Genomic DNA, 60,948 nt, shown 5'->3' with positions numbered 1-60,948 from the left:
ATAAATAAATCAAGGTGTGGTTAAGAGGTCATGAGAGAAAAAGGAAGTAGTATTTAAGATTATTTAACCGCACCCACAGCTCATCAGATGCCACCACGACCCAAAGAGAAACCCAGCTTTGTGGTTTCTGTTTTAACCCCAGGCTGTTATCAGTGGTCAGCAGGCTGACTGTAAATGACCAAAAATGCATCTGTTTTGTGGTATAGCTCAGTGAGGCAGCAGCAGGTTGGCCTGTAAGGACTTGAGTTTAGTGGTTGGGGTGCTGGTTCACTTCTTGTGTACTACAGTGGGGCCCATGAACAAGACAGCAAACCCCCAACCAGTCACCCTAAATCCTGAGTTTGAATCCTAATTGTGAGATGCTAAATTGAAAATATGAAATAAAAACAAAATTTTTTCCCCCCCCATTCCTGTCTTCTTATCTAAATATTTTTACTCCTTACTTTTTCAGATTTTATGACTTAACAAGGATATCTTAAATTATCAAGGATAAATTCACATTTTTATACTTGAGGAAATCTGTAGACCTCACACTGATGAGCCAGTTATAACAGAAATGTGATCTCATCTCTTCGGGCCTGAATTAACTGTTCTACGGGCTGGATTTGGCCCCTGGGCCTTGAGTTTGACACCCCTGCCTTACAGATACTGTTGGTTATGATGTCAGGCCTTTGACAGTTGTTATTTGTGTAAAAAAAAGAAAAAATGTCCAGAAAATGGGAACGTCCAAAAGTTATAGAATTTTAGGATTAGGTGGGACAGATAATGCAGAAGTTTATTTCATTTAAAATAAGAGTAGAACTGAAGTTTTTTGTTCTTGGTATCTATCCAAAAGACCATAATATGAAACGCAGAGAACAAATTTTCTTAGATCTCTGCCTTTTACAGGCTAAAAAAAACAATAGTATCAACATGGGAAAATATGGAAGACCAAGTATGAAACGATGGCTATGAAATGTCGGTATATTTACCCTTAGAAAAAATTACATATTCACTTAAAGACAAGCGAGAAGTCTTTGACAGCATCTGGGGTCAGTTTGTTTGTTTTCTCACAGTATCAGCATGTTCAATTACAACAGCAAGTTATGTACTCGGCATGGGGTTTGTTTAAGTCTGTAAACACTATTGATCTCATTGTATCTTTCTCATTTAGAGCATTGTCCTTTTCAAAAAGTACTTGTCCACATTTTCATGTAAAATCTGTATATTGACAACACTCAAACAATAACTGTCCTTGATTTATTTGATTTTGCTTTTCTCGCGTTATGGCGTTATTATTTGTATTATTTTTTTCTCTTTTTCTTTGTTACTAACTGTGAAAAACTAAAGAAACAGATTGTTTAAAAAAATCCTCTCATAACAGCAAAATTAAAATCTTTATAACTGACATTTTCATCTTAATCCAGACACAGCCTGTCCGATGACGTGAGAGGCCCTGGAGCAGTGCTAAAAGGCATCCAAAATTATGCACAGAGATGCCCCAGATCACGGCGTGTGTAGGGATGTCAGGCTGATTCTGGTTGAACAGACATGCAGATCATCGCCTGTAGGGTCTTGAACATGTGCTGAAAAGTTGTTTTCACTCAGCAGGAGAAGAGTTTGGTACTCAGCACAGTAGCTCACCAGGGAGAGATGAATCTCAGTAGGATCTTCTCTCTCTCTCTGGACTCTGTAAACTGATCCCAGGTTAGGTGAAATAATCTTGGGGTCTGATCAGATATTGAGGACAACAGCTGTTTGTTGTTTTAAAGCCTTAACAGTCATACTGAATGCATATTGATAATGAATATTCCAGTCTTATAAATTCATCATCAGTGGATAATAAAAATGTTAAAATCTGAAAAAAGTATTTGTGTAATATCATGCTACATGTAACACATGGCATGATATCCCGCCTGACTTGTTTAAGGTTCTTGCAGGTAGATCCTCTGTCCAAAGTATCTAATGAGCATTTTTGTATGTTAAAACCCAGCACTCATCTGCATCTAATATTGATTCATTTACATTTATAAACATTTCAGCAGCTGATTTTTCAGTTTTTGCTCATAATGATGTCACTAAAAATGGTCTAGCCCACAGGACATCTCATTGGAGCAGTCCTGCCCCCGACCGAAATGAGTTTGACATCCCTGCTTTAGAGTCCTGAGATGTTTTTTTTTTTTGTTGTAATGAGAAACATTGACACATTAGTTTTACAAGTCAAGTAATTCATTAATGGTTACAATTTTCATGAAAGTAATCTGTTACTGTAAAATCACCCATTTCCTTTCTCCTCTGTGGCCACAAAAAGAGAGAAAGAAACAAGTATCTCCTCAAGGCATCTGTCCTTTCATGTTTAAAGGGGAGAACGGGGTTGGTTGTCACACTTTACTCTAGTGTGACTTGCTCTAAACATCTTTCAGTCGTCATCCCTACATTAAATGAAAGCTTTAAGGTTGTGTTTGAAATGTGTATCCTTCTTATTTTCCAGTTTAACATAACAAAGTGATAATTATTGATCAAAGACACTGACAGATCATGACAACCAACACCATCATAGAGATGTGACTATTACGAATGCTAATAATGCTAACAATGCTAATATTAGTAATAACAACAACTTTATTTATACAGCACTGATCAAAACAAGGGTTTACAAGGTTGTTTCCTGTGCAACAACAATTAGAAAAAAAGTGAAACAAAAAAAGACCAAAAGCAAACAACCAACCAACAGAGTTGCTTTTATTTGGGAGGAAAATAAGGAATTCTGGATAAATTAATAATTATAATACTGTCATGGGGTTCTCCTAAAAACCCTAACAAAACAAAACAATGTTGTAACACAGGCATAGTTGGAGGATTGCTCTGATGGTGCTTTTTTATTTTTGCTAGCCTCCCAAAGTGAGACACAGATATATTCACAAAACACGAGTAAAAGGTGCAACATATAAATATACTGTAGCTATTAACACTTTTTATAACAAAAGAAAACATTGCAAAAATAAAGTTCTTCAGTAACTAAATCTCAAAAAGTCAAACTAGTGGCTGTCCCTGTCTCTGTAACCCTGAAGCAACGCCTCACCAGGCCATAGTAGCCTTCTGGCAAAGCTAAAGCGCCCCCTACTGGGTGTACATCATTTACCTTAAAAGTAGATATTCTTTATAATTAGCATATATATAACATTTAACAACTACTGGACACAAACACCAATCTTTTATAAAAGAGCTATAGTTGTTAAATGTTTAATTAGCATATATTAAACATTTAACAACTATAGCTCTTTTATAAAAGATTGGTGTTTGTGTCCAGTAGTGTCCTGCAGTTGGTGAAAGAGCCAGTGTAAGGATCGTACTCAATGTATGTAGAAATTTTCTGATAACTGTAGCATACAGGTCCATTTAGAGCTTTAAAGTTTGAATGCTCTTTCTATTCATTCCTAAAGACCAAGCTTGTACAAAACATCTGGACCACAATAAAATAAAGGTGTTTTATCTAGGACCACAACTAAACAAAGATGTTTTTGTCTGGACCATGACTGAACAAAGATCTGGACCACAACTGCAAAAAGATCTGGCTCACAGCTGTACAAAGATCTGGACCAAGATCAAACAAGGATCTGGACCAAGATTGAACAAAAACTCTGGACCTTGAATAGCGGAGGATCTGGACCCTGACTGAACAAAGATTTGGACCATGATTGACCACAGAGCCGGACCACAATTAAACAAATAGCTGGACCATAATTGAACAAAGATGTTTCATTTTGGACCACAACTGAACGAAGATGTTTAAGGCTGGACCATGATTGAACACAGATCTGGACCACAACTGACAAGAGATTTTTGTTGTCTGGACCACAATTCAACAACAACCTGGACCTCGCATTTGGAAAGACCTAGACTAGGATAGAACAAAGATGTTTTAAGTCTGATAGTTTTTAGGGGAGTTTTTATCCAATCAAGTTCTAGATTAAACTGAATTTCCTTCCTGATGACTGAAGCTCTATCTGATCTGTTTCTCTATGAACAGGCTGAAAGAGGCTCAGTAAATATCCAAGGGACTAGGCCCAGCAGCATCCTGTGGTTTTTAGCTGAGGTTGGGGTCGCTTTGGTCTGTTTTGGCTGGACATAATTTATCGTAGACGGTCAATTCACAGCCAGAGACAGGAAGATGGTACTCATTAGAGGGGACCTGAAACAGTAGAGTTTTAACAGAGTCAGGAAATGCAACATTTCTTAACCTTAGACTTGATAAATCAAATGCTGGTTTATCTCAGTGATCAGGTTAATAAAGCGTCAAAGAGGTCACCTCCACATTCATGCTGTCTCTGTATACTCTGCTGTTCAAACCTGTGAAACAGAAACCAGTTTTAATCAGAGTCTGCTGGTCTGTGGCTGATTTAAACCCACTTAAACACTTGAAAGCTCATAGAGAAGAGATCAGAAACATTCACTAAACCTTTGCAGTAGCAGATATAAGCAGATATAACAGAGATGTAAAGATATTCAGATAGAAAGAGTTTCCTGACTTTAATGTGGTTTAGGGTTGAACTAAAAGAGTTAGACACTATGTTCTTCCTGTTTCCTTACCATGGGGTCTGATGTTCCTGTGAGCACAAACTATTGTCAGCGCCAGCCCCAAGACGATGATGATGATGACCAGAACCACGACCACGTACAGCAGCCCATCTGTGGGACATTAAAGACATGAAGACCTGATTATGACAGTCAGAGCTATTAAGAAGCACCTGAACCACAGGAAACAGAAAGTTTTACTTTTTGAAAATGTTCTTGGTCCTGATTGAATCGTACATATTTAACGTATCAAACATCTGTCTAGATGTTTGACTTGTTAAATATATATTGATCGCCTCATAGCGTTCTTAACTTTCATTGGTGGTTTTACTTAACTTTCAGAGGTTGGCTTACATAACATTCATGGATTGACTTACTTAACTTTTGTTGTTGGCTTTCTTTTATTTAAGGGGTTGACTTTCTCAACTTTGAGGGGTTGGCCTTCATTACTTCAGGCGCTGATTTTGTTAACTTTCATAGGCCAGATTTCTTAACCTTTGTGGGTTAGCTTTCCTAACTTCCAGGGGTTTGCAAACATACTTTGAGGGGTTGGCCTTCTTAATTTTCAGGGGTTGGCTTTGTTAACTTTAAGCCTAAAATTGAACAAAGCTGACCCAGTTAAGAAATTAAGTAAGCCAACAAAGAAAAGTTAGGTCAGCAATCCATGAACATTAAGTAAGCCAACCCCTACAAGTTTTAGGGGTTTAAAGTCTCTGTTAACAGACGGCTGCTGTTTCCCATCCACAGACAGGCATCATTAGCTGGGTTTCCATTACAGTTTTTTGCAAAATAAAAATGATATTTCTTAAATTTCGACAAAGTACAATTACACTTTGAATGCGTTTCCATTAAAGGGAGTTTTGGGAATAAGGCTTGCAATTCTCGTAAAGTCTCATCTCGCGTGAATCTGTTGCAGGGAAGCTGGTAATTTTGAAGAAAAGACAGAGGCAACAGATGGTACTTCAGAGGCAACGTCCACATGTATGGCAAAAGCCACATATAAGGGTATAAGCATGATGTTAAGAAAAGTCTTTTCTCCTCTTCTATCCACACAGTACTGCGCCATGTTGTCTCAGAGTGACTGGTCATGTGACACCACACGTCACGTCCTGTGTCTTGTAAATGCAGAAAAGTGTTTCCATTACACTTTTGCAATATACTTCTGTATCGCAATGTCTGAAAACCTCCTCATGACAGCGTAAAAACTTTTTGCAATATTTGAGAGGTTTTTCAACATTAAGGTGTTTCCATAACCAGTTTTTTTATTGCACTATTTAGATTTTGTGCATTTCTAAGGGTAATGAAAATGCAGCTATAGACTGTGTTTTCTGATCAGTAAACCAGGAGCACAGATTGACTGTGAATCTTATTTTATTGTCCTCAGGTGGTCTGCCTGTCCCACTCCAATAACCCTGATATCTAAAGAAAGGTCATAGGGATTTCCTTCAGATGCTACTGTTATGATCCTGCCCACATACTGATGGACTGATTAGATTTAAGAGGTCAAAGGTCATTAGGCCTCATGGTGAGCCTTTGTTTGTAACATAAATACCACAGAGTCACCCAGCTCCTCTTCCTGACCCTCCACTGTACTTCCAGGTGGATGTTCTAGCCTGAGACCAGGACTGTTCTGTAGAGCTGCTGAAATAGACAAGTTTTCTCCATGCATGTAAACACAAAGGTCTAGATCACGGGTGTCAAACTCATTCAGGGTGAGGGGGCAGATTTGCTCCAAAGAGATGTCCTGTGTGCCGGGCTATTTTTTAGCAACATGTATGTGTTTTTATATATATTTATACACACTGCCTGGCCAAAAAAAAAAGTCGCTACCTGGATTTAACTAAGCAAATAGGTACGAGCCTCCTATTGGATAATTACTGCATGGGCGATTATCTTTCAGCTGGCAACAAGTTATTTAACCCCAGCTGATGCAATGAGTAACTTCTCATTTCTTAAACAATGGATTTTTTTCTTCCCTAATGGCAAGGGCATAGTCCAAGATGACAATGTCAGGATTCATCGGGCTCAAATTGTTAAAGAGTGGTTCAGGGAGCATGAGACATCATTTTCACACATGGATTGGCCACCACGGAGTCCAGACCTTAACCCCATTGAGAATCTTTGGGATGTGCTGGAGAAGGCTTTGCGCTGTGGTCAGACTCTCCCATCATCAATATTAAAATAAATGCAACACTGTATGGAAATAAATCTTGTGACATTGCAGAAGCTTATCAAAACAATGCCACAGCGAATGCATGCTGTAATCAAAGCTAAAGGCGGTCCAATGAAATATTAGAATGTGTGACCTTTTTTTGGTGGTGACTTTTTTTTTGGCCAGGCAGTGTACATACACACACACAAGGGTATACATTAGCTATTTAAGACTGGATTTACTTGCAAGTAATCTAAACAGGTCAGGCATAAATATGCTGTCCTTGTATCACATGGCAATTTTTTCAGATTTTTAACGTTTTTAAGACCCACTGATTCTAAACTTACAAGACTGGAATATTCTTTATAAATATACAGGATTAAATGTTCATTTATAAAGAATCTGTTTTATCGTTATGAGAGGAATTTTTACCATTTGACAAGCCCTTGAGTCAAATATGCTACAGGATTTATAAACGATGTCCCACTTTAACGCAAGTGATCAAGACCATAATTGCACATCTTGTTGACAAAAAATTAAATCATATTTAAATACATTTAGTTGATATTAGTTTGGCATTACAGATTTATTATAATGAGGGATTATATCAGGCTGGAGATCAAACTGAGTCACTTGCCAGAAGCAAGATATGATGTCTGCGTTTGTGGCTGTTTGTGGCTGGACGGACAACTATGCAGGGAAAGTATTTGCTATCCTGAGAGCAGCTTCAATGCACCACAGGGATAGATGCTTGGTTTTAAAAGGCAAAAACTTCTGATATTCATCAGGGCACGAGGAAGGAAACCGTAAAACTGAGGTGCAGACAGGACCGGACTCTGTGAGAGAGCGAAGTGCAGCTGTGCACGGTGGTTACGGTCTTCATCTTAATAAATAAATAAATGAATAAACAAAATAAATCCCTCTCCTTCAGTCTTAAAAATCATGCAGTCTGTATCAGCTTGTCTTTTGGTCAGTGTGTTTGCCAATCTGAGGTGATGAAGCAGGTGCTCTGCTATGCACCCTGCTGTGCGTCTTTTTTACGATGTTCCAACCTGCTCTAAAGAGAGCTCAATGTGAAATATTTACTCATTTATTGCATTGTACTGTGATCTGTCTTTTCTATATTATAAATAGATCATGAAAAATTAGTGAAAATGTATATTTCAAACACCTAAGTAAGTAAATATTGAAAATTAATGTATTTTTTTAAAATGTCCATCTTTTCGTCTCATATGGCACCTGCTGGTGGGCCGGAAGTTTGACAGCCCTGGTCTAGATGCTAGTTACAGTTTCACCTGTTGGGGGGCTCCTGCTTTGCAGGTGACACTCTTCACCAGCAGAAGCCTCCTCTGTCGTCACTGGGGGACTCTCAGTGGAACTGGGATCTGAAATGGTATTGATGAATAATTGTTAATTGAACCCATAATAATTAACACAGCCTCTAACCTTTGCAGTTTCAAGCATTTTACATCATTTCTGCCCCATTCTTTCCATTTCTGACTACTTGTCACTGTCCTATGGTGGCCCAGAAGGGCAGATTCCTGCACAGGCAGACACATTCTGAATCAAAGAGAACAGTTTCAAGAAAAGGAAAAATGCAAGTTTAGAAGCACAACCAAAATCCAAATAAAGTACACACTAGGACTGGGTTAAAAAAAAATAAATTCTCTGATTCAGATTGATTCTTTAAAAAAGGAATATGGTATTAATTCATATAATCCAAAGATCGATCTTTTAATATGTGACTTTTCCTTCCCCTGTCAGCTCCTCTTGCTACCAGTCTTGGACTTACGCCACTCATGCAGCCTGAAACTTATCCTGCACTTGCCTCTAAAAGGGTTTAGAGTCTGATACAGGAAATTGTGAATCAGAATTGAATCGATTCATGAAATAAGTGGCAATACCCAGCCCTAGAACACACACTGGGGGTCGGAATTACACTTAGGGTGCCAAAATTGTAGGAGCTGGCCCTGCCTGCAGAAAAGTACAGATTTACTGAAAACATGTAAAAACTTTTAGTTGCAGTTTCACCTGTTGGGATGTAGCTGTGGGTGGAGACAGGAGCAGGAACCTCCTCTGTGGTCACTGGGGGACTCTCAGTGGTACTGGGATCTGAAACGGTATTGATGAAGAATCGTTAATTTAAATTAATAGTAATCAACCCAGCTCCAAACATTTGCAGTTTCAGCTATTTTTACATATTTTCTGCCCCATTCTTTCCATTTCAGTCTCCTTTTCACTGTCCTACAGTGGTTTCAAGAAAAGGACTAATGGAAGTTTAGAAGCACAACCAAAATCCAAATGAAGCACACATATTGTTGGTGGGCTGCAAATGAAAATTACACCTAGGGCACTAAATGGTATTTCTGGGTTGGACCTGACTGCAGAAAAGTATAGATTTACTGAAAAATGAATACACATCTAGCTTTTAGTTGAAGTTTCACCTGTAAGGATGTAGCTGTGGGTGGAGACAGGAGCAGGAAGCTCCTCTGTGGTCACCTTTGGACTCTCAGTGGTACTGGGATCTGAAACAGTATTGATGAATAATCGTTCACTTTACTGATCATAATCAACCCAGCTCCAAACTTTTGCAGCATCAGCCTTTATTTCATTGTTCCTGCTCATTTATTTCCTGATCTTCAGTCTAATCTATGTTCTCTCCCAAGTAGATGAGACTGGGGTGGTTTCTGGAGGGTATGCTTGAATTCTTGATGTATCACACTCCTTAGCCTCCCTGGTAAAGTTTATTTTATGGTGCTGGAAAGCAGGCTCTGTCTGATTGTGAAACCTTGGATACAGGAGGAATGAGCAGATACCTTCCTGGCCATGGGAAAGTGGACCACCTCTTTACCCTTAGGGGAGCATGGGAGTTTGCTCATCCAGTTTGTCTTCTTTTGACTTGGAGGACGCTTGCAATTGTGGCCCATGGGGGTCATGTGGGGGGTACTGCATGAATATGGGGCCCCAGGGGCCACTGCCATTAGGTCCTTGTATGACCAAAGTTAGAGTTGGGTCTGTGTTCTCAGTACAAAGCCAGAGGTTCCACCTCTGCTTTTTGCAGATGATGTGGTTCTGTTGGCTTCCCCTGCTGGGGACCTCCAGCAGGCGCTAGGGCAGATTAAGGCTGAGTGCAAGGCAGTCTGGATGAGGGTCAGCACCTCCAAGTCTGAGGCCATGGCTTTCGGGTGGAAAATGGTGAATTGCTCCCTGTGGGTAGGGAGTGAGTCTCTGCCTCAGGTGAAAGAGTTCAAGTATCTCTGGTTCTTGTTCAGGATTGAAGGTAAACGGGGGCGTGACTCTTGCAGCATCAGCAGTACTGCAGGCATTGTGCCAGTTGATTGTGGTGAGGAATCAGCTGATTTACCCCTGAATTGACTGTACCTACCAACCCTCACCTATGTTCATTAACCCTTGGTCCCTTGTAATTTTTATCTACATCTGTCCTTGTTTGTCCTGAAAACGGACATGCAGAAAGGTGCTAATAAAATAATCATTTTTCAACTTTTTTTTTTTTTTTACTTTCACTGCTTCAAATATCTTCAACAACTTCAACCCTGACAACTAAAAAAAAAATTTAAAAATTAAATATTACACCTTTTTATGCCAGTTATTGTACACCATGTCACTGCTATTTTTTTATGGTAAAAACACAAAAACACCATAATTCCCATATAAAATGATCTAGAAAAAATATTTTTTTCAATAAATAGAGCCTGGGCCATACCAATGATGAGTAGTAAATTTGATTTTGATGCATTGAAATTTTTTCTGTATTGCCGAATGCCATATTTTAGCTACATCCACCCTTGTTTGTCCGAAAACGGACATGCAGAAAGGTGTTAGTAAAATACTAATTTTTCAACTTTTTTAAAAACTTTCACTGCTTCAGATCTCTTCAACAACTTCAACCCTGACTACTGAAAAAAAAAAAAAAAATCAATGTTACACCCCTTTTATGCCAGTTATTGTACACTATGCCTATGACTTGGATTTGTCCATGCTAAACAGATGAGTCCATCTGTGCTTAAAACACGCCAGTTTTACCCTCCTTTTCTCGCGCCTCCTCCTCTACCAAATCTAATGTGAGTGAATGCATTTGTTCATGTTAGGTTTATTTTATGTACAGGCATAAAGAATCAGAGGATATAGTTAGGATATGAACCACGAACACATGCATTTCCACCTCTAACCAAAATGTGACCACAAATATGCCACTTACGCGCAGATATAAATGTACTGCATCTTTGAGATTTGATACATTCTTACCTATTGATCGAAAGGACCCGTGCATCCTCATGCTTGTAAACCCACTTGCTATGAAGTGAGAGCAAAGTTAAAATTGTCCAAATGTCCCTCTTTCTTAGTCCTAGGCTGCAGAATCCACAGGTAACATATCCTAATGTAAACACTTATGGCATGTTTGCTTGTAAACATACATGCAGATTCGCACCCGATCACATACGTAGGAGCCCACAAACTTTTCCTTACACATCTAGCCCATTCTCAGACATCCATATCTAGTGGCATGAATCGGTTCATTTAATTCTGATGATGTTTAGCGGGTGAAATAGCGCTCCGAACACTCTGAGCACATGGAAGGAAAACCATGTCTGCGCTGCTGAAAGGGTTAAAATGGTGTGTTGCACTGTTGAATGGTGAAATTTAGATCCCTGGTGATCGACTGACAGCAAAAAAAAAATGGGTGCTATAAGATGTTTTGGTGCCCTAGACACACAGTCAAAAAACGTGTTTTTAATGGAAGTCTGTGTGTCTGATTTCAGACAAACAAGGCTGGATCTAGCTATTTTGCGTCACGGGTGTTCTATGGGTGACACGGTTTTCATTTTTTACAATTTTTTTTAATATGAAGAAAAATGATAACTTTGGCCAAATTTGATGCCTCAATCTATAAAATGTGACTATTAACTCAAAAAAAAAAAAAAAAAAACGATTATAAAAATGATGAATGTCCTCAAAACGGACATAGTAGGGACCGAGGGTTAACTCTGGGTAATGACCAAAAGAATGTGACGCCACATACAAGCAGCCAAAAGGAATTTTCTTTGGAAGGTGTCTGGGCTCAGACTTAGAGACAGGAGGAGTTCAGACATCTGTAGAGAACTAGGAGTAGAACATTGAAAGGAGCCAGTTGAGGTGGTTTGGGCATCTGATCAGTAGATTTATTGATTTATTAACAGCTCTACTGTTTATTTATTGTGAATTACACTGGCTCTGAAGACACGGTTGTTCTCTTCTGGTTTAAGCACACTCAACTAGCTTGTATACTGTATGCTGATTTTGTCAGTAACAGGAGGTTTTGTTCATGTCTCAGAATCAGCTTCTTCCCTCCTAAACCATCACTCACAAATGTACAACAATCACACAACAACAACACTCACCAAAAATGACGATGAGAGGAAAGTCTTGATATGAAACTGTAGACAGGGCTCTGCCGTAACCACACCTGTGCCATCCAGTGTCAGACCTGGTCAAGTTTGAGATGGTCACGTACAGCCCATACAGAGACTTAGTTCTATATTCAAGGCGGTATCTGCCACTCTGAGCATCGCTGGTATTGGTTTCAATGAGAATGTCTTCTTCTTTAACACAGTCTCCCCTACAGAGGAACATCCAACCTCCAGGGACAGGATCACCACTGCATCCACGTGTATAGTGTTCCCCTTCAACCTTTGTACCAGCAAAGTACGAGTTTCCCTGAATTGGATCTGAGGAGAAATAAAGATGAACAGTAGCTTAATTAGCTTCTCTAAGGTCTAGATAATAAATAATCCTCTATAGCTAACCCTATACACGAAGTCTTCTATCAAGCAGGGCTGTTGCGTTTCCTGCAGCACCATTTGCTTGCCTCTTCGGGAGGAAAGCGTTGCTTTTTTTTACTCACTCACAACTGCGTTGTAATGTTATTTAAATGTATCAGCATTGTTCAGTGCCATTTACCGTATCTGTTTAAGAACGGCAATCTTTCCCTTCACCTGTTATTAATATAAATTTAAATGTTACAGACCACTCTATCGATCACCTGGCTCATACAGCGTCATTATGGTGATTTCTGTCTAAAAATAGAACACGATGAACCCCTGTCTGGTAGAGATGACAATTCAACCACTGCTACGATATGGTTTTGGAGAAAAGGAAGTCAATATTTTCTTCACTCTTTCAATAAAAATATGAATAATAACAGTATAATACAATAATATTTCTCCTTTCATGTTGATGCTATATTGAGCCGTTATTAAATCTTAACTGCTGCCTTCTGTGTGAGGCCTATGCGATGAGGAGGCAGCCTTGCTGGACATTTTCAAAAAACGTCTCAAGCACCACCTGTTCACCACAGCCTACAGTCTTCACTAAACCACCCCTTACACTCATCCTACCCCTCACATAATTTGTCCATGTCTGTGTGTTCCTGTAACGTGTCCTTGGGTTTCTTGAAAGGCGCTGTATAAATTCAAGATATCATTATTATTATTATTATTATTATTGCCTGTGAGCCTGCGCTGAGGGCAACAGACCCAGTCCTTACGCTTATGGATCTGAGTACACATTTGTAGATCGTGCGCGGTAGGTGTTGCAAAAGTCACGTGTGTATGACAGCCAATTGAGAGGCAGATTCTGAACCAAAATGAACAAAGTCCACAATTAGCGTTGAGTCTGGACTTGATAAAGCATAGCTGGATGCTGAATATGCATCACTCAATGACTGTCAATCATGGTCTTCTGAGCAATAGTCAAGTCAGCAGTCTTCCCCAAGATTGTGGTTGTGTATACTGAAATAATACTGTTTCATAATATTCTATTGTTTATGGTAATGGATTTTCAAATGATTCTGATTGGTATGGTCATTCTCTGACCAGGAACAAGAGTATCAGATTGAAGCTTCGGAGGATGGATCCTCAAGATGACAAATTTGGACGGTCCATCAACTTTGTGAGGTTCAAACTGCTCCAGGTGTCATCAATCCTGCAGGCTAAAATAACTATTAATCTACACTCAGCCATTACATATAACTGTTATTATGAAGAAACGTAACATTTTAAAATTGAGTTCAAACTCACCATCAACAACTCTGACCATAAAATCACTGTTAGACTGTGGAGCGTCGGCCCCTCCGAGCCCACACCTGTAGCGTCCTGAGTCTGACTTCTTCAGGTTTGTGATGGTCACGCTTAAAGTGCTCTTTGTGCCTGATTTAGACACCTCTTGGTAACTAGCTCTGAATCTGCCATTCACAGCTTTGACACCGTCTGTTTTAACAAGAATATCCTCTCCTTCACATTCGTTTTTACAGAAGAACTTCCAGTCATATTGCTTTGAGAAACTACAGGCGATGCTCCCATTTCCTCCTGTAGCTCCAGTGTAGATGTTGAGTTTAGCAGTGACAGGACACAGAGCTGTAGGAAAATCAGAGAATCAGCATCAGTACTGACAGCCAGAACTTTCTGTAGGGTAGACTGCAAGTCTCATCAGGTGTTGATGGTTAAGTTATACAGCAGTATTACTCATTTAGCTCCCTTAATGATCTTGTCAATGATTTTAATGATTAACCCGGATTCTAAGTTGACACAGAAGCTCCTGCAGGAACAAAAAGAAAAAAATAATCCAAAACCCACCATGGAAACTGCTGCTATCGCTCAGTTAAACAGAAAATGCAGGAAAGCTGAGAAGCAATTGCAACATTTTTAAATAAGCTTGTATTTTCAATGATGCAGTCAGAAAAGAGAGACCAAGACCATTTCTCTAAGATTATTCTAGCAAATCTTAAATCAATGAATATTGACACATACTCAACTCTTAAATGTGAAAATTTAAGAAAAGTATTTTAATGAAACCACTCATACTCCTGCCCCGCCCCACCCCGCCCTGCCCAGCTGTATGGCAGAAGATGCCATAAGGGACAGGATGAAGCCCTCCTCATGTCCTTTGGATCCCATCCCAACCAGTCTGTTTAAATCCTGCTACATTAGCCTCTCATGTAAAATAGCAAGGATTATAAATACACCTCTGAGTACTGGCTTCTTCCCTTCAGCACTGGCTTCTTCGCTTCAGCACCATAAACCTCCATCATAAAACCTTTCCTTAGAATAAAACAGTCTACATCTGTCAGAGTTCAATAATTACAGACTGATTTATAACCTTCTGTTTTAGAGGAGAACTTTTGAATCAAACCCACAACAGCATTTGAGACTCACTTCAGAATAAACCCCAGCATAGAGACCACCCTGCTGAAATGATGTTTAAATTATTTTAGATTTAAAAAAAACATTATGGCAGACCTCATTCTTTTAGACATAAATGCAACATTTAACACAACTGACCATGACATTTTAATCAGTAGACTATATGGGCTGATCTCTCTGACCATGTTTTAGACTGGTTTAGCTCCTATCTTTAGAACAGACAGTTTAATGTGCTTGTTTGTTTCATGATTTTAATCATGATATCCCCCAAGGAAGCAGTCTAATTTTTAATTGGCCCTCATTTATCAAATCTGCCTATGCCAGAAAATTTGCTGTACACTCATGCACAGAGTTTATCACAGCAAGAGTTTACGTTATGCTCATATCCCACACCAGGTCTAAAATCGTGTACGCAAGTTTTCTACTTAGTGTTCAGCAGTGTTGGGGGTAACGCGTTACAAAGTAATCTGTTAGAGTACTCAGATTACTTTTTTGGAGTAACGAGTATTAGTATTAATTCCGTTATTAGTTACATTTTCAAAAAAAAAATCTGTTACTGAAAGAAAAATTCCAAATTTCCTCTCTTCTGTAGCTTCAAAAAGAGAGAAAGACAAAAAAGAAACTCCTTGAAGCATCTGCTCTGTTTGTCCTTCTCTCTTCCTGTAGTCACGTTGGCACGTGCCAATGGAAGGTAAAACATTCTGTGCCATTACGCAGGCATTGTTAGCTTGTTGAGCAAGCGAGATTACAGAGAAGACAGCAGGCCACGGTGGAATTATCCCCATTATGATGGATTTTGGATGAAAGGGACAAGAACAGCATCACGGTGAAACTTAAGTTGAAAAGTTCCATTTGCTTTCATTGAATCAGCTGTTCAGCTGTTCCAATTACGCCCTGTTATCATGCACAGTGTTTGAGTGATTCTGTCTGCCTCTGCTCAGCTTGTTGTCAGATTGTGAGCATGTTAAAGAGATGTAAAGGTTTTCCTGTCTGTTCCCAGGCTGCAAAGACACAGATTATGGGCTGTAAATTTTTACAACTGCTGAGTGGAACGATTGGCTAAAAGGTTTTAATATTTAGCAATGCAAAAGTACTCTGACGCATTACTTTTATAAGTAGGTAATGCAGTAATCTAACGAGTTAGTTTCAAAAGTAACGCTACCCAACACTGGTGTTCATTCGCTGTGTGGTGTGAATCTGACTGTTAAATCAGATACAAATTTAGAAATTAAACCAACGCTTTTACAGTCCCTGTGCAATGTGTCTTTTCAAAAGATGCTGATCAATGCAAAATTTCAGCTGATTTCTTTATTAGAGCCCGAGCACCGACCTTGGTGCGAGGACCCTATGTAGCTGGTATTATTATTCCTTTCCTGACTGTGAAACCGCTAATTTGGGGGCCTTAACACGCTCAAAAAATCACCAAACTTTACCCAAAATTGTCCCCCCGTGAGAAATAACAACCTGGTGGTGGAAATTCACAAATCTATCAGGCAGTCGCCACTGGGCGGGGCCCAAAGAGAGATAGGGCTGCCCGTGGGTAACATCTACATGCACCAAAATTGGTTCACGTATGTATCATGATGAGACGAACAAAAAATTACATTATGACCATCCTCTAAAATGTACAGGAACAGAACTACAAACCACTTTTGGTCAAATTTTGGCATTTTCGCAAAAGCACACATTTCACATTTGAGTGATCTCGTCTGAGGGTTTTTATCTGATGGACTCAGAATTTTTTGTCATAAACTAGACCACCTGGAGATCAAACATTGTGCTAACTGACTTTTTATGGGGTGTGGTCTTAATAGGGGCCCCATTTTACACAATTTTTTTGTGTGTTTTTTACAGTAAAAATTACACAATAATCCTTTATAACTTTTTACTGCTTATGTCAGTCATCACCAAACTTCACATGGATAATCACACATTAGTCCTGAATACATCTATAAGTCAATATCAGCACTTTGTCAGCGCAGTCTTCTTTCATTTTTTTTTTCTTTTTTTTTTTTTGGAACCTGTCATGCATACATGTCATTGAGCTGAAGTTCTCTATATCTGTTCCGACATTGACATGTTTCATTAACAGATGCCGCAGCAGCCATGTCGGCCATTTTGATCCTTCACCATTGGACAGGACGTGGGTCATTTCTGTATTATTCTTACTGTGTTGAACCTATCATGTTCTGGTTTTGACTTGAGTTCCTCAATATCAGTCCCAACATTGACAAGTCTCATTTCCCGATGCCCCAGTGGCCATGGCGGCCATTTTGATTCTTTGCCATGAAGCAGGAAGTGGGTGTAAGTCTAAAATGAAATGATCAGGATCAGGGTTTGCCTCTCTGCAGATTTCAATGTTAATTTAATGGTTTTGCTGTTGCGCCACCTATTGTAAGACACCAGTAGCACATCAAAATTGAATGTCCAATTTTTTTTCTTCATGACAAATAGTCCTTCCTGATCACTTAAACATATCAACATCCACCTTTGTCACTCTGCCACCTACTGTTGAGGGGCAGTATTACCTCATAAAAAAGTGCACATTAATGATTTTTTTTTTACATGATGAGACTCAAAGGACCATCTCCATGGTCTCTCTGCCATGCTGCAGCACAATGCAAGGGTTTGCTAACACCCCTCTGTTGCCACTAATGGGCAGCTGTGCCACACCCCGACCTGCGCCATGGTGCGAGGGCCCTTCAGTACTGCTTGCAGCCCTTGTTATTTATTTTCTTTTCTGTTTCCAACATTCCTGACTTTTTATCTACTGATTTAACGTTTTCTATTTTTGTATGACTTAAAAAGGGCATTTGAAATCATCAATGTTAATTTCACATTTTCAGTCTACGTAGAGGGAATCTGCAGACCTCATACTGGTGGGCCAGTTCATATAAAAATATAATATGATCTTGAGAATAAAATACAACATAAATATTAGTTCAATAAATCGCTTATATATCATTTAAAACATGTTGAATAACCCTGAAAAGCCATCTGTTTAAGGTAGGAATTGCCATTAGATGCAAACTGAGTTGAATTAAAAATGATCAAAAATGAAAACATTCATAAATATAAACGAGGTTTACCCCAGTTATTTAGTAAAGGAAACTTATGTCTGAGAATTTCTCTTGTATGGGAAGACTAACAGAGGTTTTTCTGAGGAAATACCACAACATATTTTTTCAGTGAATGCTTCAGTATTAATCACAATTATAATTATTATTATTGTGATTAATACTGTTATTATTTATAATAATAAATAATCAAATAATAATAATTATTTTTTAAACAATAACATCACCAATGTATTCTGTTTATGAGTCCTTACCTGATAAGTAGAGCAAGAAGACAACCTGGTGGATCTTCATCCTGAGATTATACAGAGGGAGGCGATAAATAATCTGACTGAAGATTTCTGCCCTTCTACTTAAGTATCTCTGATGGAGACATATGGTTCACTTTAAGTCACTGTCTTAAATAACTATTACTTCTGCATCACAGTTTAATAACCTGGGTTTGTCTCAGTTTAAGGAACAGAGATGTTTCAAAAAAGGAAATGAAGATAAACAATGATAGGTGCATTTTGTTAGAACTAAAAAAGTTCAACCCCAGTGGCTGCCTGCTTCAGTTATCATATTGTACATACAGTTGCAAGAAAAAGTATGTGAACTCTTTGGGATTTATGCATAAATTGGTCATAAAATGTGTTCTGATCTTCATCTAAGTCACAACAATAGACAAACATAGTCTGCCTAAACTAATACCGCACAAAAAATGATATGTTTTCATGTTTTTATTGATCAAACCATTTAAACACTCACAGTGCAGGCTGGAAAAAGTATGTGAACCGCTAGGCTAATGACTTCTCCCAGGGGCTAATTGGAGCCAGGAGTCAGCCAACCTGGAGTCCAATCAATGTGACGAGATTGGATGTGTTGGTTAAAGCTGCCCTGCCCTATAAAAACACACACCAGTTTTGAGTTTGCTGTTCTCAAGAGGCATTGCCTGATGTGAACCATGCCTGGCACAAAAGAGCTCTCAGAAGAACTACAATAAAGAATTGTTGACTTTCATGAAGCTCGAACGGGTTACAAAAGTATCTCTAAAAGCCTTGATGTTCATGTGTCCAGGGTAAGACAGACTGTCTACAAATGGAGAAAGTTCAGCACTGTTGCTACTCTCCCTAGGCGTGGTTGTCCTGTAAAGATGACTGCAAGAGCACAGCGCAGAGTGCTCAATGAGGTGAAGAAGAATCCCAGAGTGTCAGCTAAAGACTTACAGAAATCTCTGGCACATGCTAACAGTTGTGTTGACAAATCTACAATAAGTAAAACATTAAACAAGAATGGAGTTCATGGGAGGACACCACGGAGGGAGTCACCGCTGTCCAAAAAACACATTGCTGCACGTTTGAAGTTTGTAAAAGAGCACCTGGATGTTCCACAGCACTACTGGCAAAATATTCTGTGAACAGATGAAACCAAAATTGAGTTGTTTGGAAAGAACACACAACAATATGAGAAACAAAGGCACAGCACACCAACATCAAAACCTCATCCCAACTGTGAAATATGGTGGAGGGGCCATCATGGTTTGGGGCTGCTTTGCTGCCTCAGGGCCTGGATGGATTGCTGTCATTGATGGAAAAATAAATTCCCAAGTTTATCAAGACATTTTGCAGGAAAACTTAAGACCATCTGTCCGCCAACTGAAGCTCAACAGAGGATGGGTGATGCAACAGGACAACGACCCAAAGCATAGAAGTAAATCAACAACAGAATGGCTTCAACAGAAGAAAATACGCTTTCTGGAGTGGCCCAGTCAGAGTCCTGACCTCAACCCAACTGAGATGCTGTGGCATGACCTCAAGAGAGTGATTCACACCAGACATCCCAAGAATATTGCTGAACTGAAACAGTTTTGTAAAGAGGAATGGTCTGAAATTCTTCCTGACAGTTGTGCAGGTCTGATCTGCAACTACAGGAAACGTTTGGTTGAGGTTATTGCTGCCAAAGGAGGGTCAACCAGTTATTAAATCCAAAGGTTCACATACTTTTTCCACCCTGCACTGTGAATGTTTACATGTTTTGTTCAATAAAAAAATGAAAACATACCAGTTTTTTTGTGTGGTATTAGTTTAAGCAGACTGTGTTTGTTTATTGTTGTGACTAAGATGAAGATCAGAACACATTATATGACCAATTTATGCAGAAATCTAAAAAATCCCAAAGGGTTCACATACTTTTTCTTGCAACTGTATTTACCAGAATCATACAGAAACTCAGTAGCCTACAATGACAAAGTGAAAACAGAATTTTATAAATTGTTTTAAATTCATTAAAAATAAAACCTGAAAAATCACATTGACACACATAATTCAGACTCTTTAGTCAGTACTTAGTTGAAGAACCTTTGGCAGCAGTGACAGCCTCGAGTCTTTTTGAATATGATCCAACAAGCTTTGCTGACAGGATTGAGGAATTTTCTGCCATTTTTCTTTTCTAATCCTCTTAAGCTCAGTCAGGTTGGATGGGGACCGTGGGTGGACAGTGATTTTCAGGTCTCTTCAGAAGCCTCACTTTCCAGGCTGGTAAGTTTCCTAGCTTAGTTAAATTCATGCAAGAATTCTCATCTGAGTTTAATCATAAAGCTGCTGCAATTTTAAAGTACAGTTCCAATCACTTTCAAACTCAGTGTTCATGCAGGACATCTTGCACAAACACTTAGTCTTGACAAGAAATAAAGGATATACAGTAATATATGATATGGTTAAAAAAACATCCACAAAGTAAACTGTCCTTTGTTCCTGTGCTCCTCTCCTCAGTCTTTCTTTTTGTCAAAACTTCAAACCATGATGCATGATGGTAAATATTGCTGTACTAGGGACCATCGGCTGTTCACTGCTTTACACAATGCATTGTGAAATAGGAACAGTTCATCATATAGTGTATACCAATGCTCACTCAGGATGCTGACACCAGTACAAAAATGTCCAATTCCCTATATTTGTCACATACCTGATGCACTCTGATACTGGTCTGAATTCGGCCTCTCTTAGTCCGTCACCCTCAGATGAAACTGCTGTGGTCGATAAATAAATCAAGGTGTGGTTAAGAGGTCAGGAGAGTAAAAGGTAGTAGTATTAAAGATTATTTAACCGCACCCACAGGTCATCAGACACCACGACGACCCAAAGAGAAACCCAGCTCTGTGGTTTCTGTCTTAAGCCCAGGCTGTTATCAGTGGTCAGCAGGCTGACTGTAAGTGACCAAATATGGATATGTTTTGTGTTATAGCTCAATGAGGCAGCAGCTGGTTGGCCTGTAAGGACTTAAGTTTAGTGGTTAGGGTGCTGGTTCACTTCTTGTGTACTACAGAGGGGCCCATGAGCAAGACAGCAAACCCCCAACCAGTCATATGAAGCTCCTGCATGTGCTGCAGCCTGTCACAGTCATATCTCTGTTAGATCCTGTTAACGCTGGAAAGACGATGGATGGTCCAGGTTTGGGTCCGTCATCAGGTACTATACCTTCTCTGATTTCCTGTTTTGAATATTAAATGTTTCATATCATACAACAATCTTTAGACAGGGATAAACCTGACCAGGCGTCCTCCAAACCCCCTAACTGTTTGGCAGATTAATCAAGTTTAACAAAAACTTGACCAAAAACCTAGACCATGAAGATCAGAGATGAGACAGAGATAAAGAATCAGATCAGAACTAAACCTTACATTGATGCCAATTGGGCAGGAACAAAAAGCATCAGAAACAGTAGAGATTGAACAATTAACAACAAAGCTGAATGTCAGTCTCAGTCTCCTATTTTGGAAGAGGAGAGAACTGTCTATTGTGATTGACTGAAATTCTTCACTTTGAAAGATTTATGTTAAAATACAAAAAAATGAGAAGATTTGGCACCCAGTGATCTCCTTTCTGCAGAGCTTAATAAATAAATTTTCCACATATATTTTCAGGTGGGACTCCATGGGTGGGTTCAGGTTTGGGTTGGAGCTGTTTTGTGTTTTTTGTTCACTCTGTACTCAGAAGGAAAGTCATTATTGCCTGCTGAGAAGTATTAAATGACTTACCTTACAGCAGGGGTGTCAAACTCAAACACAGCAGGAGCTGGATTCTGGATTCAGGTCTAACCTGAGGGCCTAACAGGGCCACCTTTCTACCAGAAACTGTCAACCTTATTTCACCAGTAATAAAATATGACCGATAATTTTGAAATTTAAAAAGATAAGTTTAAAGGCTGACAATCTGAGAAAAATATATTTAGTGGTTGAAAAAGGTCAAAACACAAAATTGAAATTGAAAAATAATGTTTTATAATGGCAAATTTATTAGAAAGTCAAAATCCTGAGTTTGAAAGGTCAAAATATAAAATAAAACTTATAATCATGACATTAAAAATATGATTCCAAATTTTAAATTGTGAGTCTAAAAGGTCAAAATATGGTATTATGAAGTCAAAGTTTGGAGTTAAAATGTGAGACAAAACACAAAATTGCCTAATTGTTTAATAAGGTCAAGATTTGAATTAAAAAAATTGAATTATCACAATAATTGAACAAAGATGTTTTTGTCGTGACCATGACTGAACACAGATCTGGAGGGTTCGTAGGCACGCACATCCCATGAAGTTGAGAACTGGGTGCTGGACCAAAAGAGTGAATCAAATGAAACAGGTAAATGAGTCCGCACACCAGAAGCTGCTCCAAGGGCTATTTAATCGAGATTATCACCACATGTGACGTTTCGGGCCTAAGCCCTTCATCAGACAATGAGATACAGGGGATACACCTCCATATATGTATGATCTGGATCACCTGACAAGTCATGTGACAAGATAATGTCGGTGAAAGGAAAAGCATACCAAGAGCTATATACACCCATCTACAAGATATGATCAAAGCTTTTGAAATGAGTCTACAATGCCTCAACATGGGTGAAAGCCATCTTAATCATCGTGACATGCAAGGGATATATAGAAAAAAAGTAGTGTACAACCCCTGTAAATCAAAGACAAGTGATAATAACACAAAAACCATATAAAAATATAAAAGTATTCTTGCTACAGGTAGTGTCTAAATGTAAATATTCATATCATCACATATTAAATCATATTTACAGCAGCATCCTGTGGTTTTTAGCTGAGGTTGGGGTCGCTTTGGTCCGTTTTGGCTGGACATAATTTATCGTAGATGGTCAATTCACAGCCAGAGACAGGAAGATGGTACTCATTAGAGGGGACCTGAAACAGTAGAGTTTTAACAGAGTCAGGAAATGCAACATTTCTTAACCTTAGACTTGATAAATCAAATGCTGGTTTATCTCAGTGATCAGGTTAATAAAGAGTCAAAGAGGTCACCTCCACATTCATGCTGTCTCTGTATACTCTGCTGTTCAAACCTGTGAAACAGAAACCAGTTTTAATCAGAGTCTGCTGGTCTGTGGCTGATTTAAACCCACTTAAACACTTAAAAGCTCCTAGAGAAGAGATCAGAAACATTCACTAAACCTTTGCAGTAGCAGATATAAGCAGATATAACAGAGATGTAAAGATATTCAGATATAAAGAGTTTCCTGACTTTAATGTGGTTTAGGGTTGAACTAAAAGAGTTAGACACTATGTTCTTCCTGTTTCCTTACCATGGGGTCTGATGTTCCTGTGAGCACAAACTATTGTCAGCGCCAGCCCCAAGACGATGATGACGATGACCAGAACTACGACCACGTACAGCAGCCCATCTGTGGGACATTAAAGACATGAAGACCTGATTATGACAGTCAGAGCTATTAAGAAGCACCTGAACCACAGGAAACAGAAAGTTTTACTTTTTGAAAATGTTCTTGGTCCTGATTGAATCGTACATATTTAACGTATCAAACATCTGTCTAGATGTTTGACTTGTTAAATATATATTGATCGCCTCATAGCGTTCTTAACTTTCATTGGTGGTTTTACTCAACTTTCAGAGGTTGGCTTACTTAACATTCATGGATTGACTTATTTAACTTTTGTTGTTGGCTTTCTTTCATTTTTCATTGACTTTCTCAACTTTTAGGGGTTGGCCTTCATTACTTCAGGCGTTGGTTTTATTAACTTTCAGGGGCCAGATTTCTTAACCTTTGTGGGTTAGCTTTCCTAACTTTGAGGGGCTGGCTTTGCTAACTTTTAGGGTTCCTTTCTTAGGGGTTTGAGGGTTTAACTTTGAAATTAACTTACCCATGTCAGCAGTGGCTGCTGTAAACAGTCTTGCCACAACCAAAGTAAGCTACGTCAAGATTAGAGAAAATACCCCAAGAGGTTGGCTTTCTTAATTTTCAGGGGTCTGCTAACTTAACTTTAGTGGGTTGGCTTACCTAAATCTCAGGGTTTTACTTTCTTTACTTTCAGGGGTCAGGTATCTTAGTATTCAGTGGTGGTCTCACTCAACTTTTAGGTGTTGGCTTTGTTAACTTTAAGCCTAAAATTTAACAAAGCTGACCCAGTTAAGAAATTAAGTAAGCCAACAACAAAAGTTAGGTAAGCAATCCATGAACATTAAGTAAGCCAACCCCTACAAGTTTTAGGGGTTTATAGTCTCTGTTAATGGCTGCTGCCTCCCACCCACATCATCCACAGACAGATGTCATTAGCTGGGTTTCCATTACAGTTTTCTGCAAAGTAAAAGCGATTTCAACTAAATTTCAACTAAGTACAATTGCGCTTTGAATGCGTTTCCATTGAAGGGAGTTTTGAGAATGAGCCTTGCAATTCTCGTTAAGTCTCATCTCGCGTAAATCTGTTGTAGGGAAGCTGGTAATTTTGAACAAAAGACAAAGGCAACGGATGGTACTTCAGAGGCAAAGTCTGTACGTATGGCAAAAGCCACATATAAGGGTATAAGCATGATGTTAAGAAAAGTCTTTCCTCCCCTTCTATCCACACGTACCGCACCATGTTGACTCGAAGTGACAGGTCATGTGACACCGTACGTCATGTCCTGTGACTTATAAATGTGGAAAAAGTGTTTCCATTACACTTTTGCAATATACTTCTATATCAAAACGTCTAAAGAACCTCCTCAGGAGAGCGTAATTTTTTTTGTGATATTTGAGGGGTTTTTCGAATTTCAGGTGTTTCCATAACCAGTTTTTTATTGCGCTATTTAGATTTTGCGCATTTCTAAGGGTAATGGAAACGCGGCTAGACGGTGTTCTCTGATCAGTAAACCAGGAGCACAGATTGACTGTAAATCTTATTTTTTGTCCTCAGGTGGTCTGCCTGTCCCACTCTGATAACCCTGATATCTAAAGAAAGGTCATAGGGATTTCCTTCAGATGTTACTGTTATGGTCCTGCCCACTGACTGATGGACCAATGACATTTAAAAGGCCAAAGGTCATTAGGCCTCATAATCAGCCTTTGTTTTTAACATTAATACCACAGAATCACCCAGCCCCTCTTCCTGACCCTCCACTGTACCTTCAATGTATGATGGAGGCGTTTAACCACCAGATGGATGTTGTAGCCTGAGACCAGGACTGTTCTGTAGAGCTGCTGAAATAGACAAGTTTTCTTCATGTATGTAAATAAAAACGTCTTTTACAGACGTTTACAGTTACAATTAGTTACAGTTTCACCTGTTGGGGGGCTGCTGCATTGCAGGGGACACTCTTCACCGGCAGAAGCCTCCTCTGTTGTCACCAAGGGACTCTCAGTGGAACTGGGATCTGAAACAGTATTGATGAAGAATCATCAGTTAAAATTGATAGTAATCAACCCAGCTCCAAACATTTGCAGTTTCAGCCATTTTTACACCATTTCTGCCCCATTATTTCCATTTCAGTCTCCTTGTACAGTTTCAAGAAAGGGAATAATGGACGTTTAGAAGTATAATCAAAATCCAAATGAAGCACACATATTGTTGGTGGGCTGCAAATGAATAAACATCTAGCTCTTAGTTGCAGTTTCACCTGTTGGGATGTAGCTGTGGGTGGAGACAGGAGCAGGAACCTCCTCTGTGGTCACTTTGGGACTCTCAGTGGTACTGGGATCTGAAACAGTATTGATGAAGAATCATTCACTTTACTTCACTTGCCTCTAAAAGCATTTAGACTCTGATACAGGTAATTGTGATTCAGAATTGAATCGATTCATGAAATCAGTGGCGATACACAGCCCTAGAACACACACTGGGGGTCAGAATTACACTTAGGGTGCCAAAATTGTAGGAGCTAGTCCTGCCAGCAGAAAGTACAGATTTACTGAAAACATGTAAAAACATCTAGCTGTTATTTGCAGTTTCACCTGTTGGGATATAGCTGTGGGTGGAGACAGGAGCAGGAACCTCCTCTGTGGTCACTGGGGGACTCTCAGTGGTACTGGGATCTGAAACGGTATTGATGAAGAATCATTAGTTAAAACTGATAGTAATCAACCCAGCTCCAAACTTTTGCAGTTTCAGCTATTTTTACATCATTTCTGCCCCATTATTTCCATTTCAGTGTCCTTGTCACTGTCCTACAGTGGTTTCAAGAAAAGGACTAATGGAAGTTTAGAAGCACAACCAAAATCCAAATGAAGCACACATATTGTTGGTGGGCTGCAAATGAGAATTACACCTAGGGCACTAAATGGTATAGTGGGTTGGACCTGACTGCAGAAAAGTACAGATTTACTGAAAAATGAATACACATCTAGCTTTTAGTTGAAGTTTCACCTGTTGGGATGTAGCTGTGGGTGGAGGCAGGAGCAGGAAGCTCCTCTGTGGTCACTTTGGGACTCTCAGTGGAACTGGGATCTGAAACAGTATTGATGAAGAATCATTCACTTTATTGATAATAATCAACCCAGCTCCAAACTTTTGTAGCATCAGCCTTTATTTCATTGTTCCTGCTCATTTATTTCCTGTTCTTTGATCTAATCTCTGTTCTCTTCCAAGTAGATGAGACTGGGGTGGTTTCTGGAGGGTATGCTTGAATTCTTGAGGTATTACACTCCTCAGCCTCCCTGGTAAAGTTTATTTTATGGTGCTGGAAAGGAGGCTCCCTCTGATTGTGAAACCTTGGATACAGAAGGAACAATGCGGATTCTTTCCTGGCTGTGGGAAAGTGGATCAGCTTTTAACCCTTAGGGGAGCATGGGAGTTTGCTCATCCAGTTTACATGTGTTCTTTTGACTTGGAGAAACCTTACACTTGTGAGTTGTGTCTGTGTTCTCAGCACAAAGATGGAGGTTCCACCTCTGCTGGGAACCTCCAGCAAGCACTAGGCTCAGACTTAGAGACAGGAGGAGTTCAGACATCTGTAGAGAACTAGGAGTAAAACATTGAAAGGAGCCAGTTGAGTTTGTTGGGGCATCTGATCAGTAGATTTATTGATTTATTAACAGCTCTACTGTAAAGTTACTGTGAATTATACTGGCACTGACAACACTTATGGTTGTTCTCTTCTGGTTTAAGCACACTAAACTAGCTTGTATGTTGATTTTGTCAGTAACAGAGAGGTTCTTAACCTTGCAGAGCAGATGGATATGCCTGTTTCCTTGTTTTTCACTGGTGAATCCATCTTGTTAAGCTCCTGTCTGAACTGTTTGGGCCCGGTTAGCCAGTGACAGGACCAATCAGCGACGAGGGGCAATACTTTCAGGCATGGCAGCGTCGTGATGTAAACAAGCAGCAGCAAGAGTTGGTGCAGTTATGGAGGAAGAGATTAGCATGGATGCTGCTAAAGCACCAGTTTTATCTGAACTTGATGACATGTCTTCATGAAAAGAAGAACAAAGATCAGCAGTGAGTTGTTTTCTTTTCAAAAATGACAAAAGTCGAGTATTAACATGTCTATAGTTGCCATGTTTCACGTTAATCCTTGGTAGCAGCAGAAGTGCCGCTCAATAGCTGCTACGTCACGTGTTTTGTTGCTCTGTTTGGCCTGTAGAGATGTGACAGACAGAACGTTCATCCAATCATACTCCGAGTTTTTTTCAAATCCTCTGCCTTTTCTCAGACATTTCCTATTGAAGCTTTCCCAGATGGATGTGTGAAACAAATCTATCTGGCGTGTCAGGTTAGGAGGTTCTTATTCACGTATGAGAATCAGCTTCTTCCCTCCCTAACCATCACTCACAAATGTCCAACAATTACACAACAACACTCACCAGAAATGACGATGAGAGCAAAGTCTCGATATGAAGCTGAAGATAGCGCTCTGCCGTAACCACACCTGTACCATCCAGTGTCAGACCTGGTCAAGTTTGAGATGGTCACGTACAGCCCATACACTGAATTTTCTGTATATTCCAGGCTGTATCTGCCACTCTGAGCGGCGCTGATATTGCTTTCAAGGAGAATGTCTTCTTCTTTAACACAGTCTCCCCTACAAAGGAACATCCAACCTCCAGGGACAGGATCACCACTGCATCCACGTGTATTGCTTTCTCCTTCAACCTTTGTACCAGCAAATCGTGAGTTTCCCTGAATCGGAGCTGAGGAGAAAAAAAAAAGATGAACAGTAGCTGTGATTAGCTCCTCAAAGGTCTATGTCAGTGGTTCTCATACTTCGCGTTACGCAGTTCTCTATGGAGTTTAGTCCTCGTTAGGGGCGCAGCACGATATTGGCTAAGTCACGTGTTTTGTTGCTCTGATTGGCCCGTAAAGATGTGACAGAAAGAACATTCATCCAATCACCCTCCAAGTTTTTTTTCAAAGGCTCTGCCCTTTTCCAAACACTATGGAAGGTTTACCAGATGCTTGTGTGAAACAAATCCATCTGACGTGTCAGGTTATAAATCCACTGATACACAATGCACCTCAATGCATCTGTGGCTCTTCTGCCTCTCGCCTGTGGACAGCAGGGATCCATAATGACAGAGATCTTAGAACACACCAGTATGATTTGAACACGCATTTTCAAATGTTTGTGGCTTACCCTTCCCCACAGTCCGTCTCAGAAGTGGGGTAAAAAGAAGCACACTGTTTTGCCCAAGTCACCTATTCTAGAAGTAATTGGACCAAAGTCAGCTTCAAAATTGCATAAGTCACAAAGGCATGTTCATAAATTGGCCTATGTCATTAATCCTCTTATAATAAATACATGACTGACAGCATCATTTTTATTCCAGTAGTCATCTATTGTCATAACCTTTTTTGTGCAGAATGGTCAATTAATATCATATACCCTAGATTTGATTAAGTTTTTTTCTGTCTCCTGAAAAACTTGGATAAAATATGACTTAGGCCATTATTTTAGGGAGGTGATGATATGAAAATTTCACTTCTTGATTTAAATTATGGCAAAAAAAAAAAAAAAAAAAAGTTTGATATTCTGTCTTTATGAAATGCACCTGTAAATCTGTTCTGGTCATAAATCCATCTTGAACTCTATGTAGAGCATTAACCCTGCTTGATAGAAAACGTAGTGCTCTAGAATTAGCAGAATGAATAGAAGTAGCTACAGAGAACTATTATATTATCTAGCTCAGTGGTTCTCAACTGGTGGGTCGGGACCCAAAAGTGGGTCACTGAGCAGTTTTCGGTGGGTCGTGACTTGATGTCTGAAAAAAAAGGTGGCAAAAGTCCTGAAGTCCTTATTGAACATGCATCAATACCTTTTATGTTACCCTGTTTTACTGTGAAATTGGTTCAATTTAAATGTTTGATCAAAATATCAACTAATTTATCCTCTTCTTGCGATAATTCGATACTTTTCCTATGACAGTGAAGTAATTTCACAAAATTTACACATAATGATGGGGAATGGGGGTATAAAATTAGTCAGTTTTGTCCCTTTTCTTTTTTAAATCAGATGTTTTAAACCGATCATGCTCCAAACTGCAACATATTTAATTACCTAAACATGCATCGTTGAAATTCTTTTGGAAACTTGGTTCACGATCTGTCTAAGGCAGACTGGTGGGTGCTGACGCCGGTTTATGTCTCCTTGCTGCAGATTCTGGAGCCCATAAATGCTAGCTTCGTGAGGCTAGCTTTTTAGCTGACAAAAAAGACAAATAACTGCAAAATTTATAGCCAAGCATATGTTATAGTAAACCTTATCACTTACCAATAGGGAATGAGTCCTGCATAATGGCAATAGCTTTACTAGCTAGGAAGAATTTCTTTCGTTTTGAAGCGGCTGCCATCTTGAAAAGCTCATATAATTGCCTAAGTCACTCTTGACTTGACTTAGGTCATTATAATATAGGGGTACATGGTCTGTTCAACTGAAGATGTTTGTAATTCTAGCAGAGGTGGCCGGCATCATGAAGAGGTGACTAAGGCAAAAAAAAAAAAAAAAGGACTTTGGCCATTATTTTAGGAATATTACAGTATATTCCATATTCATCCATACACTCAGTCATTACATATAATATTATTCTGAAGAAATGTGACATTTTGTGATTGAGTTCAAACTCACCATCAACAACTCTGACCCCAAAATCTGCGTAAGACTGCGGAGCGTCGGTCCCTCCAAGCCCACACCTGTAGCGTCCTGAGTCCGACTTCTTCAGGTTTGTGATGGCCACACTTAAACTGCTTTTCTTAGACTGAGTTCCTGCTTTGGACACCTCTTGGTAACTGATGCTGTATCTGTCATTCACAGCCTTGGCACCGTCTGTTTTAACAAGAATATCCTCTCCTTCACAGTCGTTTTTACAGAAGAACTTCCAGTCATATTGCTCTGAGAAACTACAGGTGATGGTCCCATTTCCTCCTGTACCTCCAGTGTAGATGCTGAGTTTAGCAGTGACAGGACACAGAGCTGTAGGAAAATCAGAGAATCAGCATCAGTACTGACAGCCAGAACTTCCTGTAGGGTAGACTCCTACTCAAAAAAATAAAGAAATTAACCCAAAACCCACCATGGAAACTGCTGCTGTTTCTGTTCAGTGACCGGATGCAGCTCTTTTTAGGATTACTGAAAATAAATCCCCCTTACAAAACTTTAATAAAGGTAAACACTTCATCAGTAAAGATTAATGGCAAATTGCATAAATAAATTAGTTTCCCCACACATAAAAACCAGGCTATAATTGACAAATCTAAAGGTAAACCTTTATTTTTTTGTCTATATATAACTTCTGTTGGGTGAACATCATTGAGACCAGGAGGAACTTAAATAAATTTAAAAAATGTACTTAGTATCAGTGGCATAACCTTTCTTCTGTCACAATGCAGTCATTTTTATGCATCATATTAAATCCTGTTTTACCACACAATAGTCTAAAAACTCACTGTTTCATTTTATTTCAAATATGCATCGGCTGATCTATGGATCTACCTTCTGGTTTTGGATTGTGGCTCTCGCTTTGGAGCGATGAGGTTGAGTACCACTGATCTGGAAGTCAACTCAGTGTTCACTGGCTAAGTGGCGTTAATCTGACTGTGTTGGATCAGATTTGACTTTTAAAAACTATTTAACATTAAACAAAAGCTTTGATAATTCCTGTGTGCAATTTTTCTTTTTAAATGAGAGCTTTTATCGATTTATTTAAAAAAGTTAAACAGCTGGCTGCATCAGTAATTGTTAAAGTTCTGTTCCAAGACTACTGAGGGGTAACTTACTGTGTTTGCTATGTAAACCTTTAAATGTGTTTAAGTTCAACTGGAGCTAAAATTAGACTTAAAAAATTGAACTTTTCTATACACCTTAACATGGGTTTCATGCTTTCACAGGATGTGGTCGGTTAAAGAGGACTGGACTGAAGAAGAACTGAAAATTAGACTCTTCTGTTAGGGACACGAAAGACCAAGTCCCTAAACCTGAACCCTGACCTAAAGACACCCTCCCATCAAACAAGGATTTAGCATGTTAATTCAGTTTCAATTAAATTGAAACTGAATTTAATTCAGTTTCACTACATATTTTTTCAGTGAATGCTGCAGTATTAACGATAACTATAATAATGACTATTATTGTTTTATGACTATTATTAAATCATAATTTGTAATTTTATAAAAATATCAACAATAGATTCTGTTTGTGAGTCCTTACCTGATAAGTAGGCTAAGAAGATGACCTGGTAGATCTTCATCCTGCGTTTATACAGATGGAGGCGATAAATAAACTGACTGAAGACTTCAGTCCTTCTTCCTAAGTATCTCTAATGGCACTTGGTTGAATTTAAGTCACTGTCTTACATAACTATTGCTTCTAAACCTCAGTTTAATAACCTTGGTTTGTCTCAGTTTAAGGAACAAAGAGGTTTCAAAAAAAGGAAATGAAGATAAACTAAAAAAGTTGAACCCCAGTGGCTTCCTGCACCAGTCAACATATTGTACATACTTACCAGAATTATCCAGAAACTGGTAAAGTTTTCAGTTTTTAATTCTACAGCTCATTCTATTCTGTTCAGACTCTGTTTTCAGTTTGAATATGTTGCAGTCTCATGCTATAGTTGTTTAATTCATTTTTATCCTCATCAATCTACACTCAGTACTCCACAATGACAAAGTGAAAACATGTTTATTCAGACTCCTTACTCAGTACCTAGTAGAAGAACCTCTGGCAGCACTGACAGCTTTGATTCTTTTTTAATATGATCCAACAAGCTTTGCTGACTGGATTTGGGAACTTTCGGCCATTCTTATTTGCTAATCCTCTCAAGCTCAGTCAGGTTGGATGGTGACCGTGGGTGGGGGTCGTTTTCAGGTCTCTTTGGATTCAATAGCGTTCAAGCACTGAGGAATACATTTTCATCGAGGATACCCTTTACTTTCCTCCATTCAGCTTTCCCTCAATTCTGACCAGTCTCCCAGTCCCTGCGTGCTGAAACACACCCCTACAGCATGATGCTGCCACCACCATGCTTCAGTGTCGGGAGTCCTTCAGGTGCTTTTTGCAAACTTCAAACAGGCTTTCATGTGTTTTGCATTGATGAGAGGCTTCTGTCTTACCACTCCGCCATAAAAGCCAGACCGTAGAGGTGTTAGTCCTTCGGTAACTATCCCACCTCCACAGGACTCTGGGGCTCAGTCAGAGTGACCATCAGGGTCTTGGTCACCTCTCTTACTAAGACCTGTTTCCCCTGATTGCTTAGTTTGATTGGACAACCAGCTCTTAGAAGAGTCCTGGTGGTGCCAAACTTCTTTCATTTGAGAATTATGGAGGCCAATGTGCTCTTGGGAACCTTCAGTGCAGAGGTATTGTTGTAGCCTTCCCCAGGTCTGTACTTAGCAACATTTCTGTCTCTGAGCTCTGCAGGCAGTTCCTTCGCTTGGCTTTTGCTCTGATATGCATTGTCAGCTGTGAGGCCTTCAACAGAGTGGTGTGTGCCTTTCCAAATCATTTCCAATCAATTTAATTTACCACAGGTGGACTCAAATCAAAATGTAGAAAAATCTCAGCAAAGATCAAGAGAGATACAAGGAACCTGAACTAAACTTCAAGTCACAATGGGCCAGAATACTTTCCAGTTTTTTTATTTTTAAGAAATTTGCAAAAAATCTCCTTTTTTTTTTGTTTTTGGTTTGTTTTCATGACAGGGTACTACCCAACATAGCAAAATTGACAAGAAGTAAAGGGGGTCTGGAGACTTTGTGAATGCACCTTAATGCATTTACTTTCATTTATCAAACCTAGCTGGCGTGAATGGTTAAATGGTTCTGAACTACAGCATCTGCCTGGAAATATTAATGTTAACCCTCTTTGGCTAAGATTTCCAGGAGCACACAGACCTCCTTGACACATCTAGGAAGGCGACCAAGAACCTGGGAACTCAACTTTATCTGCAGCAGCAATCCTGTCTTCAAGAGCAGTGCCCAAAACCCATGTAGTCTGACATCATAATAAACACATTTCAAGATGATCTAAAACACACTGTGGCACTCCCGGTATCTGAGGATGCAACCAAAATCAGGGTCTTTTGGTCCCTGGTCCTTCCGATCTAACTATAGGCTTGTGAAGCCTGGATGTTGACTGATGGCCAGAGGTGCTGACTGAACTCCTTTGTGGCAACTAGTCTTTGGCGCATCTTTGGGAATCATTGGTAACACCATGTGTCTAATGCTGATTTACCCAGGAGGGTGAAGATGGGAAGGTTCAGCTGCCTGATACAGGACTGGCAGCTGTGCTTTTATCGGCACCTGGCGTGCCTTTCCCAGGCCTGATCCAGCTCACCACATACTGGGTGCCATGGAGGGGCGACCATGTGCCGTGGTTGGGGGTAGCTTGGAGGGTACCTGGAGAGATGGGGCATAGGCCTGGATGATAGCCATCAGGAGGTCAGAGCAGTACAGGACCAAGGTTGAAGGGGGGGAAGAACAGAAATGGCATATGCTCCCATACCCAACCTAAAACACACTATTCAACATATACGACAATTATCTGTTTTACACATTAAGAGAGAAATGTAAATCTTATATTATCCATTTTTTTCTTTTCTTTTTTTTTTTTTCTTTTTTAAATCCAAAGAGGGTTTAAAGTATACCACGAACTTTATCCTCACTGGATGACAAAGTCGTTATTTCTTTTTTTTTTTTTTTACACTTTTTCATTCTTCTCAATGGAAATTTGTTCCACAAACTGACATTATCTTTCCTCCAGAGAGCTCTATAAAGTTATTTCACAAGCTTGTGTAATCTTATTTATCTAACTAATTACCTGTACCTGTGAGACCCTTGGCTGACTTAATGCATTGTATTATGGGTAAACAAACATGTTCTGGGACTTTATAGTCAAAAATTAGTGTTTCTTTTTGAAGTGGGACACTGGTTGGTGAGTTTTTGCTAAAAAGTGACACTAAACCCACTCAACACTCTCACCATCAAGATCATCCAAAATAAAGGCTGCTTAGTCAGCAACCCCACACTTCAAAATGTGGCCATCTGATGATTAAGGTTGGTGATATTGTGATGTTACAGTGTCTCTACAAGTCTTCACTTTATTGAATAAAAGCTTTCAAAGTTTATGTAAATAGAATGGTTTATGCTTTATAATAAGGTGCACAAAAATTGGCATAATTATAAGCATAGTTTGAATTACGTTTGGAGTGAAGGGGAGCCCAGCTCCCCAGAAAAGAGAAAGTTAATGGAGAGCTCTTAAAAGTTGTCTCCATGTAGGTTATTATCCTATTTAATCATCTACATAGGCTTCATTAAATATAGTATAATTACTTCAGTATTGTATGTTTACTTGTTCATTACATAATAACTTAAAATTTTTGCCCATCTGTCCCAACAAACCAACAAAATTCAGTGTCTTTTCCTGCTGTATTGACATTTCTTTCTCAAGGATCTGTGGGTATAATGTGTTTCCTGTGATTGTCTGTTTGTTAATATATTTTCTGCTCTTTTTTATGATTAAACTCGTGTGCAATAGTTAAGTTCTGTGCCTAAACAGAGGATTACTGATGGCATTAACTCTCTCTGCAGAAGGGGCAGAATGACTGTCAACTCTAATGTCAACCGCACTACATCTCAATAAACCAGAAGATCATCAAAAAAGTGATTTATTTCAGTAATTATATTCAAAAAGTGAAACTCATGCATCATGTAAATTTGTTACACAGAGACTGACATATTTCAAGTGTTTATTTCTTTTAATTTCGATGATTATGGCTTACAGCTCATGAAAAACAAAATTCAGTGTCTCAGAAAATTAGAGTACTGTGAAAAAGTTCAACATTAGAGACTCATGGTGTCACAGTCTAATCAGTTGATTAAAGTCAAACACCTGCAAAGGCTTCCTGAGCCTCTAATGGTCTCTCAGATTAGTACAATCATGGGGAAGACTGCTGACTAAACAGAGGTCCAAACATGAAAACCACCTAAATGTATCACTAAAATAAAACCATTTCTAAGACATTGTGTGCATAATGTAAGGGATGCCAAGCAGCAGGTTCAATAGAGGACATAGTGCAAAGTTCATCTAATGTCAGAGCTTGTTGAGCAGCTGAATACTTCATGGTACAAATGATGTCAGCCCTCTTTTTGTTATCATCCTGAGCATTCGGTGTCTGCATCCTGTGATAAGGAGTTCATAGTCAGACCAGAAAGGATGTTGTGGGTCTGCTGTCAGTTTTGTTTACCAAGTCAGTGTGTATCGCTCTGCCAGTTTGGAGATGCTGCACTTTTATTTCCTTGTTATCATTAGTCGCAGTTTAACAACTTTGATGAACAATGTTTCCCTCAACACTGCATACAAAAGCTATGTGCTTTTAATAGAATTTTTGTAAAACAATGTCCGCATGGTGCTGTCAACATTAAAACCCAGCTTTCTTAAACAGAAAAAAAAAAAAAAAACGAATGTTGTTGGGCCTTGTATTTAATGTTTGGCATCAATAATTGTAACAAGATACGTATACTGCTATACAATTTCAATGGCTGTGCCATTCATAATAATATGAGTATGAAATGATTGCTTTCTAAAATCAGTGATCATTTCTGTAGTTTTCTTTGGGGCAGATCCACTAAGATTTTTTTGCTCCCCGCTAATAGCACACACTTGAGCGTGAGCATTGCACTCAAATAGCTCCTCTTTTGCTTTGCGCTGAGATCACCAACACCACAATGACAGAGTGAGATGGAAAAAAAAAGAGAAAATTTTCAGACCAGGAACCTGCTCCTGCAGAGACATGCAGCAAATCTGCTTACATATCTGCAAATCTTTGTGTGCATTTGCAGCTCTGCACACATATTTGTGGATTTGTACATGCATTTGCAAATTAATCCACACTTTTGCAGATTTGTGTATGCATTCGCTAAAAGTTTTGCAACAGTAATAGCTCCATAGGAGAGCACTACCTGCCTGACTGCACTGTGCCAATGGTGAGGTTTGGTGGAGGAGGGATAATGGAATGGAATGGGGCTGTTTTCAGTGTTTGGGTGATGCCCCTTTTTCTATTGAAGGGTAATCTTAATGCATCAGTATACCAAGACATTTTGGACAATGCTATGCTTTCGATTTTGTAGCAACCGTTTGGGGAAGGCCCCTTTCTATTCAAACGTGCCTGTGCCCCAGTGCACAAAGCAAGGACTATAATGACATGGTTTGATGGGTGTGGAAGAACTTCACTGGCCTGCACAGAACCCTGATCTCAACCCCATCAAGAACCTTTGGGATAAACTTTAAAGGAGATTGTGGGCCAGGCCTCCTCTTCCAACATCATTGCCTGACCTCATAAATGGGCACAAATTCCCACACAAACACTACAAAATCTTGCAGAAATCTAGCTGCTAAGTGGGTACAACTCCATATCAAAGAACGTCTTTTCGAATAAACCATCATTACATTCACTGTTGGTGTATGGTCAGGCAGCTGAATACTTTTGTCCACATGGTGTATGATTACCCAGCTCAGTATCTAAAAAGAGGTGAAATGGAGACGTATATCAGAAGAGTCCTGGGGGATATCAGGGGGTGTTATAGGGTGAGCTGTCACTGGGGCAAGAATCAGACAGAGAGAGGGAGCATCCCAAGCTCCATTACTCAAACTGACATGGACAGTGAAACAAACACAGTCGCAACTACTGAGGGCGAATAGGGACAAAAAGGTTGGAAGGAGGTGAGAGCAGTTCATCATCTGTGAGTATACGGGTTGGTTTTTGTACTTAAAGGAGACAGTCTACTTTGTGACTTCTTAACACAATATACTCTATCGCTTGTAAATGTTCCTGAAAGTTGTCAACATTTTAAACCAAGACTGCAAAATATAAGTAAACTAAAGATTATTGTATGGTATTACTGGTGTCAAATGGCACTAATCTCATATAAATTGGAATATAAGACACCTCTGCAGATGAAAAACTCCCACTGTCCACGTGTACTCCTCTTAACCATAGCCAAGATGTGAACACGTGTTTCAGACTGTGGTAGCCATCTTTAGTCCACTGCACAGTATGCGAGAAGGGTGTATCAGCAGGCTCGCAAGGAGCTATTATCGTTGCAAAACTATTTCCAAATACATACAAAGATCTGCACACAAGTCTGCAAAAAAAAATTGATAAATTTGCAAATGCTTGCTTTGAGGTAGAATAACCAGCCATATTAATTTGTCATTTGTTTGTCTTTATAGATGATGGTCTGTAATGATCATCAGGGCATAAAAAAAAAAGTTACTTTATTTTGAATTCTTAGCACAAAAAAAGCCTAAAAAATGGCCTGTTCTGTGTCCTGTGCTCCTCTCTGCAGTCATTCTGTTCGTTAAAGCTTTGAACCGTGATGCATGATGGTAAGTATAGCTGTGCTAGCGACCATCAGCTGTTCACTGCTTTACGCAGTGAACTGCTGCATAGGAAGAGTGCAACATATCCTGTATATAATGCTGACTCAGGATGCCGACACCACTACAAAATGTCCCTTTCCCTATATAGTGAATAGGGAGTTATTTTGGACCCACCCAGTTAGGGGCCTGATGTATCCTGATACTGGTCTGAACTCTGGCTCTCTTAGTCAGTCACCCTCAGATGAAACTGCTGTGGTTGATAAATAAATCAAGGTGTGGTTAAAAGGTCAGGAGAGAAACAGGAAGTAGTTTTTAAGATTATTTCAGCAGACACCACAATGACTCAAAGAGAAACCCAGCTCTGTGGTTTCTGTTTTAACCCCAGACTGTTATCAGTGGTCAGCAGGTTGACTGTAAATGATCAAATATGGACCTGGAGGGTGTCAACACAAGTCCTGCTCAGTCCGAGTCTGGAAATCAGTCTGGTAGGTGGAGAGGTGCTGGTTCACTGCTTGAGTACTACAGAGGTGCCCATGAGCAAGACAGTATGAGCCCAACTAGTCGGACAGAGCTCCTTTGTGTGCAGCAGCCCGTCACATTCACATCTCTGTGTTAGACCATATCTAACACTGAGGAGACGATGGATGGTCCAGATTCAGGTCTGCCATCAGGAGGATCAGAGACACAAGCTGATTCACAGAATGAACAGACCAATCAGCATGAAGAGATTAGTGTGGGCGCAGTTAAATGTTTCATATCATGCAACAAACTTAAATATTAGACAGAGATAACCTGCTCTGCTGTCTCAGTGGCAGTGGTGTCTCAAACAGTCAAACTGCTAGCAGTCCCTGTCTCTGTGACCCTGAATCAACACCTCACTAGGCCATAGCAGCCTTCTGTCAAAGCTGAAGCGTCTCCTACTGGGCGTTATGAAGTGCATAATTTACCTAAGAAGTTTTTTTTTTTTAAATTAGCACATCTCAAACATTTTAACAACCATAGCTCTTTTATAAAGGATTGGTGTGTGTGTCCAGTCTGTGTCTGTGTGCTGCCTGCAGCTGGTGAAAGAGCCACTGTGATGAAAAGAGGATTTTCATACATGTTAAAGGGGCTCAGATAGCCTCTTAGTTCAGTCCTAGATTAGACTCTAGTTTCCCTTTATTTGGATGGAAAACACTACATGCTTGGAGGACTGCAGAGCTGAGGCATTAGGGATATGGATCACCTCCTCTCCAGATTAGTCTGTGGTAAAAATCAATTCTTCATGAACTGACCATGATTGAACTAAAGATCTGGACCACAACTAAACAAAGGTTCGGACCAAGATTGAAAAACAAGATCTGGACCCCAAATAAACAACACTCTGGACCATAATTGAACAAAAATTTGGGTCGAAAGTAAAGAAATATCTGGACCACAACTGAAAAACGTTCTGGACCACAATTGAACAAAGATGCTGACCACTACTGAACATAGATCCGGACCACAACTGAACAAACTTCTAGACCACAATTGAACAAAGATCTGGACCACTACAGAAAAGTGATCTAGACCTCTAATAAACAAGTATGTGGACCACTATTAAACAAAAATCTGGACCTTGATTAAACAAGGATCTGGACCATGATTAAAAAAAGATCTGAACCACGATCCAACAAAGATTTGGACCACGACTGAAGAAAGCTCTGGACCATGATTTAAAAAAGATCTGGACCATAACTGAACAAATATCTGGACCATGATTAAACAAAGATCTGAACCACAATCCAACAGAGATTTGGACCATGACTGAACAAAGATCTGGACCATGATTGACCACAGAGCCGGACCACAACTGAGTAAACATCTGGACCATGATTTAAAAAAGATCTGGACCATGATTGACCACAGAGCTGGACCACAACTGAATAAACATTTGGACCGATCAAACAAAGATGTTTTATTCTGGACCATGCTTGATTAAAGATCTGGACCAAAACTGTAAAGATCTGGAGAACATCTGGAGAACAACTGAACAAAGATCTGGACCATGGTTGACTGGAGATATTTTTGGTGTGGACCACAATTGAACAGATTTAGTAAAAATGTAGACTAGGATAGAACAAAAATGTTTTAAACCTGATAGTTTTTAGGGGAGTTTTTATCCAATCAAGTTCTAGATTGAACTGAATTTTCTTCCTGATGACTAAATGAGGCTCAGTAAATGTGAACAGATAAAAACTGCAGTGATGCTTGTGCATAATGGTGAAAGGGGGAAATTTTTGGCACTATAAGTTACAGTTTTCCTGTAACAATAACTACATTTACATGGACTTGAGTATCCCGGCTTCTGTTGGGTTTTTTGAGTATCCCAGTTTCTCTCTGTGCATGTATATGTCTTCAGAAACCGGGAATTACAGTATCCTGGTTGTGAGAAACCTGGTTTTGCTACCTGGAGAATTCCAAAAGGAAACGGGATACTGTGCCATACATATGCCGTATCCCGTTTTCTGGCTGCTATAGACTACCTGTGCAGGCGCAACTTTGATTTAACTTAAGATAAAAATACTGCGTCTGAGTGGTGGAGGATCAGCTGATCCATGCTGCCCAGAGAGAGTGACAGCTGAGCGACTGAACTTGAACTGTTTATTTTTTCAGCCATGAATGAAACGTGGGCATAGTTTACTCTGGAGACAGAGAATGTCCGCTCACGCCATGAGTTACTGGGAATTAGAGCTCTGTGAGATAAAGATGCAAAGACTGCACTCGATAAGCATCCTGCAGTTTGTTGACACATCCCAGTTCTGAAATTTAGAAAAGATGACTCATCTGGTGGACTGTTCAAAGTAAAAGCGTAACCTTTTTCAAGGCCCACTTTGAGCTTCCCCCGTTTTAACAGACTTTTATTTTGAAATCGTTTCTGGGACAGTTACTTAGTGAAGTTAGTCAACTGCAAATTGCTTCACTCTTTCTTGGCGTCTCTGCCAAACTTTCGTAGTCTTTAATAGTAACAATTACAATCGCCTAATAGTGACAATAATTTAAAAGATATCAAATTATATTAAGCTTATTTATCTCCCTTTCACTCATTGCCATCCTCTCAGTCTCTTTTTTTCTGCAGATGCTTTATTACCTGCACACGTTCTTAATATAAATGTGATTAATTTTGTTTTCTCACGTTGTTGGAATGAGTTGGATACCATTTCTGCTACGTGACGTTGGCATTTAACTGTATTAAACCCAAAATATCAGTGATCTCATTTTTCTCAAATATTAAACTTACCTTGTCTAGTGTTGTAAAATAACATCACAATGATCTGCACAGATATGACTGAGTGATCAGAAACCAGGATACTAATTTTTCTCATGTTTACAGGGATATGAATTACCAGGTTTCTCTGTGTGCAAGTAAAAACAGTATCTAGAATATGATAAAAACTGGGATATGACTCATAACTGGGATACTCAAGTCCATGTAAATGCAGTCTAACCGTCCTTTCTTTCACACGCAACTCAGATTCAGAGAGTTTATTTTCCTCGACTTCCCTCCACTTGCAGTCATATATATATATATATATATATATATATATACACTGCCTGGCCAAACAAAAAAAAAAAAAAGTCGCCAACTGGATTTAACTAAGCAAATAGGTATGAGCCTCCTATTAGACAATTACTGCATGGGCGATTATCTTTCAGCTGGCAACAAGTTATTTAACCCCAGCTGATGCAATGAGTAACTTCTCATTTCTTAAACAATGGATTTTTTCTTCCCTAATGGCACGGGCATATTCCAAAATGACAATGCCAGGATTCATTGGGCTCAAATTGTGAAAGAGTGGTTCAGGGAGCATGAGACATCATTTTCACACATGGATTGGCCACCACGGAGTCCAGACCTTGACCCCATTGAAAATCTTTGGGATGTGCTGGAGAAGGCTTTGCGCAGTGGTCAGACTCTCCCATCATCAATATTAAAATTAATGCAACACTGGATGGAAATAAATCTTGTGACATTGCAGAAGCTTATCAAAACAATGCCACAGCGAATGCGTGCTGTAATCAAAGCTAAAGACGGTCCAACGAAATATTAGAGTGTATGACCTTTTTTTGGTGGCGACTTTTTTTTTGGCCAGGCAGTGCATTTTGATAACCAGATGATTAGTCAAAATGGACATAAAAATTACATCAAAATAAACGACATGTTTATGGAGGAAACACAAAATATTAAATAAAGAAACTCCTTAAATGAAACAAGAATAAATAGAATGCTATTATGCAACATCTGAAAGAGTATTTTGTGGACTATAACCCGACTATTTGTGGTTCTTGGGCCTGGAATTTCTGACTTTCTCTTTATGATTTCCTACACCATCCACTGTCCTGTCTTTTTTTAATCTTTAAAAATACACCATCATATGAAATAACAACACACAAAAACAATAAAACTAAATTATATATCTAAAAAATGTCTTCAATGTATTGATGACTTCTGAAATGATCTTGAGTGATCAAATTAACACCTCCTGTGGTGATTTTTTTTGTTCTGTGGAGATTAAACAGCCCCTGACACTCTGACTTTCTGCTGTGTTTCTGAGCTGACTTTGCCTACATACAAGAAGGGGCCGGACTTCTGACAAAAGGGGAAGAGAAACCAGTCTGACTCATCTTTCTTCATCTTTTTTCGAGGGTAGTTTCAGGCCTGTGTAAGGGCAGGATTTCTTTACACTGCATTCATATTTTCTATATGACACTTCCTGGTGAGAAGTTCTCTGGAACTGAGGTCCTGACGAGGCCTGCTCAAAAAAAAAAAAAAAAGCCAGCTATGGGCACGCAGCCCTAATCTCATGTTTTATTGTCTCTTTCCCCACACAAGTTCCTTTTCTGGTTAAGTTTAAGATTAAATCTTCAATTAGCATGAAGTTTTTTATTTTCTTTCAAAATAGAGGAGGTCTGTAACCAAGCAGGAAGTCAGTCACCCTTAGTTTTAGACAGCACAAAAATCCAAAATGAAACAAAAACTGTTTGGCCAATAAAGCTGGAACCCAGCAGCTGTTGTGGATCTCTTGTGAGCCTTGAAGTCACCCAAGAAATAAAAAAATAAAGGTTTGTGAAGCTTAAAGAAAGTGTTCAAGGAGCATTATGTGTTAACCACAAATTTAAAGGCCAAATTTTCTTCAAATAAGAATTTTATTTGAATACAGAACAATAGACAAGATCAAACTGATACATTAAAAACTATTTATATGAATGACATCAACCAAATGTCCTTTGCTTTATTTCTCATGGCTCTTTCCATGAAAAATGAAGATATACTATGTTTGAGAATAAAACGGATAAAGATGTGGAAATACTACAAACAATGTAAAGGTGACTTTTCTCTAAATTTCATGAAGTATAAATGCTTTAGTTCAGTAAAGAAGTCCCTCCTTTAAGACCACAGATCACTGACTTGATCCCTGACATTATTCTACCTTTTCCCTGAGAAGAAGTGAGCGTATATAAACGTGAGCGACAGCCGCAAAGCGATGCTTGTGGGATTTATCGAGTGTTTGCTTTGACAGCTGTTTCTCATTAAGTGTTTTGCGCTGATTAATTGGGAGGCTGAATCAAACGTGTTGCAGGGAATTGTGTTCAGAGGTGAACAAAGGTGTAAAGCAAGAGCCATTTAATTAAATATTGAACAGTCTCAGATGGATGTCTATGTTGGTGACCCAAACTGCAAGCAATGCTAATTAAAATTTCTCTTCTGTCAGGGGACGTGCTGCAGATCCTCCCTCAGCGTGCTCACCTGCACAGCACATTAATTCCTCTAGATAAACATGAAAGAGTCCCGTTTAGAGGCCATTTAGATGAACACTGCTCTGTTTACTTTGTACCGATTATAAAGGACTTATTTTTCTTTAAACTAAGAACTCTGCCAAATAATACCCAGGTCTCAAAGGCACTGTCACCCAAGGCAGTGGCTCCTAACCATTTCCTTGGCGCCCCCCTACTTGTTTCATAGTCAAGCTGAACCCCCACCTAAGATCTTGACAAAAAACTTAGCATCATTTGTTGCCAAAAATCAACATCCCTTTAACTCTTTCATTGATAAAACCTTAAGGAAATGGCTCTTCACTTGGTTTATTTACCAAAAGACCATCTATAAACTGTTTAAGTTTTTATCATGATTCTACTTAATATTTGCAAATCTAATTTTGACCCAGCAGACAAAGCCTTGTGCCCCCCTGGTTGCGTTTTTATTTGCCTTCACTGCGAAAATTTGTGGAATGTGGTGAATTGTTTCATACTGAGCCTGTGGCTCTATCACTCCTTTAAAATCCTGCTGGATCCATCCTGACAGAGAGCTTCGTACAACACCCCCTCATGCGTCCTACTGCTGAGCCACATTGCAGAGAAGGAGAGCAACTGTTGAATTCGGTCTCTGTTATGACCTGTAAGTAGGCCACAAACTTATGCTCTTATCTGTTGTATTTCCACTGGGAAACTACAGTGTTGAAGGTGAGGTTTCAGTGCGGGGTGTGTGTGTGTGTGTGTGTGGGTGTGTGGGTGTGTGTGTGTGTGTGTGTGTGTGTGTGTGTGTGGGGGGGGGGGGTGTCAGGCAAGGATGAGGGTGAGCGAGCAAGAGCACCCATTTACATGACCTGGACTGATCCAAAATTCAGTTAATGAATTCTTATTTTACTATACATATTTTTATTTAATTAACATTACTTGGGAGAAATCTGTTTTCAATTTAAATACACTGCTTTCCACATTATTATGCTAATGACATTTTTCTCTTATTTTCCTAAATGTTAATGCAAATGACAGAGTATTTTTCAAGTCATCTGCCGTTAGAGCATAATTCAAATGTTTTTGAACAAACTTCATAATGATAACCATTATTTAAAAAAAAAAAAATGAAAACCTCAAAATGCACTGTTCCACATTATTAAGCATGACAGTTTTAAAACATTTTATAGGCTGTAAAGAACTGAAAATGGTCATTTGTTGAATTTGCTGCATTAGGAGGTCATATTTACTCAAATCAAAGCTATTTCATACAAAAACATCTTATCAGGCCAAGTTCCATGTTAACATAGGAGACCTTCTTTGAAATCACCTTCACTATTCTTGCATCCATTGAACTTGTGAGTTTTTGGAGAGTTTCTGCTTGAATATCCTCCCAGAGCTGCCATTCTGATGTGAACTGCCTCCCACCCTCATAGATCTTTAGCTTGAGGATGCTCCAAAGGTTCTCAACAGGGTTGAGGTCAAGGGAGGATGGGGGCCACACCATGAGTTTCTCTCCTTTTATGCCCATAGCAGCCAATGACACAGAGGTATTCTTTGCAGCATGAGATGGAGCATTGTCATGCATGAAGAAAATTTTGCTACAGAAGGCACGGTTCTTCTTTTTGTACCATGTAAGAAAGTGGTCAGTCAGAAACTCTATATACTTTGCCGGGGTCATTTTCACACCTTCAGGGACCCTAAAGGGGCTGACCAGCTCTCTCCTCATGAATCCGGCCCAAAACATGACTCCACCACCTCCTTGCTGACGTCACAGCATTATTGGGACAGGGTGGCCATCCGCCAGCCATCCACCACTCCCCTATTTGGACCATCCAGGGTTGCACAGCACTCACCAGTCAACAAGACCTTTTGAAAATGAGTCTTCATGTATTTCTGGGCCCACTGCAACTGTTTCTGCTTGTGAGCATTGGATCGGGCGGCCGAATAGATTTATGCACAACTGCAAGCCTCTGGAGGATCCTACATCTTGAGGTTGGTGCGACTCCAGAGGCACCAGCAGCTTCAAATACCTGTTTGCTGCATTGCAATGACATTTTAGCAGCTGCTCTCTTAACCTGATGAATTTGTCCATCAAAAACCTTCCTCATTATGCCTTTATCTGCAGGAACCCATCTGTGCTCTGAATAAGCCACAAATTTCTTCACAGTACAATGATCATGATTAATTTTTCATGAAATATCTAATGTTTTCATTCCTTGCCCATGGCATTACACTATTTGACACTCTTCAGCAGCAGAGATCCTTTTTCTTTCCTATATTGCTTGAAACCTGAGGCCTGCTTAATAATGTGGAACAGTGCATTTTGAGGTTTTTATTGTTAAAAAAATAATGGTTGTCATGATAAGGTTTGTTAAAAGACATTTGAATTATGCTGAAACGGCTGATGACTTGAAAAATACTCTGTCATTTGCATTAATATTTAGGAAAATAAGAGAAAAATGTAATTTGCTTAATGTGGAAAGAGGTGTAGTTAATATTAATTTTTTTTCTGTTAGTAAATATAAATTATATCACCCATGAGGGATTTATAAAATCAATACAAGGGTAAAACATCCAAGAGGGTGAATACATTTTGCTTAACAAATGTTCTCAAAAGACAGGAAAAAAAGTAGATCTTTTTTTTTTCGTGAGGAGGAGGATAAAGGGTTAAGCTATAAAGAATGTGAATGGATGGATGAAATCACCTGAAAACGGCTCATTTTCTCATTTCTTTTCTGTAACTGCACATTTAGGGCTTTCAGCCTGGCTCTACTTTAAAGACCAGAAGACTTTGTCCACTTCTTGCACACAGTCCGTGGTAACTTCTCTACCTGTTTTTTTAAGTCCACAAAGATGAACAAAGACGTCTTTCTACTGTCAAAAACAGGAACATTGTGTGCGGCAAAGCCTCCAGCAGAGAATAATAGAGACGTCTACCGAGAGCTCAAACTGCGAGAGTCTGGAGGAGAAAGTCTGGAGTTTTATTTTTGACTCCTCGGAGCCAAAGTGACAACCTGTGTCTGGCTGAAAAAATAATGAGGCAAGAACGCTCGCTCATCACTTCTGGAGTCCGATCGTCCACGCTCTCCGGGACACGCCGCTGTTGTTTCTGGAGAACTCGGAGAGCTGCTCACCCTGGGGAGAGCAGTCAGGTAGTTCACTTTATGAATGCAGCAGTCACTTCGCGGCTGAGTGCGTCCACAGAAAGCCTGAGCGGACCGAGGATGTATAAAAGGAATGACGAGACAAGGTTCCTGTCATGGTCTGAAGTCTGCGGCGGTGACCTCTGTGTAATAACCACATTGTGGAGCCTTTTCTCTTCTTGGTGGCTTGTTCCTAAATACAGCAGAAGAAAATAAAAGTAAAAAGTAACAATTATGATGCAGGATTCACCTCTGAGTGCTCTCTATTTTCCTGGATGAGCACGCACTCGTATGTGACTTTAAACTGAATCAAATAAGATTAATTTTTTTGCCATCAGCTAAAATATTTCTATTAGAACTGGAGGTGAATAAACATGCATGGTGTATAATCCTCTCTGGAAGGATTGCAGAGGAGTAAGCCCGCCTGGCAGATAAAAATGAAGATGTCAGCAGTGTGGTTGTGGCAGAGGAGGTGCACGCCGTCTTGTGAGCGCACACGGTGGACTATTTTTACAAGAAGCAGACGAGGAAGATGACCTCAATCACAGCTGCAATTCCCTTATTAAATCGGACCAATAACAGCAACACTGGTCCCATTAATGCCACAGTGGCTTTTACATGGGTTTCTTATCAGGTTTAACAATTTTAATTTACACCATGCTGTGTGAATGTGGCAGGGCTTGTTTCTAATCGAGCTGTGATGATGATCAGTGTAGAACAAGCTGGCAGAATAAAGAGTCACTCGACTGTTTTTGTTCAGAACAGGGGCCTGTACAGCTTTACCTACAGGTCTTTCCACAGGGTCTGTGTCCACAGCATTCTGTCCACTGCACGGTTTCCACCAACTGATTGCATGTGTTTGTCCACTGGGTCAAAAGATCTCAAACTCATGCATGAATGGGTCGGCATGAACATCTTGTGGAGCAGAGCAAAGCTGCTTCAAGCACAGGCTTTAGAAATACAAAGACTCACCTGAAAGGCTGTGGTTTGCTCTGGAGAATGATGTCAATTTCAGAACATCCTCAGTACTCAGATCTCAGATGAAAAGACAAAAATTGGATTTTTCCTTACTTTGGAAAAGAATCCTGAAAAAGCTTTAGATTTCAGACGAAAAGGTCTCCGGAAAAAAAGGCAGAAGACTCAGATGAAACGATCTGGTGGGATAAAAGGCAACAGATTGCAAACAAAAATACTTTAAAAAGAGGGGTCAGACTGAGATAAAAAGGTCTCAGGAAAAAAGGCAGCGGACTCAGGCAAAAAGGTCTCGGAGAAAAGGATTCATGACACATAGGTCTTAGGGAAAAAGGTGTCAAAATAAGGCAGAAGCTCTTGTGAAAAAGTCAGACAAAAAGTTGTGGAAAAAAGGCATCAGAGCTAACCAAAAAGGTTTCAGAAGAAAAGGCATCAGATCGCAGACAAAGCTTCTCGGGAAAAAAGCTTTAGATGTTATACAGAAAATCTCTGGAAAAAGGCAGCAGACTCAGATGAAAAGGTTTTAGAAACAAAGTCAGACTTAGACAAAACAGCTCCAGAAGAAAAGGCTTCATACTGCAGCTGAAAAAGTCACAGGAAAAAGGGGTCTGACCTCAGGAAAAAATTATCTCAGGTCCAAAGGCAGCAGATCTAATGGTCTGAATATAAAAAAGGATTTACTTCAGATAAAAAAAGTCTCAGGACAAAAGGCAGAAGCCTCAGTTGAAAAGGTCTCAGGTCTCTAAAAGGTGTAAGACTTCAGACGAAAAAGTCAGAGGAGAAAAGGAGTCTAAATCAGATAAAATAGTGACAGGAATACAGAGTACATTTCAGGACATCCTTGGGTCTCGGAGTGAGGTGTCAAAGCATTCATCATTTTTATCATTGTTTTTTTGAGTTGATAGTCACATTTTTATAGATTGAGGCATCGAATTTGGCCAAAGTTATTATTTTTCTCCATATTAAAAAAAAAATGAAAACTGTGTCACCCATAGAACGCCCATGACGCAAAATAGCTACATCCAGCCTTGTTTGTCTGAAATCAGACACGTAGACTTCCATTAAAAACACGTTTTTTGATTGTGTGCCTAGGGCACCAAAACAACTTATAGCACCCATTTTTTTGCTGTCAGTCGATCACCAGGGATCTAAATTTCACCATTAAACAGTGATCCAGCAGATAGTGCAGTGCACCATTTTAACCCTTTCAGCAGCGCAGACATGGTTTTCCTTCCATGTGCTCAGAGTGTTCGGAGCGCTATTTCACCCGCTAAACATCATCAGAATTAAATGAACCGATTCATGCCACGAGACATGGATGTCTGAGAGTAGGCTAGATGTGTAAGGAAAAGTTTGTGGGCTCCTACATATGTGATTGGGTGCGAATCTGTGTGTATGTTTACAAGCAAACATGCCATAAGTGAAATGTTTACATGAGGATATGTTACCTGTGGATTCTGCAGCCTGGGACTAAGAAAGAGGGACATTTGGACAATTTCAACTTTGCTCTCACTTCATAAAAAGTGGATTTAAAAGCATGAGGATGCACGGGTTCTTTTGATCAATAGGTAAGAATATATCATATCTCAAAGATGCAATAAATTTATATCTATGCGTAGTTGGCATATTTGTGGTCACATTTTGGTTAGAGGTGGAAATGCACGTGTTCGTGGTTCATATCCTACATATATCCTCTGATTCTTTATGCCTGTACATAAAATAAACCTGACATGAACAAATGCATTCACTCACATTAGATTTGGTAGAGGAGGAGGCGCGAGAAAAGGAGGGTAAAACTGGCGTGTTTTACACACAGATGGACTCATCTGTTTAGCATGGACAAATCCAAGTCATAGGCATAGTGTACAATAAGTGGCATAAAAACGGTGTAACATTGATTTTTTTTTTTTTTTTTTTTTTTTCAGTAGTCAGGGTTGAAGTTGTTGAAGAGATCTGAAGCAGTGAAAGTTTTAAAAAAAGTTGAAAAATGAGTATTTTATTAACACCTTTCTGCTTGTCCGTTTTAGGACAAACAAGGGTGGATGTAGATAAAATATGGCATTTGGCACTACAGAAGAAATTTCAATGCATCAAAATCAACTTTACTACTCAACATTGGTATGGCCCAGGCTCTATTTACACCTTTCTGCATGTCCGTTTTCAGGACAAACAAGGACAGATGTAGATAAAAATTACTAGAGACCAAGGGTTAAGAAATACAAAATGCTGTCCTGATGATCTAATCTTGTTTTTTTATGAATAAGGATAAAGATTAGTACATAATTAGCTGCATGGCTACAAGCAGTGTGTTGTAGCCCTTTGACAGAACAGTCTAGACCCACCTAAACTCCACTTCTTAGTCTGTTCAATCTAGTTAGTTTAAATAGAATTTTCATTATGCAGGACTGGACTCAAAAGCTCCCCTCGGCAAACAAATGTCTGAAGTCACTTTGTCTGATATTTTCTACAGTCTACATTTATTTGTTTGCCTGCCCCCCTTTAATACATGCAGCTGTCATGTTTGTATATTTTTTTCACTCTTCCATCTTTATCCATCACTTGTTTGCTTCGTATAATTTCTGTTTTCACATTATTCAGCCTATGTTCAGAGTCCACTCTGAATCTTTTTCTTTTCCTCATTTCAAAACACCTGAGATTGGTATTGATTCTCCCATTCTGATTCTTGTGAAATGAAGAACAGTGAAACAGCTCACGTTTGTGTTTGAAGCCTTTTGAATGAGCATTCAAAAGATTATCAGACTTAAAAACTCATGATCCTCACTCTGCCTTTATTGACCAAGTTAACTGTCCATTGTTTTCTACTTCTTGTCTGTCTCTGATGAAGCTTCATCTACAATCCCAAAATCCCAAACAGTTGGGGCAATGGTAAAATGTGATTTAAATCAGTATACCATAACTTGCACATTCCTTTCAGCCTAAATTCAATTGAACAGAGCAGAAAACAAAATGTTTAATCCCAATTTTGATTTTTTTTTTTTTTTTTTTTTTGCCTGCAACATGACTGAAAAAATTGTGACAGGAGCATGTTTACCACTTTATAACACTATTAGCATCAGTGGACTGAAGACACAAATTGCTGAGGTATTGAAAGTGGAATCCTATCCCTATTTGTGCTTAATGTACATCTTAGGTTGACCAACAGTGCAGGGTTTAGGTTGTCTTATTTTGCACTTTATAATGCATCATAAATTTTCAGAGGGAGATGAGTCTGGACGGCATGCAAGCCAGTCTATTATTGTGAAGCCATGATGTTGTAACCTGTGCATTTTGGTTTGGCATGTCTCACTGAAATAAGCAGGGATGTCCCTGAGAAAGATGTTGTCTGGTTGAAAGCATATGATGCTCTAAAACATGTATGTACCTCTCAGTATTAGCGGTGCCTTCACAGATGTGCAAGTGATCCGTGGGCACCAATACACCCCTACACCATCACAGATGTTGGCTTTTGAACTTTCATAACAAACTACATGGTCTTTTTCCTCTTGAGCCTAGGGGACTCAACAACCTTGATTTCCAGAAACAACTTGAAACGTGGACTCATCAGTCCCAGCACACATTTCCACTTTATGTCAGTCGATCCTAGATGAGCTGAGACTAAAAATGTTAGCTTTGCTTCTGAGTGTTGTTGATAAATGGCTTTGACTTTGCATGGCAGAGTCTTAACTTGCGTTTGTAGATGAAGTGACGTATAGTGTTGACCAAAAATGTTTTTTAGAAGTGTTCCTTAGCCAAGGTTGTAATATACATCACAGCATGATGCCAGTTTTTAACACAGTGCCACATGAGGGGTCAAAGGTCACGGGAATTCAGTGGTGGTTTTCAGCCTTGCTTTTTACATGCAGAGATTTCTCCAGGTTCTCTGAATCTTCTGATGATATTGTGGACTGTAAGTAAAATTGTTTTGTTCCTTGCAGTTACAAACTGAGTGATTATTTACTCATGCTGTCTTCCACAACGTGTAAAGCCTTGCACCCTTGTTGACTGTGTGAGTCATGGTATTATCACCTGTTATCAATTAATCTAACCTGACATGCCAGATGGATTTGTGAAACACATCCATTTGGAAAACCTCCCATTAACTGTGTTTGGGAAAGGGCAGAGCCTTTGAAAAAAAAAAACTGGGATGGTGTTTGGATGAATGGATGATGCTGTCTGTCAAATCTTTACGGGCCAATCAGAGCAACAAAAAAACGTGACGATTAGACTCTTGCCAGTTGGGAGAGGGGGAAAAACATTGTTTTTGAAAAGGAAAGAATTCAGTGCTGTTAGTTCTTCTTTTAACAAAGAAAGGTCATCAAAATCTGATAAAAACCCACGCTATAGCAGCAGCCACACTAATCTCATAATTGCACCGTATCTTGTTGCAGCTTGCTTAAGTTATGACTCTGCTGCGCCCGGAGGTACTGCCTCGTACTCCTGATTGGTCCTGTCACTGTCTTACAGGGCCCAATCTGTTTATGTGTTAGCTTCGTAAGATGGATTCGCCAGTGAGAAACACAGAACCGAGCAAATCCTTCTGCTATGCAAGGTTACTATTAACCTGCTTACCTGGGGAATATTCCAGGTGTTTAATGAACATTTCAAAACTTTCTCAGTCTTTTCTTGACCCTGTCCAAACTTTTTGGTAACATATTGCAGGCAATGTATTTACAAATGTGTGTATCATTGAAAAAACATGGATAGTATTAACAGATTATATTAAGTCCCAACTTTTTTGGAACTAAAGTTTGTATTCATAAGATGAGTGTCAATGTTGGACTATGTAAATAACTGTGACCCAGATTTCTCAGTGCTGTGTTTCACCTCACTGCTGTATTACATAACACTGAAGAGCTGCTTTTATTTGTTTGCTCTGAAATGTTTGAAATCCTCTGGGGAGTCTTTATCACACCTGGACTAATGGATTTGTTTCCCTTGTTTTCAAGCTTTTGTTTTTAATGTAATGTTGTTACCATTTAGCTTCTGTGTTTTATCTCTAAACTACACCAGGAGTCGTCTGCCTGTGGTGCTTTTGAATTCAGTGGGGGTTTCATAGATGGCTGGGTACTCAGAGCTGCAGAGAGAAGGTGTGCATTTCCTATGGGACGAGATGGGTTGCCGGTCATCTCTACCCAGAACAACACTGGTGGTTACATGTTTCTATGAGGTGTACAGTTATCAGAAAGTAGAGGAACACTGGTGGGTCAAAGAAGAGGGGCGGGGGTGGTTGCTGTGATATTGTGATTGGTGAAGTCTTATTTCTTTCATAATTTAGATGGATCTTTGATGAACTTTGGATTACAGAGCTGGTTATGTGATTATCAGTTGTTTAACTAACTTAAGGACTTTTAAAGAGACTTGCCTGGCACCTGAGTACACCGAGACCAAGACAAGCCCAAGACTTTGGGGGGTTGAGACCAAGTCAAGACTGAGACCGAGGCGAGACCAAGACCATAAAAATCCATTTAAAAAAACATGACAAGGTTGAACAGTTATAGAGCATTCTCTCTTTAATTTTAGTTTTATTTTAATAAATTTGACACATAAAAACAAGGTGTCTGCAACTCTGTCAAAGCACAACATACAAATGTCTCAAATCATAACAAATTTGTTCAACAAACTTCTTGTAAAAAATAAATCCTTGTGTGCATTTAAAAGCCACTGACAAGTCCAGAATTATTTTGAATATCTAAAAATGAGACGTTTCTCTTTATTTGTCAGGTGAATGAGGCCTAAAGTAAGTGTTCAGAGATTATAATAGGATGGACTGATGTCTGAGTTTTTGCAGGCATAGCTAATTGTTGTTTTAGCAAGTGCTTCTCCTTATTATCACATTAATGAAGTGGAAGAATAGCAGATCAGTGCTGGTCTCAACCGGTCTTGATGGCAAATACTGAGTCTGGTCAGTCTGAGACAAGACTGATTAAAAATGCTCTTGAGTCCAAGACAAGACCAAGACATTAAAAATAGTCTAGTTCTTGGGTACTACACCACTAGTGTTTACATTAATGCCAGTGGAAGTCCAGGCTTCTTCAGCTATGGAATCAGCAGAGCGTTGGGGACTTTTACACACCATACACCTTAGCAGTTCCTGACCCCACTCTGTGATTGGTGCTTTGTGGCTGAATTGCTGTTGTTCCTAAACGCTTCCGCTTTCTACTAAACTTAGAGTGGAATATCCAGCAGAGGTAAAATTGTATGAACACTATTATTGCAAAGGTGCCATTCATTACAGTATCATGCTTGCATCACAAATGTTTGCAAATGGAGACTGCGTGGCAAGGTGCTTGATTTAATACACTTGTTATAACGGATCTGATTGAAACACCTGAGTTCAGTAATTGACAGGTGTGGCCAAATATTATAGTCCATATTTGGTATTTTTTTGACACTTAAGCTGTGTACTACTTTCTTCGTCTTCTCTTGTGTAATGCTACAAGGAAAACCACTTTCAGATGAGCTTCAGCCACTGTCTGGTAGTGGTAAAGCAATACAACTAGGTGCTGGTGAAAGGACTGTGAAATATAGTTTTAAGAGTAATGGGTGGTGGGAAACCTTTGATTTTGTTTTTTTAAACAGAATTAATGTTTGTTGGGATAATTGAAAATCATGCCATATTACATCATGAAAGTAAAGCTGTCTGTAGAGAGTGAACCTTCACCTGTTGCTGTGCATATCTGTCAGAAGGCCACTATGTCACTCTGTTTATATACAGGCTATAAAGTATGAGTTTCCACTGCATGCAACAAACCTACAAACCTACAGCCCATTCATGCTTATGTTTCTGCACATTTGTGATGATGGCTGCATGATTTGGTGTTCCCCTCTGCAGACACAGGTTACACACCGCTAGTAGGCGACTGAATAGAAACATCAGTCAAACTTTTCACAACAGCGATCCGTCGTCTTCTGTTTTGTTTACTTGTCAAGCCGTCTGGTTAAATACAGAGTGATGACAGCAGAGGAGAGGAATGTTTCCTTTGTGACGAATGATCGACTAACAACACTCACCTTTTGTAAAAGAAAACAGAAAATATTAGAGGTGTAGAAACATGTCGGGTGTCCACAGCTGCTGTTCTCTGTGGATGTTTTCTCTCCGCAGGATTTACCACCTGCAGAGAATCACAGCAGACGCTGAGAGAACCTGTTGAACTGTTGCAGCTATCAAACAGCAGACATGTGCATGATTAAAGTGAGGCTTCTGTCACACCATGCTTCCTGCTCACTGACTGCATGTGTACAAAATATTTATACTATATGAACCTAAATGCGAGAGTTGTTTTTTTTTTTCCTTAAAATACACCTGTGAAAAGTGATATAATTGTTTATTCCGGGTCTAGATTTTTGGGTGTTTTTAAGCCTATTCTTTTTGGTTTTGTGTAAAAATGGGTCATTGTGTGGTTCATTTGTTATAAGAACATGAATTGACAAGGAAGCACTGTGCTTTCTTTGGATTGAAACAGCTACCATTGCTGGTCAATCATGTTAAAGACCACAGGTATACCTGATGGAACAATTTTGATGGATGAGGAGGTCAGGGTTCAGGAGACGCTCTGCACATTTATGCAGCCTGACATCCTGGATAACTTCACCAGCAAGCCAAGGGGTCAATCTTTAGCAGCCGAAGATCAGCCAGCAACAAGAAGAGGAGATGGACTGATCTACTGTTTGTGTGTCCTGCTGGAAATTTAATCACGTAATAGCTAGTCCTCATCCCTAGTGTCTTTAAAATTGACTGTGCTTCCCAAAATAAGTGGGATGTTGATGTAGGATGACACAATATTAGGGGCAAGTGAAGAGGCAGAAAACATGTGACAGACTTAAGGTCCTGCCACAGCATTGCAATCAGGTTTAAGTCTGGATTTTGATAAAGCCACAAGAGAGCAGAATTCATGGTTCCATCAATTAAAGCAAGTCATCCAGGTCCTGAAGCAGCAAAGCAGCCCCAGACCATCGTGATGTTCTTTTGATGAAATGTTGTGTTAGTTTTACTCCAGATGTAACGGGACACACACCTTCCAAAAAGTTCTAATTTTGTCTTATCAGTCCACAGAATATTTTCCCAAAAGTCTTAGGGATCATTGAGATGTTCTAGTCAAATATGAAACTAGCCTTTGTGTTCCTTTTGGATTGCAGTGGTTTTGGCTTTGGAACTCTCCTATGGATGCTGTTTTTGCCCAGTCTCTTTCTTATACTTAAATCATGGACTCTGACCTTAACTGAGTCAAGTGAGGCCTGCAGCTCTTTAGATGTCTTTCTGGGTTCTTTATTGGCATCCTGGATGAGTCATTTATGTGCTCTTGGAGTAATTTCTTAAGGTTGGGTACTCCTGGGAAGGTTGACTGCTGTTCCAAGTTTTCTCCATCTGTGGATAATGGCTCTCACATTGGTTGTCTCGTCCTAGAGACTTAGAAATTGTTTTGCAAACCTTTCAGGCTGATAGATGTCATTGACTTTGTTTCTTATCTGTTCTTTAATGTATTTAGATGGTGCCATGATGTGTTGCTGTTTCAGATCTTTTAGTCTATTTCAATTTATCAGACAGGTTCTCTTTAAGGGATTTCTGAATTCAGCAGGTGTGGCAGCAATCAGGCCTGGGTGTAGCTAGTCAGACTAAACTCAGCTTTCCAAAAATGCAGTTGATCAGATTTTATTCATGATTCAACAAGGAGGTGCTCACAGCTACTTAGAATATGAATCTTATCCATGTTGTACCCTGTCCTGGCTATTCCTAGACAGGATTTAACAAGGATATCTAAATGAAAACCCAGATTTTTATGTATTTTTAAAAATATCTTTTCATCTGGAGTATCTACCAACCCACAACATGTGAATTAAGCCAACCCAGTTCTTTATGGTCTTTTTATGTCTGAAAACACAAAATCTGACAGTTCAGCAGACCTTTATATTGACATATGAAGAAATCAAAGATCTCCACCGTGAGGTTGGATGTGAGTGTAACATTTTAAAAAAACTCGCTTTTTAATTTTCTGGTCTTTATAAGAAGTGTCTATGTCTGAAAAACTACAGAAGTGAGAAAGAAAGCAGAAGAGTGAGAATTAAACTAAAAGTATGAAGTCAGCGTTCCAAAACCAAGCAGGAGTTGTGGTACCTCTGTGAGGATTTAAGGTCAGCTGATGAGACCACATCTTGTTCCAAAGTTTGATCTGATTGGCTGTGTAACAACGTCACCTTTGACATTGTCCGCTGACACTACTTTAGTCCTTTCAGTGTCCGACGGATGCACTGCCCCACTTAAGAGGGGCAAAAGTCTCTGGACCCCTGCACTAGTCTGCTGCAGTGGCTGATGTGCAACTACTCCATTAAAACTCATGCATATGCTAGAAAAAAGACTTTTGAATAGATGTCCACTGAGGCAACTTCTATGCATTAAAAGGTTAAAATGTCATTGCCCTGTTGTTGATTTTATGTCAAGGTGTTTCTAATTTTATTATCTGTTAAATGTGAACCATTCTCATCAAATTATTACTTTTACTTTTTATATTATGTAAAAATGAATGTGTGCCACACTGTACTCACAACAGCAGCTGGAAAACAATTTATTACTGGCAAAATTTTTAACCTTTACCTATCGTGACCTGTGTGTGTTGGTGTGATACATCATCCGATTCCAGGGAATCACAGCTTTCACTAGAAGAAGTCAGAACAAAGACAGGGATTATATAACACCCACGCCCAGGCCTGTTTACTGCCAGAGCGGCTGAATCCAGAAATCGTTAAAGAGAACCTGTGTGACAAAGTGAAGTAGGCTGAAGGATCTAAAACAACAACACATCAAGGTGCCATCTAAAGAAATACAAGAACAGATTAACCCTTAGAGCTCCAAGCTATTTTTTCACCATCATGTCTTGCCTAGACTTTTTTCTTAAAAAACTTGTAAAACAACCCTGTAGTGAACAGTCAAGCTTCATACATCTGTTTTTTTTTTTTTTGTTTTTTTTTTCAGGACAACCTGGGCTTTAAGAATATATCTACTGCAGTAATGTGACTTGAATCATGAAAAAGTTATAGAACTCTAAAGACAAAATAAAAAAACAAATTGGAATTTGAAACTCAAAGATTGTCATTGATAACACACAGTAATCAATAGTGACAAAGCATTTTCTTTGCACAGACTTGTTCTCCCATCTCTGGGGGACAAAACCGTGAAAAAACAAACATTCTGTGACAAACGGTTTTCAAAATATCTACATAGAAAAAAGTCCATGTGCTTTTTTGCAGGTAGATTCATTTGTGCCATTCTTTGAAGCAGTAGAGAAGCATCTGGTCTACAACCACTCCCACAATCCATTGCATCTAAACATTGCCCTCAACAAATATGGCGCTACCCACCGAAGAGAGCCAAAGAAAATGAAAAATGGATTAAAAATGGACAAAAAGACCCTCATTATCGGATCTAACGCCATGGATTTAATCTTTAAAGATCCCAAAAAGTCACCGAAGATCCGGGCTCACTAGAATGGTGTCCTTAAGGGCCACGAAGACATCAAGGGTAACAAATTTATGGCAAAATGGTCAGCTTTCAGCTTTTTAAGTGTCTACGATGTATGGTTCTCAAGTTATTAACGTTTTTCTAAACTGTGTCATTTCTTGTTGTACATGACAACCCAGTCTTCAGAGACCCTGGGAAGTCAGCCAAGTTCTGGGCTCACTAGAAAACGTTCTGTAAGAGCTATGGATGCATGAAGAACATATTTAGAAAGGCACAACACAGAGCTTTCACAGGACAAAACAAGTTAGTGACTTACGGTTCAAAAGTTACCAAGCATTTTACAAAAGGGGTGTGCCTGTGGCACAGATCTGTGCCTCTGGAGGGTTAAAAACAAAGTCAGTGACATCTATGGGTCTGAAGAGTTATGAAAGCATTTCTGGACTCTAGCAAACAAAGGTCAGAGCCATTATCCACAAATGAAGAAAACCTGGAACAGTGGTGAACCTTCCTACACTTCCAGACATTTCTGCATTTCTACAGTATTTTTATCACTTTATCCCCACAATAATGCTGTAATGTCTCTTTACAGTAAATAACTGTAATTTCCATTGCATTATGGGAATTTTGGGTGACGTCGGACACTACACTGTGATTTACTGTAATTTTTAACTTTACAGCATCTAACTATATATTTTTTTTACTGTTTATTCTGGGTCAACATATGATTTTTTGCTCAAAGTTATTTTATCTTACCGCTGGACTGAGAGGATTTGCCAGATCTTACATCAGGAACTATCAGTGTCACAGGTTTTGTAAGGGACGGAGACGCAGGAGCACAACAACACAGACTACGTAAACAATACAAACAACAGTGGAAACAGGTCAACTGAAGACAGACCAACAGGCTAGTCTCTCCATAAAGATTTAACCTTAGAGGAAACAAGATTCCCACCAGGTAAAAACAATCAGAATATGTTTTAAAATACAAATTAAAATCTATATTATATACAAAATATTTTTAGAAATTCTCGTAGTCTGGTATGTGCACTCATTTAAGCTAGGCTAACATTTGTTTGTGGAAAAATGTTCCTGAAGACAACAGAGTTAATGAATTTTCTGACAACTTTACACGTTAATTTGCCGAATTAAAATCTAATTTACACTTTTCGACATCCAGCATTGGAAGGAACACTTTGAGGACCTTCTTAATCCGGCCAACATGTCCTCCTCCAAGGAGTCAGAGTCTGAGGGTCCAGGGGAAGGCTCATCTGTATCCTTGGCAGAGGTCACCGAGGTTGTCAGAAAGCTCCCTTGTGGTAAGGCACCAGTTGTAGATGCCACATAACTGGCATTTTTTAAAAGTATTTCCTGTACACATACCTGTGAAGAACAAACCTGTTTTTCTTCTTGCGTTAGATCACGTGGAATCAGGGAATGACAGCCTGTACACATACCTGTGAAGAACAAACCTGTTTCACTTCGTGTGTGTTTTTTCATGTGGATTCAGCCTTGATAAGGCAGTGGTATTAAAGACAGGGCTCATATAAACACTGATGGTGAGTTCAATTCAGTCTGGGTCCAGGAGAATGACTACACATCTGCCTCGTTCTTCAGGTAACACATTTTTATTTATTTTATCACCAGATAGCTGTCATCATATTTTCTCAGTTTAGCTGGTTATAGCCTAGCATCATTTGATGAAGTTGGCATGCTTAAATATTTATCCATTGTTGCTAGCTGGACCTGCACACAAAATGCATCCTGAGCAGAGTGACTGATGTGTGATGAGTGATAGATTCATGTGATATGTCACAATCATATCTGATGTTTTATTGACCCAAAGCTGACTTATGGAGAGGCATCTGGCTGCAGCCCTTGAGCAAACCTCTATGCTGGGGCGTTCGGCTGGAGACCTCTACAGTGGGGCCAAACCTCTTTGCTGGGGCGTGACGTACATTGCCCAAGCCATGGACCTCTACGCTGGGGCGTTACGTATATTACCCACAATGAAATTTCAGCCCTATCTGCTTGCTGACAGGCTAACCCTGAATCTAACCAGTCAAGTTTTAATGCCTAAATCTAACCAGTTGGATTTAAACGCCTAAACCGAAGCAGTTGGGTTTTAATAGCGTAGACCCATACACTGGGGCGAGCGTATGGGTTGGAGTCTGCATGGCCCAGCATAGACCCCTAGTGTAGGGATCAGGGTGTGCTGCTGCACGCCCAAATATAGCTAATATGCTAATATGTCATAAGCACAGTGGTGTAGTCATGCTAACAACAGCTAGGTCATGCTAACAACAGCTAACACGCTGCACGCCCCAGCGCAGGCTTGGGCAATGTACGTCACGCCCCAGCGAAGAGGTTTGCTAGAGGGCTGCAGCCAGACCCTCTTGGTCTTATGTGTGAGTCATTGGTTTAGTATGGTTGTTTTATGGCGCTGTGGTCCCTGTATGTATTTATTTGATTTTCAATGACTTGACATTACTTTGATCATTTATTTTGAATTATTTCACAGACCCCCAATCTGTGGCTTGCGGACCCCCAGGGGTGTCCAGACCC

At 39.5% G+C, this 60,948-nt stretch overlaps 2 protein-coding genes across 6 annotated transcripts; both read right to left on the bottom strand.

Annotated features, from left to right (window-relative positions):
* Window positions 1-2,281: 2,281 nt before the first annotated feature.
* Window positions 2,282-21,143, bottom strand: LOC121521536 (V-set and immunoglobulin domain-containing protein 1-like). Of its 4 annotated transcripts, XM_041805612.1 has the most exons (11): window positions 20,925-21,140; window positions 19,339-19,371; window positions 18,236-18,276; window positions 13,783-14,118; window positions 12,106-12,432; window positions 9,151-9,231; window positions 8,738-8,818; window positions 8,002-8,091; window positions 4,570-4,668; window positions 4,289-4,329; window positions 2,285-4,171 (listed from the first exon to the last, which is right to left on the bottom strand). In XM_041805612.1, exons 3-11 carry the CDS (start codon window positions 18,273-18,275, stop codon window positions 4,067-4,069), a joined length of 1,200 nt encoding a protein of 399 aa, XP_041661546.1. In that variant the 5' UTR covers window position 18,276; window positions 19,339-19,371; window positions 20,925-21,140; the 3' UTR covers window positions 2,285-4,066. The 4 variants fall into 4 exon arrangements, with proteins under 4 accessions (XP_041661547.1, XP_041661546.1, XP_041661545.1 ...); XM_041805611.1 differs by lacking the exon at window positions 19,339-19,371 and having other exon boundaries at window positions 2,287-4,171; window positions 20,925-21,139; XM_041805613.1 differs by lacking the exons at window positions 9,151-9,231; window positions 19,339-19,371 and having other exon boundaries at window positions 2,282-4,171; window positions 20,925-21,143.
* Window positions 21,144-22,561: 1,418 nt separating this feature from the next.
* On the bottom strand, window positions 22,562-32,009 carry LOC121521713. Of its 2 annotated transcripts, XM_041805856.1 has the most exons (10): window positions 31,891-32,009; window positions 30,313-30,657; window positions 28,055-28,381; window positions 26,619-26,699; window positions 26,207-26,287; window positions 25,873-25,953; window positions 25,540-25,629; window positions 23,564-23,662; window positions 23,283-23,323; window positions 22,562-23,165 (listed from the first exon to the last, which is right to left on the bottom strand). In XM_041805856.1, exons 1-10 carry the CDS (start codon window positions 31,928-31,930, stop codon window positions 23,061-23,063), a joined length of 1,290 nt encoding a protein of 429 aa, XP_041661790.1. In that variant the 5' UTR covers window positions 31,931-32,009; the 3' UTR covers window positions 22,562-23,060. The 2 variants fall into 2 exon arrangements, with proteins under 2 accessions (XP_041661790.1, XP_041661791.1); XM_041805857.1 differs by lacking the exons at window positions 22,562-23,165; window positions 23,283-23,323 and adding an exon at window positions 25,382-25,456 and having other exon boundaries at window positions 23,594-23,662.
* Window positions 32,010-60,948: the final 28,939 nt, after the last annotated feature.

The sequence above is a fragment of the Cheilinus undulatus genome, linkage group 14, assembly GCF_018320785.1.
Source record: "Cheilinus undulatus linkage group 14, ASM1832078v1, whole genome shotgun sequence".
Lineage (NCBI taxonomy): Eukaryota > Metazoa > Chordata > Actinopteri > Labriformes > Labridae > Cheilinus > Cheilinus undulatus.
Note: the sequence above shows the minus strand (reverse complement) of the source record. Positions and strands in the feature narration are given on the sequence as shown.

What these genes read in the sequence shown, in the direction of transcription:
- LOC121521713 (XM_041805856.1), bottom strand. Translation starts at nt 31,930, where the DNA reads ATGAAGATCTACCAGGTCATCTTCTTAGCCTACTTATCAG. An exon ending in TGGGGTCAGAGTTGTTGATG is followed by an intron (nt 28,382 to 30,312) that starts GTGAGTTTGAAC and finishes TTTTCTCCTCAG; the next exon opens with CTCCGATTCAGGGAAACTCA. An exon ending in ATGCAGCAGCCCCCCAACAG is followed by an intron (nt 23,663 to 25,539) that starts GTGAAACTGTAA and finishes AATGTCCCACAG; the next exon opens with ATGGGCTGCTGTACGTGGTC.
- LOC121521536 (XM_041805612.1), bottom strand. Translation starts at nt 18,275, where the DNA reads ATGAAGATCCACCAGGTTGTCTTCTTGCTCTACTTATCAG. An exon ending in CCACAGCTACATCCCAACAG is followed by an intron (nt 8,092 to 8,737) that starts GTGAAACTGCAA and finishes ATACCATTTCAG; the next exon opens with ATCCCAGTTCCACTGAGAGT. An exon ending in AAGCAGGAGCCCCCCAACAG is followed by an intron (nt 4,669 to 8,001) that starts GTGAAACTGTAA and finishes AATGTCCCACAG; the next exon opens with ATGGGCTGCTGTACGTGGTC.